Genomic DNA, 72089 nt, shown 5'->3' on the forward strand with positions numbered 1-72089 from the left:
TGCATGTGCTTTCTCTTGCGCTAAAAGAAGTTGTTTTTTGACTTCCCACCTTCTCCTCTTCTTTTGAACAAGTGCTTTGTATGTGTGTGAACATTCCAAGTAAACTTTCTTGGCTTTGATTGCATCCAATCTTAGCAAGTGTTTTCGGGCTTGACTACATTCCATGTCAAACCATTTCTTCTTGGTGCTACCTTTTGCAAGACATGTGTTTCACCGAAAAGCATTCCTTCGCACAAGAGCAAATTACTTCTTTGAAAACTTTCCACTTGCATTCTAATGTTGGGCTCTCTTGATGCTCTATCATGCTTAACATTTGGTCCACCATATTAGCATATATAAGTGTTCGTTTGAAGCCTAGACGTAGGTACAAATGATTCACATCATGATTGGAGGTTACATGCTCGGGCCGTTTACCACACTTGAGGGCAATACATAACATCCTATGATCCGATTCCGAATTCCATTCACCAAGTGTAAAGCTTTGTATGCATTCTAGAGTGGCTTCCGAGAACAACATATAGTCAATCAAGCTATCACCATTGTGCTATCACCATGTAAAGTCATTGGTGCCTTGCCATAGAGATACACCATTTGCAATGAGCATTTTGGTACTATTTCACATATGTAGAAGTGACTTTCCATAGTGATCCAGCTCTTTTGCATCATTAGAACTTCGATTATACATGTAAAAGTCATCCATTCTTCTTGAGACATGCGGCATGTCGACTTGTTGTCTGTCGTGTTGTAACATATTTGTGCAAGCATTCATGTCTCCAAAAACAATGACTTCACCTTGATCCTTGTAATGAGCAATGTCTTCCTCTAGTTCAACAAAGGGATGATCTCTATCCATATTCAAGCGAGCATAAAAGTTGGAGTCATAGTGAGGAATGTAGCAACCAGCCGCAAACATGACTTGACCATTTGGTGGGCTGATTTTCAGCCATAAGTAGCGTTTATACTTATCTTCTTTGACAATGGAAACATCTTTCAAACCCTTTTTGGTCATACATGCTACGCCTCCTTGGCCTCTTCGTTTCTTTGCATGTTTGGCCCACATCAAAGAATGCACATCGTATTTGTCAAATCCAAGAATTTGTTGCGCATCATGCTCCTATGTTTCGGCAAGAAATATCACATCGGAGTCATTGGAGGTAGAAACAGAAAGAGAGGGATAGAAATAGAGAGGGAGAGGGATAGATAGAGAGAGAGAAAGAGAAATAGAAAGAGAGATAGATAGAGAGAGAGAGAGAGAGAGAGAGAGAGATAGGGAAAGAGGGAAATATAGAGAGAAATAGAGAGAGAGGGTAGAGAGAGATACATAAAGAGAGAGAAAGAGGGAGAGATAGAGAGGATAGAAAAAGAGAGAGATAGGGATAGAGAGAGAGAGGGAGAGAGAAATAGAGAGAGAGATAGGGAAAGAGGGAGCGAAAGAGAGGGATATAAATAGAGATAATGAGGGATAGATAGAGAGAGAAAGACAAAGAGAGAGAGAGAGAGATAGGGAAAGAGGTAAAGAGAAAGAGAGAGAGATAGGAAAAGAGGTAGAAAGAGGGGGGAGAGAGAGAGAGAGAGAGTAAATAGAGGGAAAGAGAGAGAGTTAGGGAAAGAGGGAAAGAGGTAAAGAGAAAGAGAGAGAGAGAGAGAGAGAGAGGGGGGGGGAAATAGAAAGAGAAAGAGGGGGGTACACTTTGCTTCCATAAAGGGGAGAGCCCTCACAGGCATGGGAATTACTGCCCGCGGGCATGCCACGACATCATTTGTGTTGCCGTCGCTCCGCCATACAAAACCACCGGTTGCCGACAAGGCGCTAGCGCGCCATCAGCACAAGCCAAAATGGTTGGACACCCGCCCATCGCACCACTGGGTAGCGCCCAACAAGCAGCATCTATAGCCACCACAAGGGCAAGACCTCTCTCTCTCTCTCCTGCATACCCCCCAATTGGGCTCAGGCCCAAATGTCATACCCTTCCATCTGAGTCCCTGATCCACGCATGTGGAAGCTTTATCTGCCACATGGCGCTCTCTGTATGCTATTTAGAACCCAAGGCATGCTAACTAGCGTACTCCATATGCTAACTAGAACATTCAATATGCTTACTAGCACAGTCCATATGCTAACTAGCAAAAGTCTACAGAGCAGTATGCTATTGATCAGCATATACAAGTTACTATGCACTAGAGATGCAATGCGTAAAATGCATAAGTTATGAAACAAGTATTTGATTGATCACCCGAGGCTCGTCTAGGAGGTGCACAGGGTGTTCCATGTAGCTTTTCCTCCCCATCCTCTTTAGACAAACATCCTTCTTGTTTGCTGAAATGCGAGTCTCCACTTTCCAAAATGTGTAGACCAATTCCTTAATTTCATCTATGATAGGGCTATGACGGTGTTGCTTGTGACATGCAACCAATGAAAATAATCAAGCATCAACATCAGGCTTCATCTGTCGTGATCTCGCCTTGTGCAAGGTGCGACGATTGACATTTAGGATCTGGCAATTTTTGCAAAAGGCATGTTTTCCTTTGAATTCAACATCATCTGCAATGCTGCATTCTTCAAAAACAACTCCTCATTGGAACCTGGTTGCTTGACGGTAGCCAGTGTGCTGTGGACATTGGAGACAATTGCGGTATGTACAGTAGCCTCCTCCTCGAAAGACTCATCATGGATCGCCCGAATATGCGGATGTTGAGCAACAAGATTCCCACTTTGTTTCTGTACTAAAACCTTCATTCCTACTCTTGAAAGATCTCACAATCTCATAGGAGATTTTCTTTTTCTCCTCATTGTTGAGGGCATGATGTTGTCGCTCAAATTTCATTTGTCTCTGCTCCCATTGTTTCCTGTTTCTTACTCTCTCATATTCCCTGATTACATAAAGAGCTGGATCTTGGGAGTTGTAATTCATTGCCTGTAGTGGCTCTCTTCTGCTTTTTCTTGAGAACTGTAGACGTGCATAACATGTTACTTACTTAAAATCACTTAAATGTATAGCTGTCAACACTTGATGCTGTAATACATACATTCTATGAGGTTGCTGGTTCTCCATATCTATAGGTCTGTGTCGGAACGAGAGAAAAAGCTCAGCTTTGACAACTCATCTCTGATGCAGGATGCCCGGCCCAAGGAACGAATGAGAGAGAGAGAGAGAGAGAGAGAGAGAGAGAGAGAGAGAGACTCCCCACATCGTCTTCAGTAACTGAAAATAGAAGCACATGAGGAAGAAAAATGATTTTTTTATGGAACATTTGAAATTCAAAGGACTTGCCCATCCGTTTTTAGTATACGCTAACAAGCACAAGTAACCAGCACTGTGCAAGACAACATATTCAGTGACATGTTAACATGCTTCTACCTTTTTAGCCTTGTAGGTAAAAGCTTTGATGTACATATCCTACCTATGCACGGGAGACTCAATCATACTAAGGAGGAGATGCCACATGCGTGCATCACACTAGGTAAAATCCCCTTATATATGGTCCCTTACATGCTAGCCTAATCCCCTATCTACGGAGATTGAAGTGCTTAGATAACCTTCTATATACGGATTCCATAGTATTGACATGACCCCCCTTCATTATATGTACACAAAATTTTATAGCTTAGAGAAAGTTTCAAGAACTTCATGAAATTGTTTTTTTAAGAGTTTTCCTTAAACAAAGACCAAAGTTTCAAATTTACATGTGCCATCTACTTTGTAGGATTCCCACAACAGGATTTAAGGTAGGATTTAAGGTTTGATAATCAAAGAGTTTACTCAATTCTTTGGACTAGAATACTTTAGATAATCAAAAGTGCTCTAATTTAAAGTAAAGAAATAAATGACCATAACATATAACCACTTCAAATCTCAAGATACACCTTAAGAATAAACATAGGTCAAAGTTAGATATTACATGAGATGTCTAAAAGACAACTTTATAGCTCAAATCCACTATATATGTGAAACTTTAGATACTACATGAGATGTCTCTTCAATATTTAGCACATACATGCAACATATCTCTCTCTCTCTCTCTCTCTCTCTCTCACACACACACACACACACACACACACACACACTTTAAGAATGAATACCATGTCTTCTAATTTGGAAAGAAACCCAAAGTGCTTATATAGTCAATTTGTTGAGCCGAATGTACTTAAATAGAGTTGTATCATCATGTTCAAAGAGACATACTCCTCAAACTTAAAACATCTCTAAATGATGCTTGCAAAATACATACTCATTGGAATTTTATTTTATAGTTTTTTAATGTATATTTTGCATCATTAATCTAGAGGATTCAAGAACCAACACCTCAATAAAAAGGGGACACCTCTGTCAATAATGAACCACAATCAGTGGCTCAAGGAATACCACCAAAAAGGAGTATGCATCATAGATAAGTGTATATGGAGAGAGGCTTTAACTTCATGTTTGCTAAATTAATCCCCAAGCTTCTTGGCCCAGGCCCTTGCCTATCCATGTCCATACTTAGAATCTTGTCTAATCAATAAACTTTAAGCAATTACATCCCATATATGAAGTGTCACAAATTTATCATTTTGTAAAGCTTGAACTACTCTGTTAAGAAACATATTAGTAATTTATACATCCCCCCCTCCCCCCCTAAATGTACGGTATGTGTATACAAGTTTTGGGGGATACCCCTATTGTATACGCTTATGTACACTTACCAAAATCCCCCCTATTGTACACTCACATGGTACCATACGGAATACACTAGTGAATCCCCTGTGATCCTATGCTAAAAGTATTATTGTACATTTTCTATATTGAGTACTGCAAGTGTACCTTTTTTCTCTTCTCTTTCTCTCTCTCTCTCTCTCTCCTTCCTAGTATGTAGCTATGGCTACCTACACCTTCAAGTCTCCATGAGCTCTTACACTTACTATCAATCCCTACATAAAATAGGTCCTGCTTTTGGAAAAAAACTATAGTCTTTGCTAAAAACGTGATTTTTCTTTTAGAACTCAACTCTAGCCAACCTGAGATTCTCCTGGAGCAACCTAGTTAGGAAAATTATATATAAGAAACTAATGAGACCGTACATAACCTAGACCGCATTGTGGTACCTTGGTATGATCATGACACTTATCATACCACTCAAGCATATTTAAGGTGCCACTTTTTATAAAAATAATCCCCGTAAAAATATATTTTTTTCCATTTTTCCATCGTATGTCTGTTTTCCACTTATATGGTGACTAAAAATAATGTTTTGGGATAGAAAATATTAAAATACACATTGCTTTTTGAGGACGTCCAAAAGCACAAAAAGCAGAAGAGATTATGAAAAGCTAAAATAGCAAAACTTTCTAAAATTGAAACACAGCTTTATCTAGCCTACCTAAACTAGGAAACAAACTTGCACTTCATCAAAAATTGCATGAAAAGCACTCAAAAGCTGATGTTTACAAAATGTAACCTTCTCTTCCCTGGACCTCGTAGATTAAGGATCTGGCTTTTCTTTTCACAAAAAAGTATTGTAAAGTATAAAAAGAAAGAAAAAGAAAAAATTTCAAATCTAAACCAAGTGTTTGTTTGAGCTACAGAACATGAAAATGACCTTGCTTTCCACTTTAAAACCTCCCAACACTGCATATCAAGCATTCTAGACCAAAAAATAAAGTACTATACAAAAAAATCTATTTTTCTTATTTTTAAAAGAGACTCAAAAATTCGAGATCATGTATACTCCCGCACTTTGAAGATTTGAGATGCCCTTACCTCGACATGAAATTTGGATACTTATATTTCAAAACATCATCATGTTCCCAAGTAGTATCTTCCTTAGGGTAAGTTGACCATTTGACAAGGTGTTCAATGATGGTTTGATTACAAAGAGGTTTGGTTCTTTTTTGAGGAATGCTTTGAGGATATACTTCAAAAGTACCATCAATTGAAGTAGACAAAAGAAAATAATCAAGAATGTGATTTGGATTGGTACATACTTCTTAAGTAATTTGATAGAAAATATCATGTATCCTGATGTGAAGTGGTAACAATAATCGATAAGCTTGGTGACTGATTCTTTTTGTGATGACAAAAGGTCCAGAATATCTTCCACTAAATCTTTTATACTTATCCATTGATAAAGAGCTATGTTTAGGCTTCACTCTAAAAAATAAAATTTCTTCATTATCAAGGAGTCAAGTAGATCATGTAGAATCAACATAACTCTTCTGTCTATCTTGAGAAATCTTTATATTTTGGCGTATAATGTTAATCTGCAATTACATCTCATCCAACATATATTTGAATGCTTGAACTCTTATGAGTAGGTTTGTCCCTTTTAATGGAGTAAGGCACTCTTGTCCATACAGTTCTCAAAAAGGAGACATCCCAATTGTGTGTTGGAATAAAAAATTATATACAAATTCTACCAAATATAAATACTTGGTTCATTTGTTTTTCTCATGCATACAATAAGTTTGCAACATCTATTCAATAGTTTGATTGATTCTCTCTATTTGGCCATCAATGTGAGGATGATGAGTGGTACTAAAGGCCAATTGTGTTCCTGTGGCTAAGAATAAGACTTTCCAAAAATTTGATTTGAGCTTTGTATCACGATTCAAAATTATGGAACGAGGTAAGCCATGATATATAAAAACATCTTTCATGGAGACTTGAGTTATGTCTTTAGCTGTAAATGTTGTCTTGATGAGATATAAGTGAAAAAAATTTGTAACCATGTCAACCACCACAAAAGTAGAATCATATCCAAGGGATGTAGAAAGTCTTTTGATAAAATCCATGGATATGTATTTCCATTTCATTTGAGGTACATCAATTGGAAATATATAACCATGGATTTTATCAAAGCCAATTGAGTTGAAATTCCAATTGGGTTCTGGTTCTTGGGTTCATAATTATCTACTAATCTTTTATAGATTGATTCATTCAATGAAGAATATTTGGACATATGGTTAGAGTCAAGACAAGTGTAACAAAGGTGATCCTATCTAGCCTTCATATGCAACAAATTCTCTCTTCTTTACTATGAATTTATAGATCTTGGTTCATCTTTAGGACGAGATCTCTTTATCTCACAGATAGGAGCAGACTTTTGCTTTATTTTCTCACCATTGGGTAGTTTGATTTTAATGGGTTTACCTGCATCAAGGACAACTGTAAGATTTGTAAGTCATACAATTTGAAGTCTAGTCTTCATAGGATTGTATAAACTTGACACAAATCATCCTACTTTGACTTCTTGAGTCATTCTTAGTGGAGCGTACTTGACAAGTGTCAAGAAATATTGATAGTAAGACTCTAAGTCTTTGGTTCCTTGAGTACAGTTAATAAATCCTTGACAAGGGTTAAGAAATATTGATAGTAAGACTCTAAGGGTCAAGAAATATTTCTTGACAAGGGTCAAGAAATATTGATAGTAAGACTCTAAGGGTTAAGAAATATTTCTTGACAAGAGTCAAGAAATATTGATAGTAAGACTCTACGTCTTTGGTTTCTTGAGTACAGTAAATAAATCCTTTCATGCGGTTTGAGTGATATAACTTATTCTGATAAATCTTCTTCAATTGATCTTTAAGATAAGCCAAAGTCACTGTGTTGGGATAAACATTATTCTCATCACAATGATCCTTCCACAAATGCTTAACCGTCTTTTTGAGTTTGAACTTGGCAATGATGGCCTTGTTCTTGAGAAAAAAATGAGCTAAATTGAAGAAATTATCCATATGCTCAATCCAATCCTCACGAACCTTGCCTACATCTTTTCCTTCTCTGTTGTTCTTAGGTTGTGACTTTCAAAGCAAAGCATTGATGCCATGAGATTGATGATATCGGCTTGGGTACAACTCACACATTGGCATTAATAGCCACTCCATTTTCTCTAGGAGGCATGATTAAGTACTGGACCATATCAAGTTAAGATAAATCTTCTTAACTTCAAGAAAAACATTCTTGTTCCTTTCTTATTCAAAAACTCCCTCGGAGATAAAATATTTTTTTTATTGAGAGTAAGAGATGAAGAAAGAAGGAGATTTATAAAAATCAATAAATTAAATCAAGCTCTACATTACAAAAACTACTTTTCTCATAATTCCTTAGCACATCGCCTTACAACAATCCTCAATACTGCTTAATAGTTCATAATATGATACACATTGTGACATTCTTAAACTATTGGATCAAAGTTGTCCCAATGTTCAAGTAGATAGTCTAAAAGTTCCTATCCATCTCCTTGAATTGAGGACACAAACATATACTCCATTGCATGTTCATCATACCATTCTTGTATCCTCATTCCCCGCTAGCTCTCTCCACCTTTGTAGGTGTTTGAGGCCTTGGGGTTGAGGTTTGGGATAGTTAATGCTTTTTGCAAAGTTTATGTTATGCTCATGAAGCATGAAGCTTTCTAAAACGCTGAGTGGATATTGAACCCTGGATCCTCCTCCCGGGCAACCTATTATAGGAGAGCCCATGGCCCTTTTCCCTAAACGGATTCCGTGTCCACACCTTCAGTCCATCCCTTGGCCTAAGTCCTTGACTCCCCTAGATCGAGGGCCCTTCCCTCTAGCCCTTGGCCTCCCCCCTTGGAGAAGCGTTTTCATCCTCGAAAACACAAGTGGTAGTATCTTCGTAAGAACACTGATGTTTTCCTTGTTGGCATCCCATACGCGGGCCAATTGTCCATATGATAGATACTTGGTGTAGTGAGGAGGTTCAATGAAACCAAGAGACACATCTTGATTTTCAGCATTGTTGTCCTTTTGCAACCACTTGTATCTAAACGGTTACTCAATTTATAACTCACTTGAGTACTTTAAAGGAGTAATCAAAACTAAGAGGTTTCTAAAGACATAACCAGTTTTCAAACTTTTTGAAGGTACTAGAATAATGTAAGAAAACCTTGGCACAACTTTCCATGAAGTTGTGAGCCAGATTTCCAACTTGCATGAGTATCTTGAAAAGCTCATAGCTACTAAGGGATAGAATAGGGAGTGTCCTCATGTTAGACTTCTGAACATTTTGGAACACACAGAACTGCATGTTCACCCCTAATGTAGGTTACATGCCAACATACTTTGTCAGCACACCTACTAAGTCCTTGACTTATGAAACGGTATCCAACCCCACCACAACAGGTGTTCAAAGTTGAAAACCTAACCTAAGCAAATTCTAGAATAGGGAGAGAATCGCCCATTCACAATGCATTGTGCTAACGTATGCGCTTTGCATATCCTTTAGCAAAGAATACATGTAAGCTGCCCATCCAATGCAGAATGAATAACAGCAGTAAGAGTGAGGTACTTTGATCCACAAGCACCCAAACCGAGCCATGATCTCTATTGCTGATTGGTGGACCCAAAAGTATTCTCATAGAGATGCTGCACATAGAGTGCAAAATGCTTCATAAGCAACTGATGTGATGAATATGCATGCCGCTCCAAATCAGCCTTTGCTAAACACTACGCCCATAACACCTAGTGTGCATGCATTTAGCAAAAAACAAATCCGTATTTGTATATCCATGGTCATATTTTCCAATACTTATAACAATTGTGATGCTCGTAACACACATTAAAGAGGAATGTAAATAGTTCTGAAAAGAAACTAAATATTGTCCTTTGCAATCATTTGCAAGCCTTGCTGAAACGTTTGAACCATAGTAGAAGGTGAAACATTAATCACTTCTAGGGACAAACAATGAAACTTTTTCATTAACCACTCAGAGCCTTGCTATATGTATAAACAACCATCTGTAATCTTGTTTAGCAGTACTTGTACATGAACAAGTCATTCTAAGTATCCGACAATTTTTGGCCACCGAAATTGTTCCTGATATGTTGTGCTGAAAGTGGTCTAGAAAACAGATTTAACCAGCACCTAGGGACTTTGTCGTGACACATACTTGAAATAGGGGGTGCCAGCCCCAGCCCCAGAGACTCATATTCTCCACATGTGGAATATGTCTCATGTAAGAATGTTGGAAAAAAGAACATCCTTCAAGTACAAGATGTACTTGTGCATGGAGGTAACTGCAAACATTCTACAACGGGAGTGAGAGGGAACCTCATTAGACTTGCTCCACACTGGCTAAACCGAACTCCTCGATTTCCTAGACCATGTTGCATCCCATGTGACAACATGTGCCAAATTAACTCTTTAAATGGGTCTATAATAACTGTATAATGCAAAAACTTACATTGGACACTATGGCCCCAAAGTCTTGGTTCTTACATGACCTTGTCATCTCTCTGAAGAACAAAAATGGATGACAACATAGTATATGCATCCTACGTAGAAACATCAAACCAAAAAACATAAAACCAAATCAAATGCATACCTAGAGAGTGAACATAGTGTTCACTTATTTGTAGGCATCTGTCCAAATTTCCCGCCTGCAAAGGCCTAGGAACACTAATTGAAAATTAGTAAAATGCAAGTAGTATTGCACATGATTGTACATGTAACCTTGGGTGTTGCCTTTGCAATCCAGACCCCTTGGTTAAAGCAAACCCCTTGGTTAAACATTGCATAAAAACTGCTCAACGAGCAACTGGCCCTTGGCTCTTGTTCGTGACCGCCGTTGGGTTTGCCCCTGACATTTTATTACTCTTGAAGTTGAAATATTTCCACTACCCTTTGGCAGTTTGTGGGATTATTTCCTTGAAATTGCAAGTGTGAAGGTTCCAAGAATGGACCATCAACCCGTACTAAGTGATTTAGTAATCACGTGTTGGGTCTTACCCCAAATTGTACTCATATAAGCACTCTTAGTGCTAATAGGAGCTCCATTGAAATTGGAGTCGTATGCACAACTAGATCTTTGTCATACCCAAAAATCCATAATGTGGGGTTTTTGTGAGCAATTGTACAGTCTAAAATGTTGGCTTCATCCTTACACCTTGGTAGAGATAAGCTCGTACGAGTTTAAGACATTCAAAAACTCAACTTGACTTGCACACTTAAAGTGTGGAGTGTGAAAATAATGTCCAAAAAATCACTAATGGCAAGACTCTTGCTTGTCCATTTACAAACAGATGGCTCTTAGCCATGCCCAAAGAGGTGGTAAGTGATGGCTCTTAGCCCTTCCTATTACCATATTATCATAGAAAGAGTTTAATAAAATCGTGTCTCCTTTCCCACATAGAAGTTGGAAAGAGAGAGAAAGAGAGAATGCTGGGCTGAGGAAATCCCCTTATCCCAATGTGCTGTTGAATGCCCTTTTCAAATGCTCAACTGCAGACCGTGTCAGTGTCATAGATTATCCTCTAAGCGTACATCAGTGTAATTGTACCATGCCCTCGTAGAGAGAGGTACCAAAAGTCACATCTTGACCCACTTACCTTGTATGTGAGCGTGACTATATTAGGGTGCAGATGTATGGCATGTTGCTTGTGAATAAACATAAAAATAAAATGTCTAAAAACAACAACAACTGAGTTTGTCCTTCACAGAGTAGCTAGTGCTATAGCGGAAGTGTATGCAATGATGGGTGGTGTACGTCCATCATACTAGTATGCCATGCATACATACCAAAAAATGGAATGATAAGCCCTTGGCTTCAATGACAGTCTCAACCATGTGAGCCTCTGGTGTTGCAAAAACTATGAGCTTATATCCACATAGTGCCAAATATGTGTGCCCTTATCATTGTTTTGAAGTCAATCGATAATACCTTGGCACATAAGAGAAGTAGTGCTTCACATGAAGACAGGAAAAGCACTTTGCTTGATGCAGTGGCTTCTTATGGAGTCTGCCGAAGCACTTTGCTTTGCACAGTAGAGAGATCTTATGTAATGTAAACGAGATTGTTTAGAAAGTTTACGCTAAACTGGCTTATAGCCATATGTACTGATCAAGTGAGTTAGCATACATAGGATATACACCCTCGGGGGATGTAAAAACCTGCAAACATATTGGCAAGTTTTCCCAAGTTCGTATGCGAAGAGCATATTCCAAAGTGTGGAAATCACAATGCGAAATACCAAAGGGAAGCCTTGCTTCACCTAAGTACTCATGGAGTTTTGGTGCGCATAGCTAAGAGACACTTTTGCCAATTGACAATGGCATAGAAAAAGAAGGTCGATCGTGTTGAGCAGTTACAGATAATCAACCTTGTCGAATTGTGCAATGTGTTGAAAACGGAAAAATACTTGCAAGAGATGTTCCTTGCACCTGCTTGGCTTGCTTATTCTATTATTGAAGATTTTGTAGACGGAGCCGTGCTCTCGTGATATCGTAGAAAACTCATTGGATCACACTTGTTGAGAATGGGTGGATCCTGTTGTTGCCTGATTGCAACAATGACAAACAACTGGCCTAGGAGCCATGTCCTAGCAAACTTGGTTTACAACTTCTTGAAAGTGTAATCAGTGGTTGGCCTTGCCAAATATTGGCACCTTAAATGCCACAAGCCTTGCCTGTACCAGCATGGCATAGGCCTTTCCTGAACCGGAGGAGCAAACATTGCCGAGGATAAAAAAATTTCGAGCCAAAACTGGCAATTTGACAACCATAATGGTAGACCCTTGATAGGATAATTTATTCGGCCAACGACTGTGCTCGTAGCCATTTAAGATATCACATGCCATGCATGAAAAATGTTCAAGACTTACCGAACATGCTCAAATTGCTCCATGCTTTGCTTGTTGTGCATATAATGCAATGAGATCTATGAGATTCAAAGAAGTTATAATTGAAAACATTAAAGTCGACTTGCTTACTAACTCTTATAAGTCCACTTCGAACGGCGGAAACATGTCTTCGTAGCCACAATGCAACATCTTGCATGTTACATGGCCCTCCATGCCAAGCTTACTATGAATCCATGTTGGATCACAGCCGTCCCGATTTAATATCAGTTAAGCTATAACCATAACTTTCTTCTTCGTAAAGAGTACACAATGTTGCAAATTTAAAATGTGTATTGTAATTGACTGGATCGATGGCGGATTTGAAGTGTTAGTACTCTCCATGCTGCAATCGTTGTTGCCACCATCCATGGACTGCTTGCCTGCATGGTCAGTCCACCATGGGCCGCAGCCCTTAGCGAGAGAGGGTGCCCAAAAATAGGGCGCCCTAAATAAAATTTAACCTTGAAAATTATGAACTTCAAACCCTTGGCCATGGCGGCTGCTGCAGACATCGCACGCAGGGAAAAAAGCATTTGCTCCATCTTCTGCCGACTCCGAATGGCCTCAGCAATGAAACGTAAAGTATAGAGTATACCATGGCACTTCTTTTTGGAGCTTATCGTGCCCCCAACTGCGCAGGTCCACCGTGTCGTCTTTTGCATGCAAGGGAGGTTTCCCCCGTGGTCGTATTCTCTGTTGAACCCGCCACCCTCATGTAAGGGACCGCTTGCGCGTCCCCTGTTCTCTATCCAAACCCACCATGGGACTTCGGGGGGGGGGGGGAAGAGAGAGAGAGAGAGAGAGAGAGAGAGAGAGAGAGAGAGAGAGAGAGAGAGAGAGAGAGAGAGAGAGAGAGAGAGAGAGAGAGAGAGAGAGAGAGAGAGAGAGAGAACATATGTCGGAGCTTCCATGAATGGAGAGAGAGAAAAAGAGAGCGACCTTGCTTCCATTCCCTCCACCCTCCTTCTCCTTCCTCCCCCCTGAGCTCTGATACTAGTGAAAGGCTGGATTGAACCCTGGATCCTCCTCCCAGCAAATGCCCTAAACGGATCCCTTATCCACACTTTCAGTCCGGCCCTTGGCCTAAGTCCTTGACTCCCCTAGGTCGGGCCCTGCCCTCTAGCCCTTGGCCTGACACTTTCCATCTTTATAGCACAAGGAACACAAAGATTGTATTGTACCAAGTCTCTCTTGATGGGAGAATCTATAATACAAACACCTTTTGGAGGGGGGGCGACTCCAAGTAAATTCAGTCCTCAACTATTGTCATGTTCTCTAATACTCTCTCTATTACAAAAGTATTATTCATGCCAAGTTAATTAAGTACTATGTTCATGTTGCTACCATCAATTAAGTTCACCCTCTATGTTCTCAAAGTAATCTCACAAAAATGCTCACTCTAATTCTCTTAATTTAGCTATTCTCAAAGTTCATAGGCCATTTCCATTATAGTGATATCAGAGCGTTTGGTTTCTCTTTCCTTGCTTAGGAAGAGAGGTCCTTAAGTAGCCTATTAATGGTTGATTTTGTTAATTATATTACGGTAAGTGGGACTGGGATCTATTATCGGTTTTGTTGAGCCCACTAAGTGGGATATGGCGCACACCTTGGGAGATTTGGTCTTAATAATGGGTCTTTTTAGACTTGCCTACGGCTTTACCATTATTGAGCCATAAGAAGCCCAAAAGGAGCTATCCCTCAGCAATTCTACTATGTTAGACCCACTCCACTACTCTCTATAATTAACCAATTTGAGCAGTGGATATAGATACTTAAGTGCTTATTTTCAAAGGCTAAGAGGAGTAGGAACTAAGGTTTTGAAGTGCCAAAGGATACACTAAGTAAACGCATAAGTGTAATTAGCATGGCTGACAATAACCAAGAAAGTAGAATGAGCATTGATAATTTTGATTTTGCACATGAAGGTGCTAATGATGATGCCCCCATGTTTATCAATTGTCTTGTTACTAGGTTGCATCAAGCTATGGGCAAGCCAAAGTTACCCAACAACTTTGTGCTCATGGAATTTCCCTTTCTCTCCAAGAGGAGAGAGAGTTTAGGAGGCCTCATGATAAGACTCCCAAAAGAAGACTCTCTCCCATAAGAGAGGAGGAATCCAAAGAACGAGAAAGAAGTGAATCCCTAAGTTCCTCTAAAGATATGGCTCCATGAAGATGGCAGTCTAAACTGTCACCAACTCCTCCCAAGAAGAAACGATCAACCCATAGTCCTTCTCCTCGTCACTCCGAAGGGAAGAGAGAAAACAAAGGAAGAAAAGGTCAAGAAAGAGGTCACCCTATTCTCCTTCTTCTTCACCTTCCTCCTGTCCCGATGAAAGCTATGGCTATTCTCCTAGAGAATACAAGAAGGGAGGACATCGCAAATCAAACCCTACATGGTGAAGATCACAAAAGCTCAAGAAGTTCAAAGAGGGAGGAAAGAGTATCTCTTTTCTCACCTATGATGGCACTGTTGGTGCCACCGACAAAGTATTGGCCTTCATCCAACAATTTGATGCAGCCTTTGGAGACGAGGGCTTCACAGAGTCCTCCAAGCTACACCATGTAGCTATGCACTTCCATAAATCTACTCGTCAATGGTGGGCTAGCCTTCGTGGCAATGGCGAGGCCCCAAAGACATGGAAAACTCTACGAGTTTCCATCATGAAGCAATTCCTTGCAAGCGATGCCAAGGACAAAGTGCTCACCAAATGGCGAAGTTTAAAGCTACTCTTCAACGAGTCTATCCATAAATATGTAGACAAGTTTTTGGGATTTACATCTCAAAGCTACAGTCTTTCAAAGGATAGACTTTGCCGAACAAAAGCAACAATTTTGTGTGGGATTACCTAAAGAAATGGCCGAGTATGTCAACTCACAACGGCTTAGGACTATCACCGAAGTCATCCACCGCACTATGGTTGCTTCAAGGATCAATTTCCAACAAGGGGCGAGAAGAAATTTCAAGCCTATGGAAAACAAGGATCGAAATGAAGCTAAAGGGGAGAGCAATGCTTAAAACTCTTCCCAAGGCAACACCAACACCAACAACAACAAGGCCAAGGAGAAAGGAGCTTACAAAGGTAAAGATAATCTCTCTCCCAAAGAATTAGAGGCTTTTTGTAAAGACCATAAATGCTTTAAGCGTAGGGAGCAAGGACATGGTTATCGTTCTTGCCCCAAAAGAAATGTACTTAATGACACTCCTAGAGCTTCCATGGTTGAAGCTCCAAAAGAGGATACTCATTGCAAAGGCTCATACCTCTCCTATTCTTGGGGAAAAGTAAGGGATCATGATGCCCTTATTCTCTTTGACCCTGGCTCTACACACAACTTTATATCAACGGAGTTGGCCACTAAGTTGGGCATTCAAGATTTCGAGATGGGAGATACTATAATCGCCGATGGAGCTTTTAAGGGATGCCAAGCCTCCGTTACTCCCTTGATTGGGAAGTTGAGGCTTCATGTCCAAATCTACATCGACAAAGAAGACCTTTTTTTTATCTCTCCTCTCCAACATGAGGAGTTATCCTAGGGGCACCACGGTTTAACCGCATGGCTACCAACATGAAGTTCCTTGGAAGGAGAATCTATTTCACCTACAGGGAAAAGAGCATGTACATAGATGCCAATAATTCAAGGAACACCATATCTCTAGTAAATAGGCCTGCTTTTGATAAGTAAATGAAAAGCTCTATTTTTGCGTATATGATTTTTGTTAGAGAATTTGTAAATGATTCTTATGTTTTCACAAGTAGCAATAAAGGGAATCAAGAGGAATTAGAATTGTCTAATTTCCTAAATGGATTCCAAGATGTTTTCATTGATGACATCCCTAGTGAGCTACCTCCAAAACGAGGGGATGATGACCATGCAATAGAGCTTCCACTAGGAAGCTCACCGCCTAATAAACCTCCTTATTGAGTTTCACAAGCTCAACAAGAGAAGATCATGAAGCAAGTGCATGAATTGGTGCAAAAAGGGATGGTGAGGCCTAGCTTCTCTCCATTCTCTTCACCAATACTTTTAGTGCAAAAGAGAGATGGCACATATCACATGTGTATCAACTATAGAGCACTAAATAGGATCACTATTAAAAATAAAAGATTTCCTGTGCTGCGGGTAGAAGATCTATTTGATAAGTTACAAGTTTTGGCCTGGCAAATGCTCCAGATGCATTCAAACTCACAATGGGAAAAAATCTTCAGGCCGCTCAAATTCTCTTGAGGAGTACAAGTGACACCTCCAGGTAATCTTTCAAGTTGTGAGAGAGAAGCAGCTTTTCATTAATCAGAAGAAAAGTGAATTTTCCTACAAGAGATTCAATATTTAGGTCACATTATCTCTCAAGATGGTATATGTATGAATCCATCAAAGTTGGAGGTAATAAAAGCATGGCCTAATCTAAGGATTCTACATGAGCTAATAAGCTTTATTGGTATGTGTGCATACTATAGACGCTTCATAGAAAAATTCTCTCAAATAGCAGGACCATTGCATGACATAACAAGGAAGAACGTTAAGTACTCATGGACTGCTAAAGGACAAAATGCTTTTGACAAGCTCAAAGAGACGCTTACCTCCCAACTAGCTCAGCCCTTATGCTTACGGATCTCTCAAAGCCATCTGAGGTCCAATGTGATGCTTGTGGACCTGTGGTGATTGCCTTGGAGCAGTTTTGCTTCAAGAAGGGCATGACATAGCATATGAGAGCCGAAGGCTCAATATGAATGAACGGGTCTTGGGCATTTATGAGAAAGAGCTTTTAGTTGTTCTACATGTCCTAGACACATGGAAGCACTATTTATTGGGGACTCCATTCATCCTACGAATGGATCACAAAGCCTCAAGAACTTCATGACGCAAACTAAGCTCTCCGATAAACAAATGAGGTGGGAAAATTTTCTTTTGCAATTTAAATTTCATATTGCTCACATTGCTGGCAAGCACAATCAAGTGGTCGATGCACTTTCACAACAACCAAGGGTAAATGTGGTGTCTATAGCAACTCACAATGATCTATCTTTTATGGTAGACAAGTATACTATTAACCAAGACTTTAAGTAGGTAATTACAGCCTTTGCATTAGGAAGAAAAAAGGAACCATTCACTTTGAAGGATGGTTATCTTTCAAACGGCAATAGGCTATGTGTTACTCACCAATACAATAAGAAATTCATGTATGAATCCCATGCTTCTCCTTATGCGGGGCAAGAATGATTCCATAATCTACTCTTCAAGGAGTAGAAATGTATTTATGTTGGTCTACCATGAAAAGTAAACATACAAGAGTGTGTTTCAAAATGCGTGTTATACCAAAAATTGAAATTTGATTGAGGGAAACAACTTGGATTGTTTCAGTCGATAGGCTTAGCAAGAAAACACACTCTATGCCTGTCAAAAAGACTATTAAGGCACATCAAACAGCAACCCTCTTTAGATCTCAAATTTTCAAGTATCATGGCTTGCCAACATCCATAGTGTCGGACAAAGATCTTAGAATGACCAGTAATTTCTAGAGGGGTCTCTTTGAGAATCTAGGAAGTAGATTAAATTTCTCTTTCAGGCTATTATCCACAAACGGATGACCAAAGTGAAATAACTAATCTAATGATTCTTGAATTTACTAAAAGCCTATTTCATGGAAGTAGATCAATGTTCTCAATGAAAGAAGTACCTACCTTTTATAGAGTATGCGTACAATGACACTGTACATACTTCTATGGGGAAAGCACTTTTCATGGTTAAAGAGGGAAGATCCAAAAGTCCCTTACTACTTAAAGTATGGGAAGATCTTCACTGCTGATGAATATAGCCGAGACTTACAAGAATCTTTTCCAAAGATTAAAAAGGTTATATCCATCTCACAGCAAAGGCAAAAAGGGCTGTTGCTAATAAGCACAGAATAGCCTTAGCCTTTAAGAAAAATAATTGGGTCTTGCTAAAGTTTCTCAAGGCTCATCTAAGGCACACTATGGGCAAGAATCCTACGAGCCACCAAGAGTATTATGCTAAACTAGCAAAAAGATACTATCGTTCTTTCTTTTAAAATTCTTAAGCCAATCAATGAGATGGCTTATTAGTTAAAGTTTCCAACCGTTGGCTCATTCACAATGCTAACCATGTGTGCCTACTCAAGCCTTACAAAGGAGAGCCACCAAAAGAACCAATAATGGAGGACCCGCCAGAGATCGAAGATCAAGAAGAGGTGTTGTAGCCCGAATCGATTCTTCGACACGAAGACAAGGTACTAAAAAATGGTAACTTTATCCAATAATATCTTGTTAAGTTTAAGAATTATCCTTTTAAAGACGCTAGATGGATGCAAGGAACCTGGCTTACGGATAATTGGAACCTTGTCAATGCTTACAATGCTACACTAAAGTAAGCAAATGAAAATGCATTTTAAATGAACAATGTTTTTGTCTTATAATACTCGTTCTCTTTCTTTTATTGTGCACAAAATTTAAGAAGTATGCATACTTAGGATCATTCTTGTGGTGACGACGTCTCCCAAACACCAAGTAGAGCTTGCCACTCTACTTTGGAAGTATGGTATGGACTAAAGAGCGACATGCTTGCGGTAGCTACGTCTCCCGAGCACCAAATGGATTAGTCATCCATTCTAGAATGATTTCGTAGGGTAAAAAGGGATCCTCTATCCTCTAAGAAACATGGACTAATGACTAGGCTTTATCTTCTCTACCTCATAGTCGAGAACGACTATGATTTCAAGAGAGAGGTAATGTCATAAAATATAATATCTAACTTTACCAAATGATTTTCTCATATTAACTGATCATTTAATATGGAAAGATAATAGGGAAACAAGAGTTAGGATATAGATATGTGCTTCTAGACCTATCTCAACAAGGGACCAAAAGAGAAATGGTTGCATCTCAATAGAGGTCCAAAAGGAGACAGTCCACCAAAGAGCAATGTGCAATAAGTGCTTCTAAATTTACCTCAGCAAGGGACCAAGAGGGGAGATGGTTATATCTCAATAGGGGTCCAAAAGGAGGTAGTCTACCAAAGAGCAACGTGCATCCAATGGAGCTTAAAAGACCTTAGGTTAGCTTCATTAAAGACCTCCAAAAATTAGTGTTAAAAATTCCTTTGACCTTAGGCAAGCTAGGGCTGACCTTGAGGTGGGAATCCTACCCAAGCATGAGGTGCTTGTCGGCTTGCTAAGTGTTTGTGGGAACTTAGACCAAAATCTTGAGGTGCTTCTCATATGCTTAAATGACTAAGGTTCTTGAAGTGTTCAATTCAAAGATATACTCTCAAGAGGCATACAAAGTTTCCATGCTTGATTGACTAAGTGCTTGAAGTATTCAATTCAAACCAAATGACTTAAGAAGCATAAAAAACACATGTTCAAACGATCCTCCACATGTGGCCCTCATGAGGTGCTTGAATCCTATTGCAAAGTGCAAGAGCTCCATCTTCTTGTTGAGAAGTGGAGAGCCTACACCAACACTTTTGGCTATGGAATGCAAATCCAACCAAGAGACATGCTTCAATGCTTAAGCTTGCCATCTTCTTCATCTTCATTATTATGCTATTATGTTATGCTAAGCAAGAAGAGTGATGATAAGTGAGGAACTATTTCTTTCTCCTATGAATGATTCTTCTTCCTCTTCCCTACCCTCATTCCCTGCTAGCTCTCTCCACCTTCGAAGGTGTTTGAGCCTTGGGACTGAGGCTTGGGATAGTTAATGCTTTTTGCAAAGTTTATGTTATGCTCATGATGCATGAAGCTTTCCATCTTCATAGCATCACCAAGGTCACAAGGAACACAAAGATTGTATTGTACCAAGTCTCTCTTGATGGGAGAATCTATAATACAAACACCTTTTGGAGGGGGGGCTGGCTCCAAGTAAATCCGGCCCTCAACTATTGTCATGTTCTCTAACACTCACTCTTTTGCAAAAGTATTGTTCATGCCAAGTTAATTAAGTACTATGTTTATGTTGCTACCATCAATTAAGTTCACCCTCTATGTTCTCAAAGTAATCTCACAAAAATGCTCACTCTAATTCTCTTAATTCCGCTATTCTCAAAGTTCATAGGCCATTTCCACTACACACACACACACACACACACACACACACACACACACACACACACACACACACACACACACACACAGAAGGCGAGCAGTAGCGAGTATAAGTGAGATAGAGAGAGAGGACGGGGGAGAGTATAGGTAAGAGAGGGAGTCGGATTATGTGGAGCGAATTAGCGATCAAGGAAGATAAGAAGAGAGAGCAAAGAGGAAAAAATAGAAGGAAAGGGTATTATAGGGGAGAAAAATGGCAAGAGAATCCAAATATGGACAACACCCAAATATTGCAAGAATATTTTACTAAAAAGATAACCATCAGAGAGTAGAAAGTGAGAAATTGAACAAGATTTGAACTAATACACATTCTTGGAGGATAGTCTGGGGGGACAAGAGAGAGAAAAACATAGCAGTGAGATGGTATCTCAATAGAAGCTTGGCAATAGTTACACCAATCACGAAAATGAGATAGCACAAATGACAATAACCAAAAACAAGATAGAAGGCTCTATAGAGGGAACCCAAAGAAGAGAAGTAGGCAAGAGAACGGTTTGCAAGCCAAAACTGGAGGGCTAACAAATGGAGCTAATGTGAGTGAGGAAAGCTTGGTGGAACCGAAAGATAATGGGTGTGCTAGAGATTTTTAAGTGTGGTATGGCTTGAGGCGAGAGCCATTGACTAATGGCAGAGATTCCCCTAATAAGGTGTGCAGCTGAACATGAGGAAGAATGTTGGTGAACACAAATGGCCCTTGCCACATCGGCAATAGCTTCTTGGACTTCTTCAAATACTTTGCTTGGTATAAAAGAGCTAATGAACCTTTGCTAACTTCCTGCTCTTTAGGTGCCGATCATGCCAAACCTTTGTTCTATGTTGCTCTATTTATAAGTATTTTGCTTCTAAAGGCCGCTCCTCTTCTAGTATGGTGCGCGGACTAGCCATAGCAAAATGTTGGGCTTTAGGACAGTCCACCTTGACGGATGTGACCCTAGGTGAACCAAAGTGGAACTCAAAGGGTGCCACTGCCTCTAGTCCAAAAGCTAGCTGAAATGGAGAGTGTTGGGTGGTGGCTTTGAAAGTCGTCCAATATGCCCATATAGCACCAAGATGTCAGGTGAAGGTGGCAGGTTTTGCGAAGCAAAGATAGAAGTACTTTGTTAGTGCTTTCAGCTTGCCCGTTGGCCTGAGGGTAGTAGGAGCATGACTTCTTGTGAAGGAATTTGTACCTAGCAAAAAGGTTGGCCAACGACTCATTGACAATGTGGGTACCTTGATCTATTAGAGAGAAAGAGGGGGAGACCGGTTGCTTAAAACAATTCAACACATGCTCACAACATCACCATCAACCTATCCACCTCTTTCCCCAATTTTCAAGCACACACACACATAGACTATGACACACACACACACACACACACACACACACACACAAAGCATGGAATTGACATAGACAAGATTGTAAAAGTGTATAAGAGATAGAGACTACATAGCAAATTAAGCATAGCATAAGATTTTAGAGAAGATAATCTGCAAGAGAAAGGCTTAAATCTAGCCCCCAAAGTCCACGGCACCTATTCTTGTGGAGTTTGGTATTTAATATATTATTTGTGAGTTTTAGGTGCCAAAATTTGAGGCCCCTCTCTTACAACCACTTCACTTTTGTAAATGAGTGAAGCTCATTAGTTCTTGCATGTTCCATAAGGGGAAGTTCCCACTCAATTATTTACAGAGCCATAGTGGCTTATTGAAATGAAAATCTAAAATATTGTGCGAGTATAAAACGGCCGAGAGTTATTGACTGCACCTCTTCGTCAATTCTCCGCATTCCACTCTACAAAATCATCATCATCAACTCAATTAGAAAAATAAAATAGACAACACATAATTAACCATTACGTCAACTAACCCAATTGCAGCTAACCACTACAACAGGAGGGTACCCAGTTTCGTAACATCCCTCCCACCAGGGATAACAACTGACTCAGTTGCTCAATAGAGAAATCAACTAGACCGTGAGTGATGGAAACTGTGGTGGAGAAGATCGGGGAAGTTGGGAAAAAACTGTTCAGGTTATCCTCTCTAGGGTGGCCCTTGAAAGTCAAAAGGTAACGGTTATAAAAATATACCAGTGCATGTAGTGGTGGTCTCATGATCAATTATTTTTTCAGGGATGAGTTGCTCTTCTTGGTCTACAAGTGAAGGTCGGTCTTCATATATATGATGTGTAGGTAGGGGTCCTCTGAATGGTCTTAAAAGACTAATGTGAAATGCATTGTGAATGTGCCGATGTGTAGGTAGGTCTAAACAGAAAGAAACATCATTAATGACAGCTGAAATTTTAAAAGGTCCATAAAAACGAGGAGCAAGCTTAACAAAGACATTTGTATCAACACTTTTGATCCTTCGTTTTTCAATGCGAAGTAAAACATAATCACCTTCCTTAAATTGGTGTGCCTTGTGGTGCTTGTTAGCATGTTTAGTGTAAAGCTCTTGTGAGTGTTTAATTGCAGAATGCACACTTGTATAAAGATCACGAAAGTCGGCAATGAAATTATTAGTGCATGCACAACATTAGAAAGACGTGAAGAAGGAGTAGGAAGAGAGTGACCATATACAACTTTGGAGATTTACCTGTGGCAGTGTGAGTGGTGTTGTTATATGCAAATTGTATAATATGCAGGTAATCATCCCATTTCGTAGGTTGAAAAGAAACATAATTCTTTAACAAACCAATGATAGTGCGATTGGTGACTTCGGTTTGACCATTAGATTCAGGATGAAATGCGGAAGTGAAGTCAAGTGTAGTGCCAAGACTTTCAAACACAGTAGTCCAAAAGCACTACAAATTTTTTGAATCTCGATTAGAAATAATGACTTTAAGTAAACCATGATGTGGGAAAACAGTCTTAAGAAACAAAAGTGCAACCTGATGTGCGGTGAGTGTTTTCTTACAAGGAATAAAATATGCTTGTTTAGAAAAACGGTCAATAACAGTCCAAATCATGTCATGCTTGTGTACTGTGAGTGGGAAACCAGTAACAAAATCCATTGAAATGTGTTCCCATGATCTTTCAGGAATGGGGAGAGAGTGTAAAAGTCCCAATTTCTTACCTGTTACTGCTTTCAGAAATGGGGAGAGGGTGTAAAAGTCCCAATTTCTTACCTTTTGCTGCTTTGATCTTTTGGCAAATCAAACAAGTTGAAACATACTGTTTAACATCAATTCTCATAGTAGGCCAATAGAAATCACGACATAAATTTTGAAAAGTTACAACAGATCCTCTATGTCCAGCATAGGGTGGTTTGTGCAATTCTTCAATAATTAATGTACGGAAAGGTTTAGTCACACACAATTTTTTTTTTGAAATAAAGGAATTTATCTTGAATAGTGTATTCAAGAAATGTGTGCACAGAATTGTCAAGCATATGCAACCATGTCATTTTGAAGTGATCATCATGTGCATAAGTGTCAGGCATAGTGTCAAATGAAGAATGGTTGATAGATTATTCAGTGAGGGTCTTCTACTCAAAGCATCAGCTACAACGTTTTCTTTACGAGGCTGGTATTGAATGTTGGGCTGAAAACTTTGAATAAGACCGGCCCACTTAATATGTCTATCATCTATTAAGGGTTGAGAAAGTAATTATTTGATACTTTGTTGATCAGTTTTAATGATCAAGTCAATACCCATTACATAATGTCTCCAGATTTTCAATGCATGTACCACAACAGTCAATTTTTTTATCATAAGTACTGAACTTTGTTTCAGAAGGTTTTAATTTACGACTTTCAAAAGCAAGTGGATGGTTATCTTGCATAAGGACTGCACCAATACCTTTTCCACTAGCATCAGTGACTACGACAAAGAATGGCCTTTCAAAATTAGGTAATTGCAATACAGGTGCATTAGTCAAACCATGTTCAAGTGCATTAAATGAGCTTTCTTGTAAATCAGTCCATTCATAAGGTGTGTTTTTCTTCAACAGGTTAGTCAAATAATGTGACTTGTAAGCAAAGTTACGAACAAATTTCCAGTAATAGCTACAAAGACCGATGGAAAAACGTAGCTCATGCAAGTTTTTGGGTCTAGACCATGACAGAATGGCTTCAATTTTCTTGGGGCCCACATATATTCCCTTACCCGATACAATATGTCCCAAATATTCAATTTCATATTGGAAAAATGAACTCCTTTCAGGATTCAAGTACAAGTGATTTTGTGCAAGCAGATCAAATACACGTGTTAAGTGCTCTTTATGCTCTTTTCAGATTTACTGAATACCAAAATATCATAAAAAACACAATCACAAAATCTTGATGGTCGATGAAAATTCTATTAATCATGCGTGTGAATGTGGCTGGTGCATTTTTCAAACCAAATGGCATGACAAGAAATTCATAGTGTCCCGTTTGTGTTCTGAAAGCAGTTTTGTAGGCATCATGTACAAACATTTAGATTTGGTGATACCCTGATTTAAGGTCAATTTTGCTAACAACGGTTGCCCCTTTCAATTTGTCTAACAGATCATCCACTCTAGGAATAGGAAACCGATTCTTCATGGTGATCTTGTTTAAAGCCCTGTAGTCGATACACATACGAAAGGTTCCCATTTTTCTTCTTGACAAGAAGTATTGGAGCTCCTTATGGTGAATTACTAGGTTTGATTAGGCCTCGATCAAGTAAATCAGTGATTTGAGTTTGTATCTCCCTGTGTATAGTTGGATTTACACGATAAGGTGCTCTACCAGGAGGTTCACTACCCGGTATAATATCTATTTTGTGATCTTCGGGGCGTGAAGGTGGAATTCCAATTGGCACATCATGCATGAAACAATCTTTAAATTGTTAGAGAAATTCATTGTGTGTAGAGTTGTGTGAAGTTTCAGTTTCAACAGAAATTTGATTTACCAACACTAGATATGTTTCCCCCTGTTTTCAAATTGCTCTTTTGGCTTGAGTGTGAGAGAGGAGTGGAAATTTTTGGTGTACTAGTGTTGCTTGGATGGAGAAATTTTTATCATTATGAGTGAGAGACATGGTACGGGTTTTATAATTAATAAACGGGTCAAATTTATGACAAAATGGCATTTCCAAAATCATATCAAGACCATGCAATGGTGCTACTAGAAATGTACGTGCTTGTGTAAATTCACCAAAGCAAACTTCAACAGTGACTTGGGTTTTACAGTTAAAACGTTGATTATTAAAAACAATTTTGACTTTGTGAGGTGATGAGATTTCAGAGAGAGATAGTTGTTGTGCCAAGCGTGTAGAAATGAAATCGTGGATACTACCATCATCTAATAGAATTGTGACACTTTCACCCTTAACAGTGCTTTGCACTTTAAACAAGGTGTGAGGAGATATAGGAGTACCTGGAGATGGGTTGTCATCGTGATCTTATTCAGGATCATATTCCTCATCGTTATTAGCTTCCTCCTCATTGTCGTCAAGATTAGCATCTTCGATGAGGTTAACAGTAGCACCGTTGGGGCGATTGTTGTTGAAGGGTTTTTGGCTTGTATTTCGGTCTACTCCATTGGAGTGGCCATTGGATTGGCCATTGCCCTTAACTGGACCAGTTGGGCACTTATCTGCATAGTGACCATACTGAAAGCATTTAAAACACTTCACCTTTTTGTTACCGTTAGAATTTTGAGTAGGACGTTGGCTAGAAGAACTTTGGTTGCCCCACTGTTGTGCGTTGTTGTTGTTGTTGCCATACGGTTGAGAATGTGTAGCAGAGTTGTCAAATCTGCGTCTCTTGAAAAGGTACGGCTTTGATATTTGTTTCTATCAAAGTTAGTAGAGAAAGGAGGTCTCCTGTTATGGTTAGTGTTAGCAGTTTGATCAATGTGAAAGGGTTGTCCACCTTTCTTCTTCTCTGCATGAGAGCTAAATTAATAGCCTTTGACAAAGAATCTAGTTCAAACATATCTACCTCATCACCAATTTGTAGTGCCAAGCCTGATATGTACTTACGCTTCAATTTCCTGCGACTAACGTGTTCAATAGCTTGCAATTGAATTAAACAGTTCCAAAAACGATCAGTGTAACCTTGTACATCTTCATTCCGACCTTGTCGAATCAAATCCCATTGACGTCATGTCTTAGCTTTGTACTGTGTGGGCAAAAATTGACACTTTTTTAATGCATGCCATGTGCGTTGTTTTCTCTCATGCTGTTTGGTGGCATTCCACCACAGTGCAACGTTGCAAGTGAGATGATTTCATGCACATTTTACCATTTCACGTTCGGGGAAGTCTTTATCATGAAAATAGTCATCCAACTGACTAACCTATGCTAGAACCGTGCTAGCATCTTTAGTGCCATCAAAATCCTTGAAAGTGAAAGCTTTTCTGCTAATTTTGTTTTGCTTGGGTGCCGGTGCAGATTCTATGCGTGCAGAATGCAATAATTTATCTTTAAGTTCTTGCCTTCGCATGCGTTCGTAGGGGATTGTTGTAGATTGGCAAGCTTTTCAGCAATTGTGGCTTGTGGAGGTGTGCCATGATTTCTTTTTTTTTTTAAAATTATTTATTTTAAAATGTGTGTTTTTAAATAATAATGCTTAAAAGGGCTGTATGGCGATATTTATAGATGCAATATGTGGAATAAGTAAGAGAAGTAAAATAAATAATAGAAATGAAATATACCTAGCTGAAAAATCGTGTTGGCGTCAAGTCCAAAATGGCGATGTACGAGGAAATTTCCAAAAGAGTGAGCTGTCAGACGGTTTGTCTGCGAGTTAGTTGAGTTTCGCGGGGTCCGATCTCCCTTGTCCCAAAAATAATGGCAATACAATCGGCAATTTATGTTACTCTCCATCGTAAAACTAAGTTGATAAAGTCAGTGGTAGTTGCAAATGGCATAGTTCGAGCAAGCTTTCGATTAGTGGTTTCGTGGTGTAGTGGTTAGCACTTTGGACTTTGAATACAACGACCTGGGTTCGGATCCCGGTGAGACCTTCCTACTGGAGTGGTTAAGGAAACCATCCTGACTAGCTTTGGTCAATGCTTCCATATCATGAATATCAAGCTGCTGCTTCAATGAGAATGGGGGAGAGAGAGAGAGAGAGAGAGAGAGAGAGAGAGAGAGAGAGAGAGAGAGAGAGAGAGAGAGAGAGAGAGAGAGAGAGAGAGAGAGAGAGAGAGACACTTCCTTGAGATCTCTCGTTGAATGATGTGTGAGATACACTCCATTTGGAAAATTGGGCAAAATCAATAGAGGGAGCCGTCTTCAGCCCGCTTGAGAGAAGAGGGATTGTGTGAGGTCTCTCCCTACTTGTGCGTTATTTTTAAAAGCGATCCGGCCATGCCATTTGTAAAAAATGCAGACTTTCGAAAGGCCTCCCGATCTCGAGACTAAGTGACGTGGGCATGGGGGCGTGGGATCTACATTGAGATCATCGAGTGCCATAGATCTTGTCGGTGGCGCTAAAGTTTGGCGGCACTGCCTAACATTTGGTATAAAAGTAATCTCGGCCCCATACCATCACGAAAAACATGCAAGTATCCGTGGATAAGACATGGGAGTTTCAAAGGTGAGGTCAAGGATTCAAACCTTGGGTGTGCATGAAGGGTAACCTCAGGTAGTAATCTTGGATACCTGAGATTACTTTGACCGATGCCGCCAAGATCTCCGGCTCTCCTTCATCCCACCGGTGATCCCACGCCCTCAATGCCGGTGGCACTTAGTGGTGAGGGCCCCTGGTGGCAAAGTAAACATTGGTATTGCAATAGCTTTCTAAGTCGGCGTCTCAACCTCATGTCAATATAAATAACAGCGAAGGAACAACCTAACACAGAAGAGAGCGAACCATCCTTTGAACACAGAAGAGAGCGAACGTCATTCGTCTTCTTGCAAGTCATCATGCCTCGTCGAAGCGGTGGTGGAGGTACGCTGTCTCCTTCTGTCTGCTGTGTAGGGTTTCCTCTTTTCGGCGCACCGGTATGTATTAGGGTTTTGTTGCCCTGTCTAGGGTTTCTTATCGTGTTGGGATTTCCGCATCCGTTGAGATTTCTGACCCTATTCCTTCTGAAGCGGGATTTGGTGTGGGGCTCTTGTTGCCTTGATATCTACCCGCTTCTGTTTCGGATTGATCCGAGTGGTATGCTTCCTGTTTGGGGAAAATCAGGAGCTTTTTTTCAGGATTGTGCTTGGTAAACATCAATTGTGAAGTTCAGAGTGTACCTATTTGTGCTTTGATGAATGGAACATGTATTCCCAGTACTTATTCACATACGTGTGTACACACAAAGGACTTTTTTTGTGCCTTTGTGGACAATAGTGAAGGCTTGTAGTACATACTGTCTCTTTTTTGGGGGCAGGGGCTGGAAGGGCAGTGATTGCATAGCACCTGATTGATTCTATCTAGTTGCAATTTGCCATGATCTTTTAGTTTAATGACTTTGGAGGTAAAGATTTATCAATTGCCTTTTTGGATCGATTGAGCTTAGTGTCATGTTTTGATTTTGCAGAGTCTTTACCATGTTCGTGATTGTTTTGCATAGCTCTCTTTTAAGTCTGAGGAATTGTCTTTTTTTTTTTGTTGTGTGCCAGGGCGATCAGGCTCTCGTCCCATGCGCAGTGCCCATCTTCCCTCACGCAGTGCACCACCTCCTGCCCCTGGTTTGTTCTTTTTTTTTTTCTTGGGTCAAAGCAGAAAGCTACTCTCTCATGCCATAATGCCTTAACCTCATCTGCTATTTTTCTCCAGTTCAACATGCACCTCCGCCGGCTCCAGTGCAAAGTAGTGGTGGCTCAATGATGGGTGGCCTTGGGGCTACCATCGCTCAAGGTACCTGCCTCATACATCTGTTTGCAAGACTACCGAATTATTGAGTGAAACATCGAACTTAATGCATGACTCTCGACTAAAGTTTCATGCTGGTATAATTTTGGGTGAATCTAGGGATGGCTTTTGGGACTGGAAGTGCCATTGCTCACCGAGCTGTTGATGGGGTGATGGGACCTAGAACCGTGACCCATGAGCATATGACTCCTGATGCACCTGTTTCTGCAGCTTCCCCAAATCTGACCACAGTTAGTGGGTCAGATGCGTGTGCGAATCAGACTAAGTCCTTCCAAGATGTGAGCATATAGTTAAATCGCACGATGGACAATGTCTAATTGATTGAATTGTTCAAAGTCTGAAATTGCCAAAATGTTTGTTTGTAGTGCGTCAATGCTTATGGCAGTGACATTGGGAAGTGCCAATTTTACATTGATATGCTGAATGAGTGCCGCCGTGGACCGTCATCATCCAGTAAGAATTAGATCTTATTGTTTACGCATTTTTGTCGACTATTGACGTTTTACTGACTTGTGCTTTTATGTTGTGTGCTACAGTGATGCTGTAATGATTGGACAGTATTGGGAATGAGTTCTAGGAACTTCTAATGGATGGAAAATATATTTTAGTTTGATGGTACAAGATCGTGTGAATGGGGTCATAGAACCGTTGGTTGGCTCCAGTGGATTGTGATGGTGTAGTTTGTTGGTTATGACTTGGATATGAATTATTTATTTGGCTCTTATTGAAAACAAGTGTCCTACATACAAATTGAGGGTTCTTAAGAGTAATGTTCATATTTGAAGTGGAATTCATGAGTGCTGGTGGGAGAGAAGCAAGGACTGCTGTGCCATTTAAAGAACTCAAGTGGTCATTGTGGGTGGTATAGGTTTAGTAATTTAGTGTGTTGATATGTTAATGCAAGAGAGTTTTGTGGAGTTTGTTACTAGTCTGTGATGTGTCTGTTCTTGCTGTTATGGCACCGTTTGTCGGTAGTCTCTTTGGTCTAGACTGTCTGCTATAGCATTGCCTTCATGAAGGGGATATTGTTCTGATCTCTTTGGTGTAGGCTGCCAGTGCTTTTGACTATAGCTTTTGAGAATGGAATAGTCTTCTGGTGGCTAGCTGGCTCTCGATTTGCTTCATGGCCTGTTTAGTTAATGATGGAACATTATTGTTGGTGGTGATATTGGAGTGCTTACAAGGAAAATGAAAGGGTGTTCTGAGTATCCTATGAAAGATGGAGGGGCTTGCGTATTACGACTCTATTTGTGTGCTCGGGGTGCTACTACTAGTTCATTACTATGTTCCATACGATGAAGTGCCTACTGGTAATCCACATCTATGCAAGTAGTCGGGAAAATTGCTGTTACTTGAGTAGATTTTCTGATTTGTACAACTCAACTCCCCCAACTAATTTATAGTAACGACCGACGGCTATCAAATAATCAACGTGAGAATCAGGTAGGTTTTTCTTTTCCTCACATGGCTCTCTCACACGTGCACACTCAAAAGTCCTTCCGCATCATAAAGGGTGAACTCATCATGATTAATTTTCTTGGTGTGCTTTGGTAACTTGCTAGAGGAAAGGAAATTGATGAGGAAATGGAACTTTCTGGAAAAAAAAGAACTGATGAGGTCCTTGAACCTCCCTGGGATAGCAGGCTCCTGCTAATGTGTGTTTCTTAAATTAATTAATTATCCCCATCGAAGGTGGGCATGACAAAGTAAAAGCAGAAATTTCCTGAATCATGACAATGGTGGTGGAGATAAAAGCAGTTTGGAGTTTTTGAATTCCTCTTGGGTATTTCTTTTGTTGCGGGTTGTCGAATGTACACAATTGAAAACGAGGACGACGATGTGCATGCAGTGGATCAAAGCCAATTCCAAATAGGGTTTGCATAACCAAAGAGGTTTTGTGCAAACTAAAAGATTGGTGAGAGCTAATTTGATTTTTCTCGTCACTATAGAAGTATAGGCTACCCAAAGTTGATAAGTCGCTGTATCCCTAATACTCATCCATCACACATTAGATCATATTTCTCATCAAGGGAATATCAAAGTGTGATTAAAAATCATAAAAATTATTCAATTCACATTTTACAACCAAAACTCAGTTCAAAAGCAATTGTCTTTGGTGTAATGATTGTGCTACTAAAAGAAATAATTCGACATAGAAATGATTGTTTTTTCTATAGACAATCTACACTATATAAAGATAAAGTGTACATAAATATATAACACTTAAGTTAGTTTACTGCAAATGCAGTAAACAATCATATGTTGCATTACTTGTCAATCTATGTGCTACCTAAATGTATGTAATAGTGATAGGCAGATATGAGTGATAAATATACGGTTGCGGTAGTAGTGTCTATATAAAGATAAAGTGTACATAAATATATAACACTTAAGTTAGTTTACTGCAAATGCAGTAAACAATCATATGTTGCATTACTTGTCAATCTATGTGCTACCTAAATGTATGTAATAGTGATAGGCAGATATGAGTGATAAATATACGGTTGCGGTAGTAGTGTCAACATATTGAATAGGTTTGCTGCTCAACGAAGAAAGAGGAGCAAAGCTCAAGCGGCAATGCAAATTTGACCTTGAAGATGAATTTTGAGATTGTGTAAAGCTCCTTATTAAGCTCTTCGCTGATTTTGTAAGAAAAGCATAGAAAACAAAATTCAGCTGATCATTTTTCAGTTTTTTTCTTTGGAACAATTCTTTGCATCTCCCTCTTTCGAACTAATATTTATGTGATTGAGGGATCTATCTTAAGATTTTGGTATGTTGTATTTTTAATGGAGTTCCTTGTGCAAAGGATATGCTAGGGTTGCTTGTAACTTCTGTTGATTATAATACAATTCAAGTTCAACTGAGCACTTAAAAAAAAAAGATTTTGGTATACTATGGAGACGGTGGTGTATCATTTTTCGAAATTCTGTACACATTTTTTGTCAGTAGGTCGATTTTTTGTTTTGGGTCCTGTGACAGTTTTTGGCTCTCTTTGATACGGAGTCGATTTTTGATATGATCTAGGAATCTAGTTTGGGGTTTTGGCATGTTTTAGATGTGTTATAAATTTAAAATTTTGTGCACAAAAATTTATGTAGCAATCTAAGGTATATTTGACAAATAAGAGTTGTGTCAGATTGAGGCCTACACCTAAGTTGCATTGCACGCTATACGATGTATATATAATACGCCTTACATGGACATATTATAGAACCCTTTCTCGTATAATTTCTTAAAAGTTCGATCGAACTATATTTAGATCAAAATTCTATTATTTTTATAATCGACACGTGTGGGTTCATTCTCATCATGTTTGGCATCTTCTTTGAAGCTTGGCCTTGAGCTTACCCCAAAGGTAATCTCCAAAACATAAAATAAGCTTCAATAAAGATCTAAAGGTAGATATGTTTAGAAAAACAAGTAGTCCTGTGCTTGGTGGAAGCATCTAGCACTGAAGTAAACAAGTACAAAGAACATTGGTGAAATTTTAAAAAAGAATCGTATATATTATGATTGGTTACCTCTGTAGCTATCTGTAAAATGGTCCAATGTCACGGTTTTCTCTACAATTGTTTGAGTAGCGAGACCAAGGCACTGCTCTTTACCGTACGTGTTGTGATAGATGTTGGGTTAAAGGCCCGTGTGCCCGGCTGCCCGTTGTTCAGCCGCCCATGTACAGCCATTCATTTACTCATTCATAATAACTATATACTCATAACTACACATTGTAGTGTGAGTACCGCCCCGCCACACACTGTGTCTATCTCCTTCTTCGTGTTGGCTCTCTGTGTGTGTGCTCTCCGATCCCAACAAGTGGTATCAGAGCTTGGTAGTGAGAGCATTGAGAGTTTCATCATCATTGTTGAGTGTGTTGAAACTTGCTGCTGTTTCATTGCCGTTTTTCGGTTTCGCGCACGCGCGCATTTCTAAAGAGCAAAAGGTTTTTCCGAGCTTGGCATTGGAAGGTTCAGCACTCCGCGAGTATTTTAATCAGGTGTCCTGGGGTTTAACCCCCCCTTTCGGAGCCATTCGTGCCATTAGAAATCCCATCCGAGCTACAGACTAGGAGCTGCGTTTTTCAGCTCTCTTTGGTAGTTTTCTGCTGCCAGAGCTTCCATAGCCATTACAGGTGCCATTGTTGTAGTGTCTTCCACTTACGTGAGCCCACAGCTCATTTGAGAGTGTGTAGCCTCTTCTTGGAGTGGCCTCATACACACAGATAGAGTGGGAGTTTGGCGACATTGTCTTCTTCGACTACAGGTACAGGTACGGGTACAGGTTACAGGTTACAGGGAGCTTTGGATACAGGTTTCTTCTGTGGTTACAAAACATGTATTTTGAATGTGGGACAGCCATGCATATGGTTGTGGTTTGAGTGGGAGTTTCTACTCTTCTGGGCAGTCTGTTTATCCGTGTTCTTGAGCTACAGGTTTACATCATCTATGTATGTTGATGGATGTGGATATGGCAGTTTGACAGACACTCTTTATGCATGATATTGTGGAGATTTGGTTCACTTATACATAGAGCGGGTTTGCTCTTGCTTGCAGTGTTGCGGTTTGAGTACGGACAGGTACTTGGTTGACAGTAGAGATTGGACTTCGCTGAGCTTGTGCATTGGTTATATGCTCACTTGGATCCATTTATGCTCACGGATTTGTGTAAGCTTGGTCAGCTTATGTTTCTATTGTGGTTATTCAGACATGGAGTATGTTTATGTCTCTATGACAGCTCATTGTTGATGCATTTTGTGGCACGGTTTGCCTAGGCCGGTTGAGTTACAGGTGTCACGGGTTTATGCATTTGTTTGTGGATTTCTACGTACGTTTTTTGACCATATTATGGGCTGATTTATACTCTATGCGTTTGCTCTTTGATTGAGCAGCAGGTGTTGTTAGATTTGCAACACTACTTTGTTGTGGCAGTTTGTTGGTTGGTTACAGGTTTCTCATTGTTGCATTCTTGTTGTAATGGGCACTAAAGAGGACACAGTTTTCAATATTGAGAAATTGGATGGTGCTAATTTCTCATATTGGAAAGATCAGATTTGGGATGTCTTGGTGCAGAAGAAACAGATTCGACCTCTAAAGTTGCAGGGAGTTAAGCCAGAGAACATGGAGAGGGATGATTGGGAGGAGTTGGATGAGATGTGCAGGTCTACCATTAGGCTTTCCCTTTCAAAGTCTATTTATTACAATGTGAAAGATGCACAGGGTGGAGCTTATGAGCTATGGTAGCGGATTTGCGATATGTATGATAAGCATTCAGCTGCTTCTATGGTGTATTGGATTAAAAAGCTTAGTGATTTGCGAATGGAGGAAGGTGCTTCCATGAATGCGCATTTGAATGAGTTCAATACAATTTTCAGCCAACTTGCTACGCAGAAAATTACGTTTGAGGACAATGTAAAAGTTATGTTTTTACTTGTCACGTTGCCTGAGTCATGGGACACATTTAGGACATCCATAAGTAACTCGGTTCCTGCGGATGAGTTGACAAGTACTAATGTGGAGTCTAGTCTTCTCACGGAAGAGATTAATCGAAAGAATAATGCAGGTAGTAAGTCTTCTAGTGCAATGGTTGTCAGAGGCAAGACTATGAACAAGTATAAGTCCAACAGGGGTAAATCTAGAAGCAAGTCCCGTGCAGGCACAAGTAAAAAGGATGTGGAATGTTTTCATTGTGGTAGAAAAAGCCATTTCAAAAAGGATTGCTACAAGTGGAAAAGGGAAAATGGAGATGGTAAGAAGAAAGACCATGATGCTAAGGACAAGCCTAAGTCCAATGTCAAGATTGAGGAGTTAAATGCAACACAGGGAGAGTGTAGCTCTCAAGATGACCATGTATGTGCTCCGACTAGTGCTACTAGTGAAGAGCTTGGTGATGTGTTGCTTGCATCCTATTTTGATGACGCTTTTCTTCTCACTCATGAGAGTAGTATGCCTATGGATTGGGTCATTGACAGTGGTGCTTCTTTTCACGTTACACCTCATAGGTCGTGGTTTCATGACTATGATGCTTCGAGCACAGGTACTGTCAGGATTGCCGATGGGCATTCTATGCAGATTCATGGCATTGGAAATATTCATTTGGCTATGCCAAACTCTACTATGTTTGTCTTGCAGCGTGTGCGTCATGTGCCAGCTCTTGCAAAAAGCTTGATTAGTGTGGGTCAATTGGATTCACTTGGTTTCAATGTATCTTTTGGTGATGGAGGTTGGAAGATCACTAAGGGCAGCCTTGTTTTGGTTAAAGGTGCTAAGAGGAATACGTTGTATTCCCTTTGTGTAGCTAGTGTGGCTGATCACATTGTGGGGATCACTGAGCAACCTCCTGCTTCTTTATGGCATCAGCGTTTGGGGCATATGTCACTGAAAGGTTTGAAGTTGTTGGCACGTGTGGATTACATTCCCGTTTCAGATTTTGGTGGTTTTGAGTTTTGTGAGCATTGCCTTTATGGTCGACATGCTCGGTCTTCTCATAAGAAGAGTGTTCCACACAGATGTTTGGAAAAGCTAGCTTTGGTGCATAGTGATGTATGTGGGCCGATGCCCAATGCTTCTCTTGGAGGTGCTATGTACTTTGTTACGTTCATTGATGATGCTAGCAAGAAGGTATGGGCATACCCCATTCGTAAGAAGGATATGGTGTTTGATATATTTAAGCAATGGTTGGCTCTTGTTGAGAACCAATCAGGTTGTAAGTTGAAGTGCTTACGTACGGACAATGGGGGTGAATTTATGTCTCATGCTTTCACAACATTATGTGTTGAGAAGGGTATACGGCGCGAGCTTAGTGCTCCCTATACACCTCCTCAAAATGGTGTGGCAGAGCGCATGAACAGGACTATACAGGAAAAAGTCCGTAGTATGCTTTCTATGGCTGGTTTGTCAAATGGATTTTGGGCTGAAGCTGTTGCCACTTCTGTGCATTTGATAAATCGTTCACCTAGTGTTCCTTTGGGCTTCAAAGTGCTTGAAGAGGTATGGACAGGTTTGCCACCTTCGTATGGTCACCTTCGTGTTTTTGGCTATGAAGCTTATGTACATGTACCTAAGGCAAAACGCAGCAAATTGGATCCAAAGGCAAGAGATGTATCTTCTTGGGTTATGGTAGCTCTGGTGAGATGGGTTATCGATTGTGGGATCCTATTGGCAGGAAGATTGTGCGCAGCCATGATGTTGTTTTTCATGAGGACTCTATGTATAGAGAATCACCGCGAATGGTTGAGGTTCGGCGTGTGATATTTGAGGAGGATGGTCATCGGTATGATGGTCCCAAGGCTGCTCGTGGGCAGCCCATTGACCCTCAAGTGGGAGATCAGCCCTTGTTGGGAGATCATGTAGATGTGGGACAGCCACATGCACCTCCTGCATAGTCTTTGAGGCGTTCAGAGCGGCGTGCAAGACAGCCTCAGCGTTTTGTGCCTTCTATGGATTATGTATTGTTGACTGATTGCGGGGAGCCATCATGTTATGATGAGGCCATGTCTAGTGTTGACAAGCTCAAGTGGGAGCAGGCTATGCAGTCAGAGATGAATTCGTTGATCCAAAATGAAACGTGGGAGCTTACTCCTTTGCCAAAGGGTAAGAAGGCACTACCATGCAAGTGGGTTTACAAGATAAAATTGTGTTCAATGGATGCAAAGCCTAGGTACAAAGCAAGGCTTGTGGCTAAAGGATTCAAGCGATAGAAAGGCATTGATTTTGACGAGATCTTCTCCCCAGTGGTGAAGATGTCTACTTTGCGTATGTTGTTTGCTTTGGTAGCTACAGAAGACATGGAGTTGAAGCAAATGGATGTAAAGACAGCTTTCTTACATCCGGACTTGCACGAGGATTTGTACATGGAGCAACCAAGTGGGTTTGTTATTCATGGTTCAAAGAAGATGGTATGCCGGCTTCTTAAGACCTTGTATGGGCTGAAGCAATCATCTCGTGAATGGTATCGTAAGTTTGATGCATTCATGAGTTCATTGGGCTATGTACGCAGTTATGAGGACCCATGCCTCTATACTCGCAAGGTTGCAGATGGTAGTCTTATTGTTTTGGTTTTGTATGTGGATGACATGCTGATCGCAGGGAAGTGTATTTCTGATGTGGATGCCTTGAAACATAGGCTACATGAGACCTTTGCCATGAAGGATCTTGGGGATGCCAGTCATATTTTGGGTATGCGGATCACTCGTGATCGTTCTCGCAAGATGCTCTTTCTTAGTCAGAAAGAGTACATTGACAGGGTGCTTGAGCGTTTTCATATGGAAGGGGGGAAGGCCATTAGTACCCCGTTGCCTCCATATGTAAAACTCAGCCATGATGACTGCCCTCAGACAGATTTGGAGACTACAGAGATGTCTCAGATTCCCTATGCGTCAGCTGTTGGTTCCTTGATGTATGCCATGGTGGCTACGCGTCCAGATCTTGCTCATGCAGTTGGTGTGGTTAGCAGGTACATGTCTAACCCGAGCAAGCATCATTGGGATGCAGTGAGAGGTATTCTCAGATACTTGAGAGGGACTTCAGAGTTGTCCCTATGTTATGGTGAGAAGGATATGTATGTTTGCGGATATACAGATTCAGACTATGCAGGGTCAGTGGACTCGAGGAAGTCTACTAGCGGCTATGTGTTCACAGTTGCAGGTGGACCGGTTTCGTGGGCATCACGTTTACAGCCATGCGTTGCTTTGAGCACTACAGAGGCTGAATATATGGCTGCCACTGAGGCTGCCAAGGAGGCCGTATGGCTCTCACGACTAGTGGGAGATCTTGGTATGGCTGGTGATGCTCCGATTCTACATTGTGATAGCCAGAGTGCCATAGCGTTGGAACGGAATCCTGTCTTCCATGCGAAGACAAAGCACATTGAGGTGAGGTATCACTTCATACGAGAGGTGCTAGAGGACAAGCGCATAGAGCTTGTCAAGGTACACACTGACGATAACCCTGCTGATCTACTCACGAAGTCGTTAGCCTCACAGCGGTTTGCACACTGCAGATCGCTGATGGGTATGGCTTGACTTCTTTTGCTGTACTTTGGCCACTTTAAAGGCACACTGCCTTTAAGTGGGAGATTGTTGGGTTAAAGGCCCGTGTGCCCGGCTGCCCGTTGTTCAGCCGCCCATGTACAACCATTCATTTACTCATTCATAATAACTATATACTCATAACTACACATTGTAGTGTGAGTACCGCCCCGCCACACACTGTGTCTATCTCCTTCTTCGTGCTGGCTCTCTGTGTGTGTGCTCTCCGATCCCAACAATAGATTTTGGAGCACAGGTGGTTACTTGCTTAGTTGGTTGTGATTTCTATCGTGTCAACATTTGTTGTGAAACATGAGCGGATAAGTAGAACCCATTGATAGGCAACAATGATAGCTCAGCTTGGGAAGAAGCAAGTTGTGTCCCGCAGGGGTAACTATACAACAAAGGGCTATTGAAGGGGGCAATTGAATCAAGCAAAGAGTTGCAGCTTAATCATTTCGCTTAAACTCTACTATTTAACCTATATTAGTAGTTGCTTGCAGATTGCCATTCAGCATTAGGAGAACTTTGGACTCACTTTTGGGCCCTGTAAGAAGTTCCACGTCATCTTAGAGAGAGAAAATAAAAATGTCATTTTAGATGATGTTTTTTTTTGCACCAACAAAAAGTCAAAATGACATTCATTGTTAGGTAGCCGCCGTCTTCTTTTCTTGTCCTTTGTTCTCTTGTCAGGAATCTAAATAACCGTATGACTAATGATTTGAAACATCAATTTACAAGCGTTCCGCTACAGGAACTCTATCAACTCTAAACATGGGACTACAGTGATTTCAAACGTGAGCTTACAAGCCTCCACTCCCAAAACTTGAGATATTTCGTTAGTCATAGTGTCTGTTTGTCTCTCTATAAAATTTAGGAATGGACAACACTTCTTTTTTGAATGAAAACACCAATTGAACTTGCAATCCTCAACCTCCTCATCTTCAACATTTACCCAAAGAAAGAACACACATCATCTTCACATTGATGTATTCCAAAAGTACGCACCATTGCACAAACGTAGGAGGGAGTCTTTCTTATCCCAATGGGAGAAAGAACTTAGAAGGACAAACAAGGAACATCATTTAGATTTGTGGATTGATGGGTCTATTTATCCAAAGGATCGTACAACAAATGTGTCAGCTCCCTTTGTTAATATCACTAACCTTTTACATTTCACAGGCGTTGGCAAGGATGGGCTATTAGGATACACTGAACATTTGAAAATGTGAGGATTGAATGCGGAAAAGAAAATAGACCTCCTAGCGATGGAGAACATGCAACTGAAGAAACTTAATGAAGCATGCGCTCAGAAGATGTCATCAAACAAACAGACAATCCAAAGCCTTGAGAAGAAGATTACAAGTTTGCGTATGAAAGACACCGTGCTTGGGAGCCGGAAAAGAAAACGAGATCTATGCAACATAGAGAATATGAAGTGGTGGCTTGAAAAAACAAATACGAGCTTTAGGTAACTCGAAGTTTATTTTTGCTTTTGTATCATATATATACTTTACACTTTCTTATTACTGATCATGATGCATGGTACTTTCTTTGCAGGTATTTGCTACATCCAAAGTCGAACGGAGTGGGTTCCAATGCCGAAGTAGGTTCCAATGCCGGAGTACATTACAATTGTCTAGTTTCAAAACAAGCAGTTGAAGAGATGATAACTTAGAAAAAAATTGATAAATTGAAAGGGAGGCTCCTTACCTCTTTCATGAAGGAGAATCAGTTGAAGCCAATGGAAGTGCAAGAAATACTTGATGAGAGCGACATCTCGCACCAGATGGGATACAAGGCACTCTTCAAATGTAATGGAAATGGCCTATGAACTTTGAGAATAGCGGAATTAAGAGAATTAGAGAGAGCATTTTTGTGAGGTTACTTTGAGAACATAGAGAGTGAACTTAATTGATGGTAGCAACATGAACATAGTACTTAATTAACTTGGCATGAACAATACTTTTGCAAGAGAGAGAGTATTAGAGAACATGACAATAGTTGAGGATCGGGTTTACTTGGAGCTTGTCCCCCCTCCAAAAGGCGTTTGTATTATAGATTCTCCCATCAAGAGAGACTTGATACAATACAATCTTTGTGTTCCTTGTGACCTAGGTGATGCAATGAAGATGGAAAGCTTCATGCATCACAAGCATACCATAAACTTTGCAAAAACATTAACTATCCTAAGCCTCAGTCCCAAGGCCTCAAACACCTTCGAAGGTGGAGAGAGCTAGCGGGGCATGAGGGTAGGGAAGAGGAAGAAGAACATCCATAGGAGAAAGAAATAGTTTCTCACTTATCATCACTCATCTTGCTTAGTATAGAATAATAGCATACTAATGAAGATGAAGAAGATGACAAGCTTAAGTATTGAAGCATGGCTCTTGGTTGGATTTGCATTCCATAGCCAAGAGTGTTGGTGTAGGTTCTCTACTTCTCAACAAGCTTGGAGAAGGAGATGGAGCTCTTGCACTTTGCACTTGGAGAAGGAGATGGAGCTCTTGGAGAAGGAGATGGAGCTACTTTGCACTCCACACAATGAGAGAATGTGTATGTGTGTGGGGGAGAGTATACCCCCCTCTCATGCTTGGTCCACCTCTCTCTCTCTCTCTCTCTCTCTCTCTCTCTCATTATTTAATTATTTCATTTGGATATGCGTCCTCTTTTTCCTCTTTGAGAGAAAAAACTTAATTATTTATTTTTATGTATCTAAATTCTCATTGGATCCCTTTAAAACCTATCCAATAGAATTCAAGCACATCATGAGGGCCACATGTGGAGGATCATTTGAACATGTGTCTTTTATGCTTATTAAGTCATTTGGTTTGAATTGAATACTATAAGCACTTAGTCAATCAAGCATGGAAACGTTGATTCCTCTTGAGAGTTTGTCTTTGAATTGAAAATTCTAAGAACCTTAGTCATTTAAGCATGTGAGAAGCACCTCAAGCTTTTGGGCAAGGTTCCCACTAACACTTAGTAAGCCGACAAGCACCTCATGCTTGGGTAGGATTCCTGCCTCAAGGTCAGTCCTAGTTTGCCTAAGATCAAAGGACTTTTTAATAGTAACTTTTGAAGGTATTTAATGAAGATAACCCTAAGGTCTTTAAGATCCATTAGGTATCATTTTTCTTTAACAAACCATCTCTCATTTGAACCCCTTTAATCTTAGCCCCGTGTTGAGACAGATGCATAAGCACATGTCTATATTCTAACCCTTGTTTCTGTTTATTCTCCCACATTAAATGATCAATTTAATATGAAAAAATAATTAGGTTGGTTAGATATTAGATTTTATGACATCACCTCTCTCTTGAAATTATAGTCGTCCTCGACCTATGAGGTAGAAGAGATAAAGTTTTAGTCATTAGTCTACGTTCTTAGCGGGTAGAGGATCCCTTTTCACCCTACGACATCATTCCAAAATGGATGACTAGTCCATTTGGTGCTTGGGAGACATAGCTACCGCAAGCATGTCTGCTCTTTAGTCCATATCATACTCCCAAAGTAGAGTGACAAATTCTACTTGGTATTTGAGTGACATCGTCATCACAAGCATGATTCTAAGCATGCATACTATTTAAATTTTTGCACAAAAAAAGATTAGTCTTATAAGACAAAAATTTTGTTCATTTAGAAAGCATTTACATTTGCTTACTTTAGTGCAACATTGACAAGATTCATACTATCCTTCAGCTGTATTCCTTGCATCCATCTAGCATTCTTCAAAAGGATAATTATTGAACTTAATAAGATACGGTGGATAATCTTATCATGCCGTAGTACCTTGTCTTCATGCTGAAGGATAGCTTCAGGTTGTAGCACCTCTTCTTGGTCTTCAATTTCTGGAGGGTCTTCAGTAATTGGTTCTCTTGGTGGCTCTCCTTTGCAGGGCTTAAGTAGTCTCACATGAAAAGCATTGTGTATGAGCCAATGGTTGGGTTGATAAGCCATGTCATTGATTGGCTTCAAGATTTGAAAAGGACCATAGTATCCTTTTGCTAATTTAGCATAATACTTTTGATGGCCCATAGGATTTTGTCTCGTCGTTTGCCTCAATCAAGACTTGGGAAACTTAAGTAAGACCCAATCATTTTCTTTGAATGTTAAGGCCCTTCTGTGCTTGTCAGCAGCAGCTTTTTTCCTTTGTTGAGAGATGGATATAGCCTCCTTAACCTTTTGAAAAGATTCTTGTAGGTCACGGCTATAATCATCAGCAAAACGAAGATCTTCCCATGTACTTTAAGTAGCAAGGGACTTTTAGGTCTTCCCTCTATGATCTCAAAAGGTGCTTTTCTCGTAGTAGTATGGACAATATTATTGTACGCATACTTTACAAGGGATGAGTACTTCTCCCATTGTGATCGTTAATCTACTTCTGTAACATAAGTCTTTAGTAGATGATTGAGTATCGTAAGCTTGGCTATCTCACTTTGGCCATCCGTTTGTGGGTGATAGGCTGAAATTCAATCTTGTACCTAGATTTTCAAAGAGTTCTTTCCAGAAATTACTGGTCATTCTAGGATCTCTATCCGACACGATGGATGTTGGTAATCCATGGTGTTTAAAAATCTGAGATATGAAGATGGTTACCATTTTGTGTGCCTTAATAGTATTTTTGGCTTGCTAAACTTGTCGACTATTGTCCATATTCCCATATTCCCATGGATAGACTTGGGTAATCCAAAGATAAAATCCATGGATATACTCTCACATGGTGAATTAGGGATTGGCAATGGCTGGAGTAATCCAGGTTTCTTCCCTCTATCATACTTAGTCTTTTGGCATACCACACATTTTGAAACATACTCTTCTTGTATGTCCACTTTCATGGTAGGCCAATAGAAGTATGTCTCTACTCCTCGAAGAGTAGGTTGAATGCCTCTTTGCCCCACATAGGGAGGAGCATGGGATTAATACATGACTTTCTCACGAAGGGAGTGGGTAACACACAGCCTATTGCCATGGAGAAGATAACCATCCTATAAGGTGAATGGTTCCTCTTTCTTCCCCAAAGCAAGGGCTGACGTTACATCTTTAAAGTCAGGGTCTGTAGCATACTCATCTATCATAAAAGATAGATCATTGTGAGTTGCTATAGACACCGCATTGACTTTTGGTCGTCGTGAAAGTGCATCAGCCACTTGATTGTGCTTATCAGCAATGTGAGCAATATGAAAATAAAATTGCGAAAGAAAATTTTCCCACCTCATTTGTTTGTTGGAAAACTTGGTTTGCGTCATGAAGTACTTGAGACTTTTGTGGTCTGTTCGTAAAATGAATGGAGTCCCCAATAAATAGTGCTTCCATGTGTCTAGGACATGTAGAATAGCTAAAAGCTCTTTCTCATAAATTCCCAAGACCCGTTCATCCGTATTGAGCCTTCGGCTCTCATATGCTATGGCATGCTCTTCTTGAAGCAAGACTGCTCCAAGGCAATCACCACAAGCATCACATTGGACCTGGAATGTCTTTGAGAGATCTAGAAGGATGAGGACTGGTTGTGAGGTAAGCTTCTCTTTGAGCTTGTCAAAAGCATTTTTCTCCTTAGCACTCCATGAATATTTAACGTTCTTCTTTGTTAAGTTTGGTAATGGTCCTGCTATTTGAGATTTTTTTTTGCTATGAAGCATCTATAGTATGCACACATACCAATAAATCTTCTTAGTTCATGTAGATTCCTTGGATTAGGCCATGGTTTTATTACCTCTAACTTCAATGGATCTATACGGATACCATCTTGAGAAATAATATGACCTAAGTATTGAATCTCTTGGAAGGAAAAATTCACTTTTTGTTTGGTTGAGAAAAATCTTGTTCTCCCTCAATGCTTGAAAAATCAGTCGGAGATGTTGCTTGTGTTCCTCCAAGGACTTGGAGTAGATGATGATATAATCAAAGAACACTGCAGTAGGGTCTAAATATTTTCTGCATCAAACAATTGAATGTGGTTGGTGCATTGTTCAAGCCAAAAGGCATGACTAGATATTCATAAAGACCAAACGTTGTACGAAACGCTGTCGAGAAATTTGCGGTCTTGCCAGGAAAGCACCGGGCTTATGGCTGTGAGAGTTTGTGAGAGAACTCAACAAAAACTATATGAAGGAGTTAAACCATGGATGCCATGAAGACTAGGGTTTGGAAAGAAGTGCAATCAAAGAAGACTCACTCTTTCTCTCTTGCACTCACACACACACAAAGAAAGAACGCAAAAGAGAATGTCAAAACAATACGAAGATGAAAACATCAAGGCTATGGTCATATCGTATCATGGGTAATATGAAAGGGTTAATGGATGAGTTAATGGCATTCAATCTTGGCTGACCAAATAGGCTACGAATTGTTCTTTGGAATTGTAGTTTTGTGCTTACCATAATATATATATTTTGCCTAGTGATTGGGATTAATTGTGTGTACAAATCCTCTTGGTTCATAGCAAGATAACTACGCTTACATCAAAAGAAAAATTATAGTCTATGAGAGGTAGTATGATGGGATCCGGTGATAGAAGTATTTCATTGAGCCTTTCAGGGCCGAAGAGAAACACTATACGTTGTTGAAAGTGTATTTTACGGCTAATCCATACGTTAATTCTAATAGATCGTACAGAGTGAAAGCGATAGAAATGATCATCATGTGGGTTATTCATCTAGGATAGTATGTGAGAAATGTAGATACGAGAGAAGTGAAGAGATGAGAAGTTTCCCTCCCAAGCCCTATTCTTGCCCGTAGGCAATAAGGATACTGCGGGGAGAGATGTACCTGTAGCAAAGAGAACCTGGAGAGGATGAATTACTAAGAATGAGAGAGATAGGTTTGGTTAAGGAGATGAGATTAGATACATATATATATGTTGGATTAGAGATGAAAATGAAAACAACAAGAAATCAAGAAAACATCAATGTAGAACACATCTTACTTGAAACCCTTCGGCACCATTATTGATGGGAGAGAGAAGAAGAGGGGAGAATTCAACGTTGATTGATACGCCAAGTACAACACCTTCTTTGATTAGAGTTGATCCTCCAAGGATGGCGTACAAGAATGGCTAGTTTTCCTCTAGGAGAAAGTGTAGGCTTGGGCTTATGTTAATGGGGCTAAGTACAATTAGGCATTACTACTCACTCCCTCAAGAATTCCTCTCATCAATGGCTTGAATGCTTGAGTTCTTTTCAAGGAAGAAGAGGTCCCCTTTTATAGGTGAAGGGAACCCCCAAGGGTTTACACAAGAAGAGAGGAGCCAGTGTGAACAGGAATTGGAAAAGTTGGAAATGAGCTGTCCCTGCATGATGTGGGCAGACTGGGGTCCAGTATTTTGATCATATCTCCTCAACCGTAGCTCCAAATAAAAAAGTAAAAATATGGGCAGAAACTTCAGCTCATTAGCTACGATTTTCATTTTAAAATCATTTTCCAATTCGGATTGGAACCTTGTGTAAAAAATTCATCAAAATAGGGTCCATTTCTGGCAGCAAAAGTCTTCATGTGGTCCCCTTAGCTTAGACTTTCATTTGATTCCAAAGGACACCTCATGCCATATGAAAGCATGACATTGCTCCTTGACAAAGTTTTGTAATCATGCTTGCAATAATGCATGAAAATAAGTGTATCTTTGAAATCATGCCACCTAGTGTCCCACTAGGATATGATTCCCTCCTAGTAGCTATTTAAAAAGAAATATAAGAAAAATACATAGAATATATATATATTGGAGTTTACCCTAGATATAGGATCTAGCTAGGGTGTGAGATGATAATGAGATAGTAGAAATAAAGAATTAATGCTTTTTGCCCCAAGTTAAAGAGGCGGAGCTATTGATGCTTTTCCCATAGTATTTTCTGATGGTAAAGTAAGGATATGTTACCCTTGAGAAAAATAATAGGATGAGATAGAAGGATTATTATTATACTTAAATATGCATATGTACATTATAGGAAAGATAATTATGTATCTAAAAAATTACAAGATAACTCTTGTAGCATGCGTTCCCACTATGTACGTGTCACAACACGACAACGCGGTCTTTAGGATATCTTCATCCACTATCCTTATTTGATGATAGCCACTTTTAAGGTCAATCCTATTGAAGTAGGTAGAGCCTTGTAGCTTATCAAACAGATCTTCTACCCCGAGGTACGAAAAATCTATTTTTGATAGTGATATGGTTTAGTGTTGGATAATCCACACACACACACACACACACAGTATGTACCATCTTTCTTTTGCACTAAAAGGACTGGAGAACAAAAGGGAGAGGAGCTAGGTCTCACCATCCCTTTGTCTACCAATTGTTGTACTTTCCTAGTGATCTCCTCTTGTTGAGCTTGGGAAACTCGATAAGGAGGCTTGTTAGGCGGTGAGCTTCTTGGTAGGAGCTCAATTCGATAGTCATCATCCCATAAGTCCATAGGGATATCATCGATGAAAACATCTTGGAATCCATTAGGAAGGTAGACAAGTATAACTCTTCTTGATTCCTACCATTTCCATTTGATAAATCAAGCATCATTAGTGGATTCTTTGACAAAAATCATGTACGTAGAAATCGAGCTTTTCATTGACTTATCAAAAGCTGGTGAATTTACAAGTGGTATATTACGACCAGACTCATTAGCATCTATATACATGTTCTTTCCCTTGTAGGTGAAGTAGATTCTTATTTCAGGGAACTTCATGTTGGCAGCCATGCGATCAAACCATGCGCCCCTAGGATAGCATCCTCATGTTGGAGAGGAGAGATGAAAAAGTCTTCTTTGTCGACATAGCTTTGGACATGAAGCGTCAAGTTCCCAATCAAGGGAGTAACGGAGGCTTGCTGTCCCTTGAAAGGTGTGTCAGCCATTACAATATCTCCCATCTCAAAATCTCGAATGCCCAATTGGTGGCCAACTCCATTGATATGAAGTTGTGAGTAGAGCCAAGTCAAACAAGATGAAAGCATCATGCTCCCTTACCTTTCCCCAAGCATAGGAGAGAGATGATCCTTTGCAATGAGCATCCTCTTTTGGAGCTTCGATGGTGGAAGCCCTAGGAGTCTCATTGCAAACATTTTTCTTGGGGCAAGAACGATAGCCATGTCCTTGCTCCCCACACTTAAAACACTTATGGTCCTTGTGAAAAGCTTCAAGCTCTTCATGAGAGAGTTTGTTTTTACCTTTGTAAACTCCCTTCTCCTTGGACCTATTGTTGTTGTTGTAGGAAGTGCCTTGGGAAGAATTTTGGGCATTGGTTTTGCCCATTTTTGTCTTTGTTTTCCATGGGTTTGACATTTCGTCTAGCCCCTTGTTGGAAATTGATGCGGGAAGCAGCCATGGCGTGGTGGATTACTTCGGTGATAGAACAAGGCCGTTGGGAGTTGACATACTCGGCCATTACTACAGGTAATCCAACACAAAATTGTTGCTTTTTCTTGGTGAAGTTTATCTTTTGGAAGACAGTTGCCTTGAGATGTAAATCCCAAAACTTGTCCACATATTTGTGTATAGACTCCTGTGAGAAAAGCTTCAAACTGCACCATTCGGTAAGTACTTTATCCTTTGTATCGCTTGCAAGGAATTGCTTCATGATGGAAACTCGTAGAGTTTTCCATGTCTTTGGGGCTTCATCGTTGCCATGAAGGCTAGCCCGCCATTGACGAGCAGATTTCTGGAAGTGCATAGCTACATGGCGTAGCTTGGAGGACTCCGTGAAGCCCGCGTCTCCAAGGCCGCATCAAATTGTTGGATGAAGGCCAATACTTTGTTGGTGGCACCAAAGGTGCCATCATAGGTGAGAAAAGAGATACTCTTTCGTCCCTCTTTGAACTTCTTGAGCTTTTGTGATCTTTGCCATGCAAGGTATGATTTGCGATGTCCTCCCCTCTTGTATTCTCTAGGAGAATATCCATAGCTTTCGTCGGGAGAGGAGGCATGTGAAGAAGAAGGAGAATTGGGTGACCTCTTTCTTTACCTTTTCTTCCTTTGTTTCCTCTCTTCCCTTTCAAAGTGACGAGGAGAAGGACTGTGTGTTGACCGTTTCCTCGTGGGAGGAGTTGGCGATCGTCTAGACCTCCGTCTTCGTGGAGCCACATCTTCAGAGGAACTTAGGGATTCATTGCTTTCTTGGTCTTTGGATTCCTCCTCTTGTATGGGAGAGAGTCTTCTTTTGGGGGTCTCATCAAGAGGCCTCCTAAGCTCTCTCTCCTCTTGGAGAGAAAGGGAAATCCCATAAGCACGAAGTTGTTGAGTAACTTTGCCTTGCAAAGTAGGGTTGCCCACAACTTGATGAAGGAGTACGAGCGGAAGTGCGACGCGAGAGAGAGTGCGAGAAGAAGAGCACGGCGATATGGTGAACTCGCTCTCCTGTAATGTGTAGAGCATAGTGAGTTCTTATTAGGTTTTTACAAAAGAATATGTGTACATACCTGGTGGCCCGCCCACTTACCTGGGCGACCACATTGGGCTTTATACCCCAACAACCTCCCACTTAAAGTCCAATGTGGTACTTTAAGTGTGAGAGAAGCTACTATACAAGCTAATATACAAGAGATGTAGAGAAGTGATGTACTACCCTACACCTAATTGCTTGCGAAAATGCGCAAAGCTCTCTGAGGGAAGTCCTTTTGTAAGTAGATCAGCAGGATTTTCTGTGGTGTGAACTTTGACAAGATGAAGTTGCTTATCCTCGAGCATTTCCCTGATGAAATGATACTTCACATCCACATGCTTTGTCTTTGAGTGATAAACTGGATTGCGAGCCCATTGTATAGCACTTTGACTATCACAATATAACACAGGCATCTCTTCTTTGATTCCCAAATCTGTTACTAGTCGATTAAGCCAAATTGATTCTTTGCATGCCTCTGATGCTGCAACATATTCAGCCTCTGTAGTAGAGTGAGTAACACAATCTTGTAATCTAGAACGCCATGATATTGCTCCACCAGCCAATGTAAAGACATACCCTGACGTAGACCTTCGGTTGTCTAAGTCACCTGCATAATCTGAGTCTGTAAAACCCTTTACACTTAGCTCCTGACTCCCATAGCATATACGCATACTCTTTGTAGCTTTCAGGTATCTCAATATTCCTTTCACTGCCTCCCAATGTTTCTTTCCTGGGTTTGACATGTATCGACTTACTACTCCCACTGCAAATGCAATGTCTGGGCGAGTAGCAATCATTGCATACATCAAACTACCCATTGCAGATGCATATGGAATCTTATCCATTTCAACCTGTTCTTCCTCAGACACAGGACAATCTTGTTTGCTAAGTTTCACATATGGTGGCAATGGAACACTCAGTGCCTTTCCCTTCTCCATATTGAAACGTTGCAAAACCTTGTCAATATACTTTGTTTGAGATAACCAAATCAACTTCTGTGATCTGTCTCTCTCAATGTGCATACCAAGTATATGACTTGCCTCACCCATGTCTTTCATGTCAAACGATTTTTCCATCTTTGACTTCAAAGCTGAAATTTCTTCCAAGTGCTTGCCAGCAATCAACATGTCATCCACATACAAAATAAGGATAAGCCAACTACCATCCTTAGCCTTCTTTGTATATAGACAGTGATCGAACTCACTACGTTTGTAGCCTTGAGAAAGCATAAACTTGTGGACTTTATGGTACCATGCCCTCGGTGATTGTTTTAAGCCATAAAGACTCTTTAACAACTGGCATACCCAATCTTCCTTGCCTTTCTCAACAAACCCTTCTAGGCTGCTGCATGTAAATTTCCACATCTAAATCACCATGCAAGAACGCTGTCTTGACATCCATTTGGTGCAACACCAAATCTAATATGGCAACCAATGCAAGAAAGCATCTCAATGTAGTCATCTTGACCACCGGAGAGAAGACTTCATCAAAGTCAATGCCTTGTTCTTGCTTAAAGCCCTTGGCAACAAGCCTTGCTTTGTACTTTGGCTGACTATCATGAGCGGTGATCTTATACCTGTAAACCCATTTACAAGGTAGAGCCTTTTTGCCCTATGGTAATTTAACTAGCTTCCATGTCTTGTTTTTATGCAGAGCTGTCATCTCTGACTGCATGGCCAATTGCCAATTCCTGGAGTCCTTCATTTGCACTGCTTCCTTGTAACATGAAGGCTCATTGCAATCAACCAACATGACATAATTCATAGATGGAACAAACCTATCAGGATGTCGCGTGACACGTCCATATCTACGCACAATAGGTGGCTTAGGCTCAGCCACAACCTGTGGTTCCACTCTATCCTGTCCTTGCTCCACTTGAGCTTTGACATTTTGTCTTGCACGTGCAGGTCCATCTTCTTGGAAGACAACTCTTCTAATCTCCTCAACCCTCTCTGGTTTAGAATGATATTTGGATTCATTAAAGTGAACATCATTGCTGCGGACAACCTTTCTAGATTCGGGATCCCAAAGTCTCTACCCCATCTCACCAGAATTACCATAGCCTAGAAAGATGCACTTTCTACTCTTTGGCTCAAGTTTGTTCCTAAATTCCTTTGGAACTTGAGTATATGCCTCACAGCCAAAGACTCTGAGATGCTTGTATGAGGGCATTTTGCCTGACCATACCATCTCTGGCACTGAATCCTTCTGCAAAACCTTGCTAGGAGATCTATTTACAAGATGAACAGCTGTTGATACAGCTTCAACCCAAAACCCATTTGGCAGTTGTGCATTAGACAACATACTTCTGACCTTCTCTTGTATGGTCCTATTCATCCTCTCAGCAACACCATTTTGAGGAGGATTGTAAGGAGCAGTAAGTTCACGTTTTATACCTTTTGACTCACAAAAGTCCTGAAAGGCCTTTGAAACATACTCTCCACCATTGTCAGTGCGTAAGCATTTAAGCTTCTTGCCACTCTGATTCTCCACAAGTGTCACAAACGTTTTGAAAACACTAAATGCTTCATCCTTGTGCTTGAGAAAGTAAACCCATACTTTCCTCGAGTAATCATCTATAAATGTCATAAAGTAAGAAGCTCCCCCTAGAGATAGGTTAGGCATAGGTCCACACAAATCACTATGAACAAGTGCCAACTGTGTATCTCTTCTACTGCTTCTATGCTTATGTGGCTGCTGTGTTTGCTTACCATACAGACAATGTTCACATAATTCAAAATCATTAAATGAAAAGCCAGGCAAATAACCAGAACGAGACAAGATTTCCATTCCCTTCTTGGACATATGTCCTAACCGGCTATGCCACAAAGAAACGTTCGGCTGCTCGGTTACATTGATTACATTTTTAGAGACATTTGATACATAAATCATGTAAAGTCCTCCAGACTTTACTCCATGTGCTACTATCATAGAACCCTTGGATATCTTCCACATGTTCTGTCCAAAAGTGGTGACGTAGCCAGCATCATCAAGTAAACCTGTGTTGATCAAGCTCTTTGTAATTGCGGGAACATGTCTCACATTCTTTAGCGTGAAAGAAGAGCCATTCTGAAACTTCAATTGAACATCTCCAACACCTAAGATCTCACATGTCTGCCCATTGCCTAGCCGAACATGATCTTTAGTGGTCACATAAGAAGTAAACCACTCCTTGTTTGGAGACACATGAAGTGATGCCCCTGAGTCTATAATCCAGTCACTCAGTGCATTTCCATCAGATGCTGTAAGAAGAGCTGAGTCCATTGTATTCTTCAAGAAGTAGATGTCTCCTGACACTAAACTGTCATCCTCTGCAACAATGTTTGTCACATTTATTTCTTGAATCTTCACTGAGGACTTTTTCTTCTCACCATGGTCTTCAGCTTTCTCTTTGCCTTTTTCTGCTTTCCATTCTCTGCAGTCTCTTTTCATGTGACCCTTCTTGCCACAATGGTAGCATTCTATGTCACTTTTGCCTTTAGCACTGCGGGACTTGCTACAAGACTGATTCCTCTTTCCACCTTTGTACTTTTCTTTGGTCCTTCCCCTGACAACTAAGGCTGTTCCTTTGCCTTTGTCCATTGTCTTTCTATTGGTTTCTTCAGTAAGCAGACTTCCTTCTACACCTGCTATGTTCAAACCATCTGGAGGTGCAGAATTACTCAAAGATGTGCGAAAAGTGTCCCAACTTTCCGGCAATGTGATCAACAGGAACATAGCTTTAACAGGTTCATCAAACTTGACACCTTGAGCTGACAATTGACTATAGATTGTGTTGAATTCATTCAAATGATTGGACATAGGTGTCCCTTCTTTCATCTTCAAGTCAACAAGCTTCTTAAGCCAGTATACCTGTGAAGTTGCACTCTGCTTCTCATAAAGATCCATTAGGAAAAATATGAACCCTGTAGGGGCCCTTTGGGATTAAGGTTAATTAGAGGCCAGCCAATGAGAAGAGGGTGGTGGACACACTCTATGCCCTCAAAAATGTAGGGGGACAAAGTAGTCTTACACTTTTTAAATGGGCTCTTACCTAGTGAGAAGGTGGGGTGGGGGGGGGGGGTGGGTGGGCCATATGGAACCTCCAACTTCCCTCCTTTTTGATCCGGTTCTGAAAAAATCCCAAAAATTTGAAATTTTTCAAAAATTTCAAAACTCAAATTTCATCTTCTGAAAACCCCCCTAAAACTATTTTATGGTCAAAAAAGCATTTTTTGATCTCAAAAAGTCAAAACGTGCATCCAAAAACCCTAAAATTCAAATTTTTTTAAAAACTTAAAAAAATCTTTTTTTGCTATCCAGAGCTCCCCCAAAATTAGTTATTAGGCAAAAAGGGATTTTCTCTCTCTAGAACCCCTTTTCCAACCCCTCCTTGGTTGCAACCATCACACTCATCTTCTACTCCAACGCTCTCTCTCTTTACACCATCTCCATTGCTGCAGCAAGGAAGCTCCTCTCTCCTCCCCTACCACCTTCCATTGCCACACCAAGCAAGGCTTATCCACCTTCTCCTCCCAGTGCCACACCAAGCAAGGGTTGTCCACCTTCTCCTCCCATCAAGGGTTGACCATTTTCTCATATCACTTTATCACACCTACATTGTAGCAACAAGCAAGGTTCTTCTCCTCCTCCTAGTTTGCTTTGCTCAACCATGGCCAACTCTACTTCGCAAAGGCGACCAAAGGATGAGGTCACAGCACTTGCATGCCACAACACTAGAGGTGTAGATGATGAGTGGGTGCCACAAGAGTTCACCAAAGGTGCTTGGGTATACATGCAACCATTTGCTGTTGGCCCTCATCGTGTGCAGAATCGTGCAAACTTGGATCTTCATTGGAAAGGAAAGCTCCTTGGCTTCAAGAACCGCAAAGACAAGGGGACCATAGCCATTGTGCAACATGTTTTCTCAATGTCAACCATACACTTGCAACAACCACCTCGATTTCCAACACATTGTAAGTACATGTTTTGAGAATACAAAGCTAGGTGTGAAATCACAGTGTAATGTTATTATGGATTCATACTTAACATTTGTCATGCATTTATAGTCATATTTCCATCCACGTTGGTGGAGGAGCAGCCACTACATAGTCTCTCCGGCACATTCAATGCTATACATGCAGATATTGGAGCAATAATGTTCCCGCATCTTTGCCCAACCAAACTGGTTCAAAGAAGGATTTTCTTCTATTCTCACTCCTATATTGTCCCTACTTCTACACAAGCATTTGGAACGCTTGAACCCATCAAAGTAACTTCCTTATTAAGTATGGAGTGGCCGGTCCCAGATTTGTGGTCGGTAGCATCTTTCAAGCAAAAGATGATAATGGATGTCCAAAACTCTTTGAAATACTCTAAAGCTTCTAGGTCTGTGGGCTTGAGCTGGTGTTTGCCTATTCATTGTTTTGTGCACATTTTTAAAGAGTTTGGATTTGTGGAGACTACCGCAATGCTTGTATGTAAAGATGCGCATTACGAGGAATTAGGAAGGCTTTTAGAAGAGGACTGGGGTTTTGTGGAGGGAATGCACAACGGGGACCGGTATCGTTGTAAGGTTGGAGCTTCAGGTATTGGAATGCGCTATATGAAATCCCGCACCTCCTTGTACATACGATTTCACTATGATCGTTGGATGTGCAAGCTTGGAGTGTGGACTCCCTTACAGAGTGTAGACGGCGCTATCGCAAGCTTTGACATTGCAGTGAAGATGCCCAACGATGCTTTGGAGGCAGTCCAAGTGAACAAGCATTGGACTCTCAGTAATGTTCGAGAACATTTGGTTATTATGGGTTTTGAGGCCCTTCAACAAGCACAATTTTGTTTACAAGGTCACAAGGTGAGAATCCTTCCACCACATTTTCAATACATCATGGTTTGTCGATCATTAGATGCTTATTGTAATGAATGTCCGCAGATTGGGAAGAGAATGGAAGACAAATTGAAGGTCGAGGAGGACTGGGGGATAGATGGAACTATGCTATCGATCTTATAACTTTGTAACTCTTGCAATTTTCATATTGATCCCCGCTGTAATCAACATGATTTGCTTCGGCAAATCATGCCTTTGAATATAATTTTTTGCATTGGGATGAGAAATCATTTTTTGGTGAAAGTGCTTTTTTTTTTAATGTCTTAAAAAAAGGGTACATTATAAAAGGGGGGCCACCTAACTCATTCACTATTTTCACTTTTGCAACTCCTGAGCTCCTCCACTCTCTATCCACACCCCAGGCTAAACATGGATGCTGCCACAGCCTCTGTATCTGTACCCACATCCACCCCTTTGTCACGCTTCATCCTCTTCCTCGAGGACACCAAATACAAAGGGAAGTTGGACCTCCACACCTTTTTTACTCGTCTCCCTGACCTTGACGCCACAGTTGCCCTTCACATGGATGCATTTGAGGATATTTCTGCGTTCATGGAGGAGCACATCATAAAATATTCTGTATCTATCCCCCCACATGCAGAGATCTGGGTGCCTTGCGATCTTTTGCGCTATATACACAAAGGTGATCGCCCATTCGCCAAGCGGTTGCAACGATTCCAAGAAATTGCAACCAATGCAGGCCATTACTTGGACGAGCAAGCCCCTGGGGTGTCAGCGCTCAAGAAGCGCAAGTTGGGGGTGGAGTACCTTTCTCGGCTCGCAACATTTATCTTCTTGGTGAGCGAGGAACCTGATTTGGAGGAGCTCCGCTTACCACACCTTCAAGTTGGGTCCTTTATCAAGGACACCAAGGAGCAGCAGGTTATCCCCATGAACCCTGCAGCGGAAGGAAAAGCACACCAGCTCGAGTACCCTAGGGGTCTTGAGGAAGTGGTTGAGAAATCCATAGTTGTGGCTGGCCCTGGTGACACTCCAGTGCCACTACCACTGACGGATGTGGCTATCCCAGAGGTAGAAATTAGCCGCTTCTCCTCAGTGTTAGTGGATGGGAAGGACTTTGTGTTCCTGCATGATTTGGAAAAAGCATTTGGCTTGCGCATGGATGAATGCTTGAGCGTGCTATGCAACAGCAGCAAATGTCCCTTAGACAATACGCCAGATTCCCTAGAAAGCAAGCTCTTGCCAGATGGGGACTCTGTTGCTGACACTATTGTAGTTGTATGTGCGGAGGTCCTGACAGCAGAGCAGTTGCACGTGGCTGATGAAGATTTCCAAGCCACGCAAGCCAAGGTTGAGGCTGCTAGGATGCCTATTCCATTATGCAACCTTCCATCTGATGATCCAAAGCTTGTATCTGTGGTGCATGGGACCATTGACTTGGATGCAAAGGGCAACAGGGAGGAGGATGACAAGGAGCAGGAGGTAAACTGTATCCTAATTTTCATGTTACTATTTTATCCTTCGTTGTCTTTTTTCTCAACCTTCATCGGTCTATGACAGGATGTTGTGGAGGTTGATGATTTTGCTGCAAGGACGGGTGGCAAGCGGACGGGCTTTGGACCTCAAGCTTCCCTTGCGCATTACCTCGGACAACTCCCCCCTGGCGATGTGGCCATTATCCATAATGAATTTACTCCCCAAGCCCATTTTATGACTTGGTCGTTAAAAGCTTTGAGCAAGTTTTTGTGTTTGAGTACCATTGCTCAAACTGTGCATCAAGTGTTCCTAGTGCGTAGATCCCTTGTATGCACAGCGTTTGGCACTGGCTTTCGTGGTAAAGTGCTTGCCCAGATAGGGATACATGCTTCCATTGGCTCAACTGACCCAAATGCCATAGCGCAGTCCCTCTTGACTGGGGAGTTGCCTTACGCGCAAAATAGGCGCCAGGAAATGGTCAAAAAAATTCTGAACTCCTCAGATACATGATGTAAAATCACCGTGCTAGAAGGAATAAAAAATATTTGAAATTGTCTCTCTATATTGCAAATTCTTTTCAATCTGATTTGTCAATCTTGAAAATTGTTTCAATTGGTGATATGAATTGTTTTTTGACTTTGTTATTTCAAGGTATGTAATTGCAATCAATTTGAGTATAATTGTGATTTTTAAGTACCCTAGGGGGTTAGATTAGCCTATAAGGGGCAAAAAATGCCTGGCCACAAGGGTGCGCAAATGGCCCATCCATCAGTTTTGGATGGGCCATTTGCGCGCCCTTGTGGCCAGGCATTTTTTTGCCCCTTATAGGCCAATCTACCCCCTAGGGTACTTAAAAAGCACAAATTTATTGTAATGGATTGGTTTTGCATCATTCATTTAAATGCAACCTTTTTATGGCAATTCCAGTATATGTTCACACTCAAGGACACTAGAAAAGCTCAAATCAATTATGAAATGAAGTTTCCAGCAAACTATCACTTGCTTTAGCTCTACCTACTACACCCTTGCACCAAAAAGTCAAATTACATTGGACACTTGGTTTCACAATACGTTATTTGTTTTGATATCCTATAAGGAATTCAAAGCTTGAAATGACCAAAAAAAGGTGTCCATAAGGATCCATATAAAATATTGATGCAAAACCAATAGGTTTTAGTAAATTTGGTTATTTTAAGTACCCTTGGGGGTAGATAAGCCTACAAGGGGCAGAAAAAGGCCTGGCCACAAGGGCGCGCAAATGGCCCATCCATCAGTTTTGGATGGGCCATTTGCGCGCCCTTGTAGCCAGGCATTTTTTTGCCCCTTATAGGCCAATCTACCCCCTAGGGTACTTAAAAAGCACAAATTTATTGCAATGGATTGGTTTTGCATCATTCATTTAAATGCAACCTTTTTATGGCAATTCCAGTATATGTTCACACTCAAGGACACTAGAAAAGCTCAAATCAATTATGAAATGAAGTTTCCAGCAAACTATCACTTGCTTTAGCTCTACCTACTACACCCTTGCACCAAAAAGTCAAATTACATTGGACACTTGGTTTCACAATACGTTATTTGTTTTGATATCCTATAAGGAATTCAAAGCTTGAAATGACCAAAAAAAGGTGTCCATAAGGATCCATATAAAATATTGATGCAAAACCAATAGGTTTTAGTAAATTTGGTTATTTTAAGTACCCTTGGGGGTAGATAAGCCTACAAGGGGCAGAAAAAGGCCTGGCCACAAGGGCGCGCAAATGGCCCATCCATCAGTTTTGGATGGGCCATTTGCGCGCCCTTGTGGCCAGGCATTTTTTTGCCCCTTATAGGCCAATCTACCCCCTAGGGTACTTAAAAAGCACAAATTTATTGCAATGGATTGGTTTTGCATCATTCATTTAAATGCAACCTTTTTATGGCAATTCCAGTATATGTTCACACTCAAGGACACTAGAAAAGCTCAAATCAATTATGAAATGAAGTTTCCAGCAAACTATCACTTGCTTTAGCTCTACCTACTACACCCTTGCACCAAAAAGTCAAATTACATTGGACACTTGGTTTCACAATACGTTATTTGTTTTGATATCCTATAAGGAATTCAAAGCTTGAAATGACCAAAAAAAGGTGTCCATAAGGATCCATATAAAATATTGATGCAAAACCAATAGGTTTTAGTAAATTTGGTTATTTTAAGTACCCTTGGGGGTAGATAAGCCTACAAGGGGCAGAAAAAGGCCTGGCCACAAGGGCGCGCAAATGGCCCATCCATCAGTTTTGGATGGGCCATTTGCGCGCCCTTGTGGCCAGGCATTTGTTTGCCCCTTATAGGCAAATCTACCCCCTAGGGTACTTAAAAAGCACAAATTTATTGCAATGGATTGGTTTTGCATCATTCATTTAAATGCAACCTTTTTATGGCAATTCCAGTATATGTTCACACTCAAGGACACTAGAAAAGCTCAAATCAATTATGAAATGAAGTTTCCAGCAAACTATCACTTGCTTTAGCTCTACCTACTACACCCTTGCACCAAAAAGTCAAATTACATTGGACACTTGGTTTCAGAATATGTTATTTGTTTTGATATCCTATAAGGAATTCAAAGCTTGAAATGACCAAAAAAAGGTGTCCATAAGGATCCATATAAAATATTGATGCAAAACCAATAGGTTTTAGTAAATTTGGTTATTTTAAGTACCCTTGGGGGTAGATAAGCCTACAAGGGGCAGAAAAAGGCCTAGCCACAAGGGCGCGCAAATGGCCCATCCATCAGTTTTGGATGGGCCATTTGCCCGCCCTTGTGGCCAGGCCTTTTTCTGCCCCTTGTAGGCTTATCTACCCCTAAGGGTACTTAAAATGCACAAATTTACTGAAATTGACTACAATTACATACAGAACTTGAAATTACAAAGATAATAGACAGAGTAGACACAACTGTTGATCATATTGTCATTGGAAAGTCAAATCATTACAAAGATAAGGGTGTGCAATACAAAAAGAGGGGTAACTTTGGCTAATGCTCGAAGTCTCATCGCAATCGTCGTGCAAGCTGCATATCTTTTGGCTGTATTGTCACTCGCTTTGCATGAATGGCACATAGGTTGGTATCTTCCAACACTGAAATGATGTGGGCCTCTGCAGCTTCTTGAATAGCCTCTAGCGCTATTGCTTGCATTCTATACTGATTTCCATAGCTTTGAAGCACTTCCTTCACAGTGCGAGAAAAGGGGGCGCGTCGAATCAAGAGCTCCGTCGTCTTCTGGTAGTGGCGTATTTCTGCAAATGCCCTTGCTATTTTTCGGCGCCGCTGCGGTTGTCTTGGGGGCACTTGCACATTTGCTGGCGGGCGGCATGAAGGCTTCTTGAAAAACTTAGACTTGCGTCTGTTTACATGCTTAGGGGCTGGTTCTGCAGCCTATTCTGATTCTTCCTCTTCCCTTGGTTGCCGATCTTGTCGTGTGGGGAGAGCTCCCTTGCCTTGAGGCAATGTCTTCCCCCCAACGGCCACCCGCTGTGTGCGCGGTATTTTTTCTCGCAGCCATGGTGGCTCACTCTCTGATTCGGTGTCTGTATTGACCACCCGAGTCCTGGATGGTCCTGCTTGTGATTGGGGGACGCGACGGCTGCTCCCTATCGGACTCTGATGTTTGCTGGCCCTCTACTTCTCTCCAGCGTTGGGCACGTTGCTTCATTCTCTTTCTAGGTGTTATATCTTGAGGAGGTGGAGATTCAACAGTCCTTGATGACTCTCGTGCCCTACCACCATGCCCACTACCAGAAGAGTTCCTGGAACGGCCAGGTGTTCGTGGCCGTTTTCTTGTGCCTTTAAGCCATGACGGCTTCTCACATCCTTGGAGGGTGTTTTTGTTGGCAAGCAGATGCTCTTTCGCGGTTTGTTTGGTGCGCGCCATTTCGTTGGTAAGAGCTCACCTGTTCTTAAGAAATGAGTGATTTATGAGAGCATGCAATATTTATAAGGGCCCATTTAAAAAGGGCCCTGTTCACACTAATTTTTTTAAAAGAAGTATTATTTTTTAAATAAACATGTCGCTAAGAGTTGGACCCTGCATTCACGTTTAGTGACTCGCGCAGTATCCACTTTGATCCTTGTCGCACTCTGCAACGCCGCCATGCAGCATGCTTGGTGGGACCTTGCGACATTTGCCACTTGTTGCTATGCTCTTGACGACTCCATTTGCACACTTCAATAGCAATCTTGGATTGTCGCGCACGCTCCATTGTGAGCTTACGAGCAAATGTTGTGCGAAAAAACCAGTTGATCATCTCCTCCAAATAATTGGATTGCACCATTCCACCACCATGTCGAGTATTTTTGAAGTACACTCCCCTTGCTCGATAATGGGACTTCTCCATGCCTTGAGTGCTAAAAATTTCAAGCGATCCATACTTGTGCATAAAAAATGCACCATGCGCAAACAAGATATGTTGTTCACATGAGCAAACGATCCACATTAGTAAATAAAAACAATCCCTTGTAATGAATACACCATGAATGACTTACCATGTAATGTGTGATGTTATTTTCACCCCAAGAAAGGGTGAAGACCTTGGTAAAATCCGCCAAAGCTTCTTGAAATGATTGCCGTTGTTCTTCTGTTGTGCTGTTAAGGCTCATAAGCTTGACCATTTTATCAAAATGGGCCCAAACTTGCTTGCGCTTGTTTGCAAGCTCGCCATTTGAATCATTGTCAGTAGTAGCTTTGCATAACTCCTTCCAAAGCTCCCAAAGGTTACCTGCCTGCTGGTTGGAGCTGCTTTGAGCATCATATCCACTTGGCTTTCCTTGGGAAACTTTCTTCAAAAAGTGTCTAGCTTTTTGTCCACTCATTGACACTTGTTGAACAATTTCATGGGCCTCCCCTGTGTTCTTTGCAGCAACTATAGACACATTTCCACCGTGACAGCCAATGGAATTCAAGAGTACCTCCACTCTTTCGATCGCTTCCTGGGACTTTTCCAACAGTTTCATTGTGAAAGCATAGTCAATGTGGAGCTTCAATAGCCTATCAAAAATACGCATGAATGCGTGTAATGTACAAAAATGTACATTCGATAAAGGAAATCGAAAGATTGGATTCCAAGTGTGGTCCTTCTGATCACGGTCTGGGGCATTGAGCACGGGACATCTCAGAATAGACGCTTCCCATTCTCTACCTTCATCTCCGACATCATGAAAATCTAACCCTTGTTCTCCATGCCCTTGCCATGGAAGCATGTAACTGGCCTTTGCAGTGCTCTTATGTGATTTTTTTCCATTATGTTTGTACCCTCGAGTGCAAAATGGACAAGGCATGAGAGAAGAAGCCCCTTGTTTGCAGCCAAGCAAACACTTTATGGTCTTCAAATCCCCACCTAAGTGCCACTCCACATCATAACTACCAAAGCCCTCAATCTCCAACTTCTGACCTGCAATTTGGGAGTGTATTACTTCTGTGATCCATGGAGTTCTCTCAAAAATCCACGAAAGTACTCCATTGGTCTCTTTGGTCACCTCAATAGCACCCAACCACCAAATGTCTTTCTCTGATTGCACGCTAAAAGATAGGGTGGGATATGGCTCGACTGAATCCCTTCGCTTGGTTTGCAGAAGGGCCTCGTTCATTAGAGTGACACTTAGCCTCTCTAACCTTCGGCCTTTCACTATTTGACACTCATCGAGTTTCAGCACAAAAGCGACTTTTGTGCCAAGCACTACAAAATAAATAGTGCTAAGACCTTAAACTTCAGCTTCTATGAAAAGAATAATACCAAAGAAAAAAGTAAAGTGTGTCACCTTCTTCAGGTAACTCGTAAAATCTAAGCATGGCTTCTTGAAGCCTTCTAAGATCCACGAAAATATTGTTCCACATTGTGTAAGGAAAGCCCTTATTCGAAGGTCTTATGGATTGTTTCTTACCTTTTCCCCTTGTCTTTGTTGCGCACGAAGCATGAAGGGAAGTTGGCATTGTGTCCTCAATGTGTAGGTATGTCCCAATGCGGGAGAACACATCTTCGTTTGTGGCCTTCTTTGCGAGCTTGACCTTGTGAGGAACGGGAAATAGGTTTTCCACAATGCCATGTTCTTTGAGGGCATCCTTTAGGAGTTGAAAAATAGCCTGATAGGCTTTGGTGCTGATTCCAGCCTCATCACAAGCTTGTTGAACGTCATCATCATTAACCACATTTCTTAATTTACGCATAAGGTCCTTGATGACTGCATCCTTAATGTGCTTACCTCCAGGTGATTGTAAGATAGAAATAACGTCCTCGGTATTGAGACAACTAGTGAGAAGGTTGACTCGATTATCTTGGCTTGTTCCACCGCATGCCTCCTGGATGAAGTTTCTAGCAACAAATAAACATAAATGTTAGAAAATGGTGTGAAGTAAGAATGCAACATGCAAGTAAAGACCAAATCACCTTGTGGCTGTAACTCGTAGTTTGCGTGCTCCTCCAGAATGTGCACGAGTTTCAATGGATGAATACGGGCGTTTGCGTTCCCTTGCACCAAGGGGTGTTTCTTTCAAGTATGTGATGGTGTTGGTAAGCTTCTGGATGTGGGACTCCTTTTCTTGCATTTGTTGTTCAAGACTTTTAACTACCCTCTCCGAAGAGGCAACACTCTCTTGTAATGCCGTCGTCTTGAGGTGAAGAGCTTGACATTCGTGCATCCACATATGCAAAGAAGCACCTGCACCCATACACAGCCGCTTGCAATAGCCTAACAAGCCTGCTTCTCCCCTCCCAAGAAATTGAAGAAATGTGGAAAGGCTATTAAATGGTGGATGGAAGCAGCTTATAGGATCATAAGGGTACAAATGGCCATCCACTCAAATGTCAACATTGGTCTCACAAGCGGTGCGACGTTCCTGTGATGACCTTTGATCACCTTCACTAGTGGTCTTCGGTGCAAATGTCGTGGGTAAGCGAATATGTATGATTTTGGTGTGCGGAGTACGTGGTGGTGGAAGAAAACCATTTGTGATGTCCGTGAGCACCATGGAAGCTGTTGCGTGAGGAAGCAAATGATGAAAAGATAGAGGGGGAAGGGTAGAGAGGCCGAGCAGGATGGGAGGAGAGAAGGAGGGAGGGAGGGGAGGGAGAGATTGGGGAGGAGGAGGAAGGTAGGGGCAGAGAGGGAGAGGAGAGGGAGAGGGAGAGAGGAGGGAGGAGGGAGGAGGGAGGAGGATGAGAGAACAAAATGTTTATTACTTTTTGGGGGAAAAGATTTTTGAAAAAATGGACTTTCTAAGCTTGTGGGTTAAAAAATGGGTCAAAAAATGATTTTTGGATATGTATATATGTTGGGAGGGAGTTTTAAGTAAAAAAACAAATAAAAATGAATTTTTTTAAAAAAAGTCAAATTTTAACTCTTTTTGACCCACGGAATTGCTGATGTGGACACACCCCTATGCTTCCTTCACTTTAAAAAAAGCTAGAGAGAGAAAGCAACCCTTTAGGTCCACATCCTACATTTGTCTAAAAAAAAGGCTAGAAAAGCCTACTCAAAACTACCTTCTTCAATGCCCTTGCTCCCTAAACCCCACACAACATTAGCCTTAATCCCTAAAAATTAGGATTCCTTACAAGGCCCATGCAAGGTTCATATTTCTCCTAATGCACTGAGCTTTAACCATGCTTGATAAGCCGACATCTCGTCTTCTACATTGAAGTAAACGCTTTCTGCCAAAGTCAGCATAATGGTAGAAAGTGCCAATTCATCCATTTCGCTCCATTCATCTTCGTCCATATCTTCTGGTTTTATCCCCTTGAGCTTTATAGGTTTTATCTGCTTCTTTTGTACCAACACGTGCCAAATCTGCTTCTTCCACAATGGGAAATTGGTTCCATACAGCTTCTTGATATTGTAAAGAGCAGTGTCCTGTGATCCAGCCATAGCTACGCTTCACAGTGGTTTACTTTCCTGGGAAAAATTCGGCAAGTTTCCCCTGTAAACTGCCCTCTGAACCAATATCAACCTGATGAACTAGTGGATGTTGCCTACAGTCTGTGTGTAGATGCGCCCATGTCGTATGTGACACGCCTCCAAGAACTGTGAGCCGTCCTTCGATGTGTAGACAACCACAAATCAACACTCTGGGAGTGTCGATATCCTCAGCACCTGCAGTCATAGGCCAAAAACCCCAAATTTGTAGAGTCAGATCTGCACCCGCCAAGACCACGTAGTCGAAAATGGCCTGCACAGACCTTTGTCGAAGCCGAACGGTGGCCGAGATGACCTCATAATGAAATTCTGACAGCACCAAGCCCTTTGGGATCTCCCTTGAGATTTGGGGCCGTGTCTTCGCCTGTCGAATTTCACTCCAATCTGAGCTGGTGACTCTAGCCTCCTGCAGTGCTGCCCCGAGCTTCGATCTGAGCTCTGATACCAGTTGAAGGAGTACGAGCGGAAGTGCGACGCGAGAGAGAGTGCGAGAAGAAGAGCACGACGATATGGTGAACTCGCTCTCCTGTAATGTGTAGAGCATAGTGAGTTCTTATTAGGTTTTTACAAAAGAATATGTGTACATACCTGGTGGCCCGCCCACTTACCTGGGCGACCACATTGGGCTTTATACCCCAACACTTGATGCAACCTAGTAACAAGATAATTGATAAACATGGAGGCATCATCATTAGCACCTCCATGTGCAAAATCAAAATTATCAATGCTCATTCTACTCTCTTGGTTATTGTCTGTAATGTCTATTGCCCACAATGGAGCAATAAGCATTACACGAATGAATACCCTCACACTGCCTTACATTATATAAATAACAAAGCACATGAAGGCAGAATAGAAGACAATACACAGAAACAGAACATCGTCTTCTTCATTGATATGTAATAGAACACATAGTTCCAAGAGAGAAATATATTGATGACATCAGATAGAGATATCCACAAAGATTGGTATGGCCCCCAATATACACCCGCTGCTCTAGTGCAGATCGGGAATGGTGCAAAACCCTATCCTGTCTCATGATATCCCATGAAAAACTGTGCCAAAGCCGCAGGACTCCTAGTCCGCAATGTCCAGACATCCGCAAGACCTCAGGACTGCAATATGTGGCTTATACGATAACACCTGTCACTCATGGTGGATTGCTACTGTTGAGTTGGTTGCTACACTAACGCATCAGCAGATAGCCTTGCCCTCCGACTCTGCATTGGAGCTTCCAAAAAACTGTGCAGGTCTTGCTGCATCTCCACTGCTAAGGCATCAAGATCATTCATGTTTATCATCACATCACCACGATGAGATGCTAAATAAGTGGCCAAGCTATTCTGCATTCGTAATTGAAGAAAATTATCTTGAATAGAAGAAACAAACGCAAAGTTAGTCCCCCTCAGTGCCTGAATTTTCTCAGCTTACTGCCGAGTTGTAGTATCCAATGCTGCATTTCAACTTGTCAACTCTGTGATGCTAGCTTGGAAAGCCGTCACCTGCATTTCAAGCTCGGTGACTCGAGCCTCAGTCGCTGGAGCTGGCCAAGCCGAACGCAATGACTCCGCAATGCGCTGCAAAAATGCTCTACACACCTGGAGCTGATTAGAGGGATCTGCAGCAGTTGTCTCCCAGGGTAGAACTGTTGGAAGAGTTCCCTCCGTTGTAGCAGCAACTGTTATATTAACACCGAGGTTTTTTGGTTGCAAGGAAGTATCCGCACCCGTAGATCCAATCCCAATCGGAGTGGAGGTTGTCACCCGCTCCTGCATTCTATGTTGCCAACGTGCAATGGCAAAATCCTTTTGTAGCCTGCCATCGATCAAAGTTGATGTTGCAGCAGGAGGTGGTGTGGAAAGCAGAATTTCCTCTCGTTCTCACTTTTGGCTTGATGTTCCTGCAGTGACCATATCCTGTGCGCTAGACGCTACCACTGGAGTCGACATACCTGGCACATCCACTATGCCAGGAGGTGTTTGAGACACCCCCACAATAGGCACTTCCTGACTCTAAGTTTGTGCCAACTGCATAGTAGCTCATGCTAGAAATCGGTCATCCTCAAAGTGGCACAGAGGGTGAAGGGTAAGAGGAAAAACTTCCCTAAAGGAAAACACCAGAGTAAGAAGCTTCCCGACCTTGGTATTTTTCGGGGTGCTACGCCCCATCTGTCCCACCACTCTTTGACATTCTGCTAGCAATTGTTCTTGGACGATCGCTACCCAAGCCACCGGCCCAAAGTTGGCCGAATGCAATACATTTCGCGCTTTAGCAAAAATTGTATAGGTTTTGTCTTGCAACCAAATTGCCTCTAGGAACCAGCGATATGCATCCCTTATTGCTGCATCAGTGAGCCCTGATAACTTATATTCACTCTTCACTTTCAAGCCAAACTCCAGTTCTACCTCTGCAGTAGGAATAATGTGTGATGCTCGCACAACACCATCACTTGACAAGTAGCAGCATCTTGAAATTCTTTCAGCTGTCAATTGAATCTGCTGATTGTTAATCTGCACCACATCACCAATAGCTAATTGCTCAATCAATGTCGTGGCATGCGGGTGAACACGAATACCTTGATAATCCGGATTGGCAAAGACACGCAGGTGTAAATCCTGTAATCAAGCGTCCACCCTGCGTAGAGCCAACTGTTGCACCTGAGTAAACGGAACACACTGTAACAAGGAGGTTGTCATGGTGGCAAAAATACACAGAAGAACAGAAGAATGATGCAGTGCAGCCTTGCGAGCACGCTACAAAGAACGGGAGGAGAGTATAAGGTATCTACTGCATGCACTAAACCACTCACAAAGAGTTCTCAAAATAAGGCATGCCACGGTGTCGCAATCATCATCGCCCTTTTCCCGCTTTTCAAGATTGCATGCAAAAGAATTCCCAATCATGATTAGGGCGGCTTTCGGCTCTTGTACCACAGCAAATAGGCACTGAATCGAGGTATGTGAAAAATAATGGCGTAATCGGAACCCATTCACCGGCACAAAAATCACCTCCCCTCGCAAGTCATCCAAATACAAAAAGGTAGGCCCGCATGCTTTAAAAATCTAGAACGGTCCAAACCACCGTAATTTTAGCTTCTCGGGCATCTTCCCAAGGCGGAATTAAATACAAGGACCAATTGGCCCCGTAAAAATTGCCGTGCTTTAGGGCGATCTAGCCATTTCTTCCGTCGAGACTGCAGATCTTGCAACACCGCAAAACTGCGCAACCGCTCTTCATCTAATTCCTACAAAACATCCAAATGATAAACAATGGAATCTTCCGGAAGAAGCCTCTCCGCAATAAGCATCCACAAACTCGGAACCACATGCTCCACTGGGATAATTGCCTGCATACCAAATGCCAACTTGAAAGGAGTCAGTCCTGTTGCCACTTTATATGTTGTACGATAAGCCCATAATGCAGAAGGAAGTTTAACTCCCAATCCGTTCTATGCATATTTACTAGCTTTGTCAGGATACGAACCAATTGCTTATTAGTTGATTCCACCTACCCATTTGCCTGAGGGTAATATGGAGAAGATTTCCTATGCAATACAAAGTAAAATTGTAGCATTCTCTCCACCACCTTATTCAAGAAATGGCTACCCCAATCACTAACCAGCTCAATAGGACAACCATATCTGGAAAAGAAATCCTTATATAAGCACCCAACAACAGAAATCGTTGTATTATCTCTCAAAGGCTATGCTTCCACCCATTTAGTCGCATAATCCATGGCCATCAAAATATACCTATTACCAGTGTTAGCTTCTATGGGTTTAAAAGGCCCAATAAAATCCAATCCCCATTTTTGAAAAGGCTCCAAAGGTAATACTGGCTGAGAAGGCATTCTGGACATTTTAGTAGGTGGTCCCACCGCTGAAGCACATCACACTATTGTACAAAGCCCCTCGCATCTTGAAACAATGTTGGCCACCATAATCCTGATTGTAGAACTTTCCTTGCCGTGATCAAAGCTGCAAAGTGGCCCCCTGCAATGCCGGTATGGACTTCCTCCAGAACAGATCCTTGTTCTTGTGGTAGAACACATCTGAGCAAGACCTCCGCAACCGTGCGATAATATAGCTTCCCCATGACAATCTTAAAATTCCGGCTTCTAATAGCCATCCTTCGTCATTGATGATTGGAAAAGAATGAAGGCATTTCTCCACTATCTAGAAAATGGAACATCTTCTCATACCACGTCCATGGAATGTTGGGGATCATCCTAAGTTGTTGCGTAGCTGTAAGATCATTCGCGATAGCTCCTGTTAAAAAGAGAGACGCATCTGGAAATTCATCATCCACCCTCGTCGGCGGCTCACCGGAATCTAGTTTAGAAAGGTAATCAGCAACTGCATGCTAGGCTCCTGGATGATGTATTACCTCAAAATCAAATTCTTGTAACAAGAGCACCCATCGAGCAAATCTTCCTGTTCAATTCTGTTGGCACACCAGGTATAGACGAGCTGAATGATCCACATGAAAGAAAAACCACTGGCCCAATAGATAATGACAGAACTTTTTCACCAAATAAATCATCCCTAATCATTCTCTTTCTGTCACTGAATAATTTTTTCTGCGGATGATCATCTTCTACTGGCATAATAGACAGCTAAAACCACCCTTGAATTTGTTCTTGTATCAGCACACTACCAATGGCCCGATCAGAAGCATCCACAAATATATGAAAATCCTGACCCCAATTCGGAGGGATCATGATCGGAGCTTTGGACAGCTGAATTTTCAATCTCCTAAAAGCCAGATCACATTCCTACGTCCATTCAAAAACTTTGGCATGCGCTGCCTAATTAATAGGAATTGTCAAATGCACGACAAACCTCAAATGCCTCCCATGCCAACGAGCTTGGCCCAGAAATACTACACACTGTTTCGAATTCATTGTTGGAGGCGCTTCCATAATTGCGGCTATTTTATCCGAATCCAAGGAAATGCCATCCTCAGAAATTATATGACCTAATAACCTCCCACTTCAAACTGTGAATACACATTTTAGAGGATTTAAACTAAATTTCACCTCTCAATATTTCATAAAACATAACCGCAATTGCTTCAAATGCTCTAATTGCGCTCCAAAAACACTAAGATCATCCAAAAAAACTCACATAAAATCAGTCAAATAGGGACCAAAAATTTGAAACATATCCTTTTGAAAAGTAGGGCGCATTCCTTAATCCGAACCACATTACTGTGCATGCAAAAATGCCCCATGCTGTAATGAAAGTCGTTTTAGGCTGATCACCCACCGCCATTCAAATTTGGTTTTATCCACTGAACCCATCCAGAAAAGAATACATCTTGTGCCCTGCCACATCATCCAAAATAGAATCCAAAAATGGAAGAGAAAAAGGATCCGGAACAGTAGCTGCATTCAGCTTCCTATAATCCACACAAATGCAAATTTGCTTGTTTTTCTTTGGTACCACCGTAATGGGAGAAATCCATTCGAGATTATCAATAGGGGTAATAAAACCTACCTGCAATAGACGATCAATTTCCACCTTAACTTGCTTTGCTACATTCAGATTCATCCTATATGAATGCTGCTTCAGTGGCACCGCATCTGGTTTTAGATTAATCGTATGTTGATAAAACTTTGAATCCAATCCTTTCGTATCCGCATACTCCCATGTGAAAACATCCTTAAATTCTATCAAAAGATTAATCAAGTCTTCTCGAAAACTTGCCTCAAGCTATTTATTAGTATGAATGGGCTGAGACTCCACCTGATCCCCTAGAAAGACCGTCTCTAGTTCATCTTCCTTGACCCTTGTAACTTTTCCCATTTGTGCTTCAAATGCACGTTCTTGCCTAATAATTTCCTCCAATGATTCGAGACTAGGCAAGACTTTTTCTTGCTCCCATGTCTTTGGTGAAATTCCTGAAACCCCTAAAGATTTCCCCTTTGAAATCATAGAAATGTTTGCAAAATATAAAGAAACTAAATCCGGGTTAGCCTTCAGGAATTGCTCCTCTTCATCTTATTCTAATCCTTCCACCATATTCACTGTCTCTGCTATCACAGGCCATGCTGCCTGAACTGGTTGCTTGCATGTTCCCAACATCACCTGAACTTTCTTGCGATCCTTTTTAACTGTAAGCATATTTGCCTTTGAATTATGCTTTACCCTAGCTTGATGTAGCCATGGTCTCCCCAAAATAATATGATAATCCTGAATGTGATCCTCAATATTTAAGACTACTAAGGAAACAACAAAAGACAAGCCAGCTACATCCAGGACAATGCCTCGGAGTAATCCTACTAGCTGTACTCTTCTCTGATCTGCCATGCAAACTACAAAGGGTACAGGTTCCCAATCACTATGTACAAAACACTCACAAGCCGCTTGAGTAATAATATTCACTTCCGCACCTCCATCTAATAGTACTTTGTCGATGTATGTGCGATGATATCTGACTCAAAGCTTCGGAATGCGAGTATCCGTGATCCTAGTCGTCCCGCTTACCCTCAACTACCGCAATGTGAACTTCCAACTCAGTCATTGCTTTAGACTTTTGACTTAGCAAAGCATTATGAAAATTCAGAATCAATTTCAGTAATGAACCCAAACGTACTTGTAATGGCGAATCTAGAACCTCTTTTCAAACTGAATCCCAATTATCCACTTCCATAGTATCAACCTTGTTTCTGACTTTCCCCTCTTTTGTTTCCAGATAAGAGGTCGATGGTCCTGATGATTGCAATGGTGGTACAAAATGTGGCATCCACGTCACAGTCTTTTTACGTACATCTTCTTGAGTTGCCCAACCCTGAAGCTTAACATCGGCTTGGAACCACATTTTTACCAGAACACGTAATTAGTGAAACCACCGGGTCTGATTCCTCTAGCCCCTCAATCTGAACCATAGACACACTTGGCTGCTTTCCAGTAGCATAGCCTCTGAACACTCAAACCGCCAATGTCCATCTCTCAAACATAAAAGGCAGGTCTTGGGTCAATTAGGATCTCGGCCACCTCTTCCGCGATCGCGACCCCCTCCTTGACCCCGTCCAACTGCTTATCCTTGAAAGAGCGCCTTTGATGTATGAGCATGAACCATTGCCATCGCAGGCTCTTGTCCCTGCCCTGAATGTGGTGGGTGCCATGTAGAAGAATCCCGACTCCTACGACCCCGACCATTGTAATAACATTCCACTGTATTATGAGTGTTGGTTGTGCAAATCTCATACCATTTCTGATTCATTACACACTCTTGAGCGGCATGTCCCGGATTCCGGCACTTAGTACACCACAGTTCCTTCAGACTTTTAACCATCGCAGAAGATTCTGATGATCCGGATGGAACACCTTTCCCTTAACGCTGGAATTTTCTCCGAGGTGCTTCCTCCGATTCTTTCATCGAATCGTTGCTGTTTGAATCTGAGGATTCTGAGTCTGCAGCCTCCAACTCTGAACTATCACTGCCACTTCCCTGAGACTTACAATGAGATTTCTTGTGATCATTTTTCTTTGACTTATTTGGGGATTCCGTATCCTCTAAAGCTTCTCCTGCTACAACAGCCCTTGCAATTACATTATCCAATGGAGTGGTTACCTTATCCACCATTGCCATAGCAATTCTGAGATCCTTATTGAGTCCTCGTAGAAAATAATCATTTAACACCTCGGCTGCTGGCCGTTGTGCCTCAGGTACCTGCTGCAAAAGCATCTGAAATTTTTCAGCATAATCCTCCACTGGCAACGACTTTTGGCGTAGCGTCCAAAGCTTTTCCAAAAGTTGAGGGACCGTCTTTTCGTTCTAAATCGTTGCAAGAACACTCTGGACCCTTCGACATACGTCTGAAAGTGATCGTCAGGGTACTCTGACAGCCATTTGGTAGCTTTCCTTGAAAGTGTAGATTCAAACACTGATTGTTGATGAAGAGGAACCACCACTCCAGGATGATTCAATCCAT

The 72089-nt window shown here is 41.2% G+C and overlaps 1 protein-coding gene and 1 non-coding gene across 2 annotated transcripts; both read left to right on the forward strand.

The window, feature by feature from the left end:
- The first annotated feature begins 27578 nt into the window (after positions 1–27578).
- TRNAQ-UUG (transfer RNA glutamine (anticodon UUG)) lies at positions 27579–27650 on the forward strand. The gene has a single exon. It is a non-coding gene; the product is annotated as a tRNA-Gln (tRNA).
- Positions 27651–28425: 775 nt separating this feature from the next.
- LOC147431654 (uncharacterized) lies at positions 28426–30287 on the forward strand. The gene is made up of 6 exons (XM_086494171.1): positions 28426–28579; positions 29245–29313; positions 29402–29482; positions 29597–29775; positions 29863–29950; positions 30034–30287. The coding sequence occupies exons 1-6, from the start codon at positions 28555–28557 to the stop codon at positions 30042–30044; spliced, it is 453 nt and encodes a 150-aa protein (XP_086350297.1). The 5' UTR covers positions 28426–28554; the 3' UTR covers positions 30045–30287.
- The last annotated feature ends 41802 nt before the right edge of the window (positions 30288–72089 follow it).

This window comes from Adiantum capillus-veneris, chromosome 21 (assembly GCF_014529385.1).
Source record: "Adiantum capillus-veneris isolate H3 chromosome 21, ASM1452938v2, whole genome shotgun sequence".
In the NCBI taxonomy this organism is placed as follows: domain Eukaryota; kingdom Viridiplantae; phylum Streptophyta; class Polypodiopsida; order Polypodiales; family Pteridaceae; genus Adiantum; species Adiantum capillus-veneris.

Excerpts from the sequence above, each read along its gene's own strand:
- LOC147431654 (XM_086494171.1), top strand. The coding sequence starts at position 28,555 with ATGCCTCGTCGAAGCGGTGGTGGAG. Across the intron at positions 28,580-29,244 it reads TCGTCGAAGCGGTGGTGGAG|GGCGATCAGGCTCTCGTCCC; the intron begins GTACGCTGTCTC and ends GTTGTGTGCCAG. Across the intron at positions 29,776-29,862 it reads AGACTAAGTCCTTCCAAGAT|TGCGTCAATGCTTATGGCAG; the intron begins GTGAGCATATAG and ends GTTTGTTTGTAG.